The sequence below is a fragment of the Chlorocebus sabaeus genome, chromosome 6, assembly GCF_047675955.1.
Source record: "Chlorocebus sabaeus isolate Y175 chromosome 6, mChlSab1.0.hap1, whole genome shotgun sequence".
NCBI classification, from domain to species: domain Eukaryota; kingdom Metazoa; phylum Chordata; class Mammalia; order Primates; family Cercopithecidae; genus Chlorocebus; species Chlorocebus sabaeus.
Genome location: NC_132909.1, coordinates 47,486,897 through 47,556,874, shown reverse-complemented (window position 1 = coordinate 47,556,874; position 69,978 = coordinate 47,486,897). Strand labels below are relative to the sequence as shown.

General features: G+C 50.4%; 2 protein-coding genes and 1 long non-coding RNA gene across 4 annotated transcripts; 1 reads left to right on the top strand and 2 right to left on the bottom strand.

Annotated features, from left to right (window-relative positions):
• Positions 1-10,821: 10,821 nt before the first annotated feature.
• Positions 10,822-33,472, bottom strand: AKAP8 (A-kinase anchoring protein 8). Its single transcript, XM_007995582.3, has 14 exons — positions 33,355-33,472; positions 30,928-30,966; positions 28,882-28,914; positions 28,049-28,328; positions 27,119-27,602; positions 26,501-26,630; positions 26,237-26,283; positions 24,466-24,499; positions 22,557-22,644; positions 18,712-18,853; positions 18,332-18,425; positions 17,496-17,626; positions 15,965-16,060; positions 10,822-12,681 (listed from the first exon to the last, which is right to left on the bottom strand). The coding sequence occupies exons 1-14, from the start codon at positions 33,371-33,373 to the stop codon at positions 12,226-12,228; spliced, it is 2,073 nt and encodes a 690-aa protein (XP_007993773.3). The 5' UTR covers positions 33,374-33,472; the 3' UTR covers positions 10,822-12,225.
• A 221-nt stretch (positions 33,473-33,693) lies between these two features.
• On the bottom strand, positions 33,694-68,848 carry AKAP8L (A-kinase anchoring protein 8 like). 2 transcript variants are annotated; one of them, XM_037992110.2, is made up of 15 exons: positions 68,721-68,848; positions 59,883-59,957; positions 53,014-53,046; positions 52,673-52,730; positions 52,490-52,570; positions 50,168-50,621; positions 49,965-50,061; positions 49,811-49,881; positions 49,316-49,379; positions 48,330-48,438; positions 46,742-46,883; positions 46,548-46,653; positions 46,177-46,307; positions 34,162-34,257; positions 33,694-34,074 (listed from the first exon to the last, which is right to left on the bottom strand). In XM_037992110.2, exons 1-15 carry the CDS (start codon positions 68,731-68,733, stop codon positions 33,766-33,768), a joined length of 1,839 nt encoding a protein of 612 aa, XP_037848038.1. In that variant the 5' UTR covers positions 68,734-68,848; the 3' UTR covers positions 33,694-33,765. The 2 variants fall into 2 exon arrangements, with proteins under 2 accessions (XP_037848038.1, XP_007993772.1); XM_007995581.3 differs by having other exon boundaries at positions 52,490-52,730.
• Positions 34,252-34,973, top strand: LOC119621846 (uncharacterized). Its single transcript, XR_005238432.2, has 2 exons — positions 34,252-34,470; positions 34,701-34,973. It is a non-coding gene; the product is annotated as an uncharacterized lncRNA (long non-coding RNA).
• Positions 68,849-69,978: the final 1,130 nt, after the last annotated feature.

Sequence of the window (69,978 nt, the reverse complement as noted above, 5' to 3'; positions counted from 1 at the left end):
AAAAAAAAAAAATTACCTCAGTTGATCTGTAGATTTCCTGTCTGATATCTCTGTCAGAATACCAGCTGGGTTTGACAAGCTGACCCTAAAATTCATATAAAAAGTCAAGGGCTGGGGCCGGGTGTGGTGGCTCATGCCTTCCCAGCACTTTGGGAGGGCGCGGTGGGCGGATCACCTGAGGTCAGGAGTTCGAGACCAGCCTGGCCAACATGGCGAAACCCCATCTCTACTGAAAATAACAAAAATTAGCTGGGTGTGGTGGCACCTGCCTGTAATCGCAGCTACTTGGGGGGCTGAGGCAAGGGAATCACTTGAACCTGGGAGGTGGAGGTTGCAGTGAGCTGAGATTGCGCCACCCCACTCCACACTGTTGACAAAGCAAAAAACTGTCTCAAAAAAAAAAAAAAAGGCCGGGAGCAGTGGCTCACGCCTGTAATCCAAGCACTTTGGGAGGCCCAGGTGGGTGGATCATGAGGCCAGGAGATTGAGACCATCCTGACTAACACAGTGAAACCCTGTCTCTACTAAAAATACAAAAAATTAGCTGGGTGTGGTGGCGGGCGCCTGTAGTCCCAGCTACTCAGGAGGCTGATGAAGGAGAATGGCATGAACCTGGAAGGCGAAGCTTGCAGTTAGCCAAGATCATGCCACTGCACTCCAGCTTGGGCAACAAAGTTAGACTCTGTCTCAAAAAAAAAAAAAAAAGGGTGGGGGGACACAGAATAACCAATACAATAAAACAATCTTGAAAAAGAGGAACAAACTCGGAGGAGTCACACTTCCTTATTTATGTATTCATGTTTTTATTTTATTATTATTGTTGTTGAGATGGAGTCTCACTCTGTCGCCCAGGCTGGAATGCAGTGGTGGGATCTCGGCTCACTGCAACCTCTGCCTCCCCGGTTCAAGTGATTGTTCTGCCTCAGCCTCCCGAGTAGCCGGGATTACACGCTTGCACCACCACACCTGGCTAATTTTTATATTTTTAGTAGAGATAGGGTTTCGCCATATTGGATGTTGGCCAGGCTGGTCTCGAACTCCTGACCTCAGGGGATCTACCTACCTCAGCTTCCCAAAGTGTTGGGATTACAGGTGTGAGCCACTGCACCCAGGCTTGTATTTATTCATCTATTTATTTTATTTTATTTTGAGATGGAGTCTGGCTCTGTCGCCCAGGCTAAAGTGCAGTGGCATGATCTCAGCTCACTGGAACCTCTGCCTCCAAGGTTCAAGCAATTCTCTGCCTCAGCCTCCTGAATAGTTGGGATTACAGGCACCTGCCACCACGCCCAGCTAATTTTTTTTTGTATTTTTAGTAGAGATGGGGTTTCACCATCTTGGCCAGGCAGGTCTTGAACTCCTGATCTCATGATCCACCCACTTTGGCCTCCCAAAGTGCTGGTATTACAGGCATGAGCCACCATGCCCAGCCTATTTATTTTTCTTGAGCACAGTCTCTGTCACTCAGCCTAGAGTACCGTGGCATGATCTCAGTTCACTGCAACCTCCACCTCCCAGGCTCAGGTGATCCTCTAATTTCAGTGTCTCCACTAACTGGAACTTCAGGCACCTGCCACCATGCCCAGCTAATTTTTGATATTTTCGGTAGAGAGGAGGTTTCACCATGTTGCCCAGGCTGGTCCCCAACTCCTGAGCTCAGGCGATCCACCTGCCTCGGTCTCCCAAAGTGCTGGGATTACTGGCATGAGCCACTGCGCCTGGCAGACATCAGGTTATTTATTATTTTATTTTAATTTTTGAGGCAGAGTGTCGTCACTTTGTTGCCCAGGCTGGATGGATTGCAGGTAGCATGATCTCAGCTCACTGCAATCTCCGCCTCCTGGGCTCAAATGATCCTCCCATCTCAGCCTTACCCAAGTAGCTGGGATTACAGGTGTGCGTCACCATGTCCAACTAATTTTTTTTTTTTTTTTGGAGACAGAGTTTCACTCTTGTTGCCGAGGCTGGAGTGCAATGGCGCAATCTCGGCTCACTGCAGCCTCTGCCTCCCTCCTGAGTCCAAGCGATTCTCCTGCCTCAGCTTCCAGAGTAGCTGGGATTACAGGCACACACCACCATGCCCAGCTAATTTTTTGTATTTTTCATAGCGACAGCTTTCACCATGTTGGCCAGGCTGGTCTCGAACTCCTGACCTCAGGTGATCCACCCACCTCGCCCTCCCAAAGTGATGGGATAACAGGCGCGAGCTACCACTCCTGGCCTGTCCAGCTAATTTTTATATTTTTAGTAGAGATGGAGTTTCACCATGTTGGCCAGGCTGGTCTCCAACTCCTGGTCTTACATGATCTGCCCACCTCAGCCTCCCAAACTGTTGGGATTACAGGCATGAGCCGCTGCCTGATTTTAAATCTTACTTCAAAGCACAATGACATAAGGATAGATATGTAGAATAAGAGAACAGAGCTGACAGTGCAGAAGTAAACCACATAGTTATATGGTCAACTAACTTTTGACAAGGGTGTCAAGACCATTCAATGGGGGAAGAAAAATCTCTTCCACAAATACCATTGAGACAACTGGATAAACCACATGGAGTGGAGTGAAGTTGGACCCTTACCTTACAAAATGTATATAAAAATTAACTTGGCCAAGTGCAGTGGCTGACGCCTCTAATCCCAGCACTTTGGGAGGCCAAGGCAGGAGGATCACTTGATATCAGGAGTTCAAGACCAGCCTGGCCAACATGGTGAAACCCCGTCTCTACTAAAAATACAAAAAGTATCCGGGCATAGTGGCACAATCCTGTAATCCCAGCTACTCAGGAGAGTAAGGCGGGAGAATCACTTGAACCGGGGAGGTGGAGGTTGCAGTGAGCCACGATTGCGTCACTGCTCTCCAGCCTGGGCGACAGAGTGAGATTCCATCTGAAAAAAAAAAAAAGAAAAGGGCCGGGCCCGGTGACTAACGCCTGTAATCCCAGCACTTTGGGAGGCTGAGGCGGGTGGATCACCACAAGGTCAGGAGATTGAGACCATCCTGGCTAACAAAGTGAAACCCCGTCTCTACTAAATATACAAAAAATTAGCCGGGCGTGGTGGTGAGCGTCTGTAGTCCCAGCTGCTCTGGAGGCTGAAGCAGGAGAATGGCGTGAACCCGGGAGGCGGAGCTTGCAGTGAGCCGAGACCGCGCCACTGCACTGCAGTCTGGGCCACACAAAACAAAACAAAAAAATTAACTCAAAATGAACTACGGACCTAAATATGAGCTAACATTATTAAATTATTGGAATAAAACATAGAGGTAATTTTTTTTTTTTTGAGACAGAGTCTCGCTCTGTCGCCCAGGCTGGAGTACAGTGGCGCGATCTCAGCTCACTGCAAGCTCCGCCTCCCGGGTTCCCGCCATTCTCCTGCCTCAGCCTCCCGAGTAGCTGGGACTACAGGCGCCCGCCACCTCGCCCAGCTAATTTTTTGTATTTTTAGTAGAGACGGGGTTTCACCGTGTTAGCCAGGATGGTCTTGATTTCCTGACCTCGTGATCCACCCACCTCGGCCTCCCAAAGTGCTGGGATTACAGGCGTGAGCCACCGCACTGGGCCATTTTTTTTTTTTTTAGACGGAGTTTTGCTCTTATTTCCCAGGCTGGAGTGCAGTGGTGTGATCTCAGCTCACCACAACCTCCACCTCCTGCCTTCAAGCCATTCTCCTGCCTCAGCTTCCTGAGTAGCTGGGACTATAGGCATGCACCACCACGCCCGGCTAATTTTGTATTTTTAGTAGAGACAGGGTTTCTCCATGTTTGTTAGGCCGCTCTCAAACTTTAAACCTCAGGTGATCTGCCTGCCTCGGCCTCGCAAAGTGCTGAGATTACAGGCATGAGCAACCGAGCCCAGCTTTTTTTTTTTTTTGAGATGGAGTTTCGCTCTTGTTGCCCAGGCTGGAGTGCAGTGACGCAATCTCGGCTCACCGCAACTTCCGCCTCCCGGCTTCAAGCGATTCTCTTGCCTCAGCCTCCTGAGTAGCTGGGATTACAGGTGCCCCCATGCCTGGCTAATTTTGTATTTTTACTAGAGATGTGGTTTCTCCATGTTGGTCAGGCTGGTCTCGAACTTTCAACCTCCAGTGATCCGCCTGCCTGGGCCTCTCAAAGTGCTGGGATTACAGTCATAAGCCACCGCGCCGGGCCTAGAGGCAAATTTTGAGACGGGATCTTGCTCTATTGCCAAGGCTTGAATGCAGTGATGGAATCATAGCTCACTGTAGCCTTGAACTCCTGGGTTCAAGTGATCCTCCCACCATAGCCTCTCCCGAGTGCTGGTACTACAGGTACATGCTACCATGCCAAGCTATAATTTTTTTTTTTTTTTTTTTTTTTTTTGAGACAGAGTCACGTTCTTGTCGCCTAGTCTACAGTGCAGTGGCGCGATCCCGGCTGACTGCAACCTCCACTTCCTGGGCTCAAGTGATTCTTCTCCCTCAGCCTCCCAAGTAGCTGTACAGACACGTGCCACCACGCCTGGCTAATTTTCATATTTTTGTATTTTTAGTAGAGATGGGGTTTTGCCATGTTGGTCAGGCTGGTCTCGAACCCCTGACCTCAAGTGATCAGCCCGCCTTGGCCTCCCAAAGTGCTGGGATTCCAGGCTTGAGTCACCGCGCCCAGCCTTTTTTTTTTTTTTTTTTTTTTTTAAGAGACCAAGTCTCCTTCTGTTACCCAGGCTAGAGTGCAGCGATGCAATCTCAGCTCACTGCAACCTCTGCCTCCCTCCTGAGTTCAAGCAATTCTCCTGCCTCAGCCTCCTGAGTAGCTGGGATTACAGGTGCATGCCACCATGCCAGACTAATTTTTTGTTTTGTTTCTTTTTTTTTGAGAGGCAGTCTTGCTCTGTTGCCCAGGCTGGAGTGCAGTGGCACGATCTCAGCTCACTGCAACCTCTGTCTCCTAGGTTCAAGCAACTCTCCTGCCTCAGCCTCCCAAGTAACTGGGACTACAGTCGCATACCACCATGCCTGGCTAATTTTTGTATTTTTAGTAGAGACGGGGTTTCACCACGTTGACCAGGCTGGTCTCAAACTCCTGACCTCAGGTGATCCACCCATCTCGGCCTCCCAAAGTGTTGGAATTACAGGTGTGAGCCCCTGTGCCCAGCCAAAAAAAAATTTTTTTGTAGAGATGGGATCTATGTTACCCAGGCTGGTCTCAAATTCCTAGGCTCAAGTAATCTCCCACCTTGGCCTCCCGAAGTGCTGGAAGAGTGAAATCTTCATGACCTTGGATATGACAATGGTTTTTTTTTTTTCTTTTTTCTATTTTCACAGCCTGTTGGACTGAATCGCAACGGTTTTATTGATTTGTCATCAAAAGCACAATTTATAAAATAAAAAATAGACAAATTAGGCTTCATCAAAATTAAATTATTTTTTCCCCAGAAACTCACTTTTTAATTTAATTTAATTTAATTTAATTTTTCCTTTATTTTATTGAGATGGAGTATTACTCTGTCGCCCAGGCTGGAGTGCAGTGGCGTGATCTCTGCTCACTGCAACGCCTGCCTTCTGGGTTCAAGTAATTCTCCTGCCTCAGCCTCCCAAGTAGCTGGGAGTACAGGCGGGTGCCACCACGCCTGGCTAATTTTTTGTATTTTTAGTAGAGATGGGGTTTCACCATGCTGGCCAGGCTGGTCTCGAATTCCTGACTTTGTGATCCACCCAACTCGGCCTCCCAAAGTGCTGGGATTACAGGTGTGAGCCACCACACCTAGCCTCACTTCATTCCTTTTTATGACTAAATAATATTCCATTGTATGGATACAGTACATTTTACATCTTGTTTATACGTTCACCTGATTAATGTGAGTTTACTATTGTAAACAGTGCTGCAAGGAACAGTCATGGTCAAGTGTTTATTTGAGTACCTGTTTTCTGTTTTATTTATTTATTTTTGAGACGGAGTCTCGCTCTGTTGCCCAGGCTGGAGTGCAATGGCACAATCTCAGTTCACTGCAACCCTCCGCCTCCTGGGTTCAAGCAATTCTCCTGCCTCAGCCCCCCCAAGTAGCTGGGATTACAGGCGCCTGCCACCTTGCCTGGCTTATTTTGTATTTTTAGTAGAGATGGGGTTTCACCACGTTGGCTGGGATGGTTTTGATATACTGACCTCATGATCTGTCCCACCTTGGCCTCCCAAAGTGCTGGGATTACAGGCGTGAGCCACCATGCCTAGCCTAAGGCAAGAGGATCTCTTAAGTCAGGAGCTGGAGACTAGTGTGAGCAACATAGTGAGACCTCATCTCTACAAAAAAATTAAAAATTAGTTGGGCATAGTCTGTACCTAAAGTCCCAGATACCTGGGAGGCTGAGGTGGGAGGATCACCTGGGCCCAGAAAGTCGAGGCTGCAGTGAGCCATGATTGTGCCACTGTACTCCATCCTGGGCAACAGAGTGAGACCATCGGTCTCTAAGGAAAATAAAAAATAAAGTGTAAGGCCTGGCGTGGTGGCTCACGCCTGTAATCCTAGCACTTTGGGAGGCTGAGGCAGGCGGATCACGAGGTCAGGAGATCGAGACCATCCTGGCTAACACGGTGAAACCCTGTGTCTACTAAAAAATACAAAACATTAGCCGGGTGTGGTGGCGGGCGCCTGTAGTCCCAGCTACTTAGGAGGCTGAGGCAGAAGAATGGTGTGAACCCGGGAGGCGGAGCTTGCAGTGACCTGAGATCATGCTACTGCGCTACAGCCTGGGCGACAGAGCAAGACTTCGTCTCAAAAAAATAAAATAAAGTGTACACTCAGCAAGTAGTGTATCAACAGGCAGCTTAGACTGTAAATCTGATTCAGATTGCCCATCTCATAGTCCTCAGTGTCCTTGTAGAAGATAAAGAAGGGGTTCAATAACTTTTGCAATTATTGAGAAGTCTCAGCTGGGTGCAGTGGGTCACACCTCTAATCCCAGCACTTTGGGAGGCCAAGGCAGGACAACTGCTTGGGCCCAAGAGTTTGAGACCTACCTGTTCAATATCATGAGACTCCCATCTCTATAAGAATATATATATGGCTGGGTGCAGTGGCTCACACCTGTAATCTCAGCACTTTGGCAGGCTGAGGCGGGTGGATCACAAGGTCAGGAGTTCGAGGGCAGCCTGGCCAACATGGTTAAATCCTGTCTCTACTGAAAAAATACAAAAACTAGCCAGGCATGGTGGCATGTGCCTGTAATCCCAGCTACTCTGGAGGCTGAGACAGGAGAATTGCTTGAATCGGGGAGGCGAAGGTTGTGTGAGCCCAGGTCGCACCACTGCACTCCAGCTGGGGCGACAGAGCAAGACTCAGTCTCAAAAAAATATTTAATAATAATAATAATAATACTTATATACAGGTTGAGTGGGGTGGAACATTAGGTGACCATGGAAAGAAATGAGACTGGGCACAGTGGCTCACACCTGTAATCCCAGCACTTTGGGAGGCTGAGGCAAGAGGATCACTTGAGCCCAGGAGTTTGAGATGAGCCTGGGCAACATGGCAAAACCGTCTCTAAAAAAAATACAAAAATTGGCCGGGCGCGGTGGCTCAAGCCTGTAATCCCAGCACTTTGGGAGGCCGAGACGGGCGGATCACGAGGTCAGGAGATCGAGACCATCCTGGCTAATACGGTGAAACCCCGTCTCTACTAAAAAGTACAAAAAAACTAGCCGGGCGAGGTGGCGGGCGCCTGTAGTCCCAGCTACTCCGGAGGCTGAGGCAGGAGAATGGCGTAAACCCGGGAGGAGGAGCTTGCGGTGAGCAGAGATCCGGCCACTGCACTCCAGCCTGGGTGACAGAGCCAGACTCCGTCTCAAAAAAAAAAAAAAAAAAAAAAAAATACAAAAATTAGGCCAGGCATGGTGGCGCACACCTGTAGTCCCAGCTACAGTCCCGGAGGCTGAGGTGGGAGGATCATCTTAGCCCTTGGAAGGTGAGGCTGCAGGGAGCCATGATTGCAGCACTGCACTCTAACCGAGTGAGACCCTGTCTCGGAAAAAAAAAAAAAAAAAAAAAAGGACCAGGCGTGGTGGCACACTCCTGTAATCCCAGCACTTTAGGAGGCCGAGGCGGGCAGATTATGAGGTCAGGAGATCGAGACCATCCTGGCTAACATGGTGAAAACCCATCTCTACTAAAAATACAAAATAAACAATTAGCTGGGAGTGGTGGCAGGTGCCTGTAGTCCCAACTACTTGGGAGGCTGAGGCAGGAGAATGGCATGAACCCAGGAAGTGGAGCTTGCAGTGAGCTGAGATTGCTCCACTGCACTCCAGCCTGGGCGACAGAGTGAGACTCCATCTCAAAAAAAAAAAAAAAAAAAAAGGTACCTGTGGAATGTGCACAGTCATTGGTGTGTCACAAACCTGCATGTTTATTAGGAACCCATCTTTGCTTTGTGACCCTGAAAGTTACTAATCTCCCCATCAGGTTTCCTATCTGCAAATGGGGGAAATAACTGATAAATATTAGTTCTCCTCATTTAAATGAGTAAGCTTGCAATTTATTTCTGTTATTTCTGGAACACATAAGGGCAGCCCATTTGTGCAACCAGGTAGTTATTCCTCATCTTGGGGAATGAGGGCCTAGTTTAACCCTAAGTGTAGGAATAAAGTAATTCATGAAAGCTGGGTGTGCAGGCATGCATCTGTAGTCATAGCTACTCAGGAGGCTGAATCGGGAGGATCGCTTGAAGCCAGGAGTTCAAGACCAGCCTCTACTACAAGACTTTTTTTTTTTGAGACGGAGTCTCGCTCTGCCACCCAGGCTGGAGTGCAGTGGCGCGATCTTGGCTCACTGCAAGCTCCGCCTCCCGGGTTCAAGCCATTCTTCTGCCTCAGCCTCCCGAGTAGCTGGGACTACAGGCGCCCGCCACTACGCCCGGCGAATTTTTTCATATTTTTAGTAGAGACGGGGTTTCACTCTGTTAGCCAGGATGGTATCGATCTCCTGACCTCATGATCCGCCTGCCTCGGCCTCCTGAAGTGCTGGGATTACAGGCGTGAGCCACCGTGCCCGGCTTTTTCTTTTTTTTTTTTTGAGACGGAGTCCCACTCTTGTTGTCTTGTTGCCCAGGCTGAAGTGCAATGGCATGACCTTGGCTCACTGCAACCTCCGCCTTCCGGGTTCAAGAAATTCTCCTGCCTCAATCTTCTGAGTAGCTGGGATTACAGGTACCCACCACCACGCCCGACTAATTTTTTATATTTTTAGTAGAGATGGGGTTTCACCATGTTTGTTAGGCTCATCTCAAACTCCTGACATTAGGTGATTACCCAGCTCATCCTCCCAAAGTGCTGGGATTACAGGCATGAGCCACAACGCCCAGCTTACAAGACTTTTTTTTGAGACAGAATCTCGCTCTGTTGCTCAGGCTGGAATACAATGGCGTGATCTCAGCTCACTGCAACCTCCGCCTCCTGGGTTCAAACAATTCTTCTGCCTCAGCTTCCTGAGTAGCTGGGATTACAGGCACCTGCTACCATGCCTGGCTAATTTTTATACTTTTAGTAGAGATGGGGTTTCACCATGCTGGCCAGGCTGGTCTTGAACTCCTGACCTCAGGCCATCCATCTGTTTCGGCCACCCAAAGTGCTGGGCTACAGGCATGAGCCACCGCGCCTGGCTACAAGACTTTTAAAAGTTAGCTGGGCAGAATGGTGCACTCCTGTAGTCCCAGCTAATCAGGAGGCTGAAGTGGGAGGATCACTTCAAACCAAGATTTGGAGGCTGCAGTGAGCTACTGTGGTGCCACTGCACTCCAGCCTGGACAAGAGAGTGAGATCCTGCCTGTAAAATGAAACAAAACAAAACAACAAAAAAATTATGTAGTTTCACCAAGAGGTGGAAGGTGGAAGAGCCTCAGTGACATTCAGACCAATTTCGTGACAGGTCTTGGATTCATATATATATATATATATATATTTTTTTTTTTGAGATGAAGTTTTGCTCTTGTTGCCAGGCTGGAGTGCAGTGGCACGATCTTGGGTCACTGCAACCTCTGCCTCCAGGGTTCAAGTGATTCTCTTGCCTCAGCCTCCAGAGTAGCTGGGACTGCAGGCGCACAGCACCATGCCCAGCTAATTTTTATATTTTTAGTAGAGATGGGGTTTCACCATGTTGGCCAAGATGTTCTCGAGCTCCTGACCTTGTGATCTGCCCACCTTGGCCTCCCAAAGTCCTTGGATTACAGGCGTCAGCCACCGCACCCGACCTAATATTTTATTTTTTTGAGACAAAGTCTTGCTCTGTTGCCCAGGCTGGAGTGCAGTAGCGTAACCTCGACTCACTGCAGCCTCTGCCTCCCTGGTTAAAGCAATTTTTCTGCCTCAGCTTCCCCAGTAGCTGGGATTACAAGCATGTGCCACCACACCCAGCTAATTTTTGTATTTTTGCCATGTTGGCCAGGCTGGTCTCGAACTCCCGACTTCAAGTGATCCACCTGTGTCGGCCTCCTAAAGTACCACGAATACAGTTGTGAGCTACCATGCCTGGCCGGGTCTTGGGAGTTTTAGAAGAAGAAAAAAAAAGGGCAGGGGGCCAGGTGCAGTAGCTCAAGCCTGTAATCCAGGAGGTGGAGGTTGCAGTGAGCCAAGATCGCGCCACTGCACTCCAGCTTGGGCAACAGAGTGAGACTCTGTCTCAAATTAAAAAAAAAGGAAAAAATGAAAATTAAGAAAACAAAGCAGTTCCACTAGTGATGTTTTTTTCCACTACTGATGTTCAATGCTACCAACATTTTTGCCTTAAGATAACAAGCTTAAACAGCAGGCTCAACCTGCGATTAAGACGCATCTACGCAACATGAATGGATGCTGAGGAGAAATGACCCAGAGGCACTGTCGTCTTATCAAGCAGTTTATTTCCATTTTCAGTTCTATTGTTGACTTTTTAATAAATATTCACCTGGAATCTCCACTAAGGCTCCTCATGAGCAGGACCCAGTTCCTAGAATGTGCATGGTGAGTTAGCCCCCCAGTATACAGCAGAGGCTCAGCAAAAATTTTACTGCCTCCTAATCACTTCCCAGTGGCGTTTCCCAACATGTGAGATGTATACAGTTCACAAAGCCACAGGGAAACCGACATAGCAGGGCCATTTCAAAAGGGGGGGTATCTTCCAATTCTTCTGATTTGAGGAAATTCTAACTGTTGTGTGCTAACCTTGAACACATGCTAGCCTCCCTTTCTCAGATTCTGGAAAGGTCTAAAGTAATAGTTATTTCTCTAAAATGAAACATGTACTTCATTATTGTTTTTTTACCGATAGCTTCTATCTATGGCAACTTATGCTGGATTATTCCATCTATGGGAATCACATCAAGTTTTCTTTTCTTTTTTTTTTTTTTTTTTTAAGAGATGGGGTCTTGCTCTGTTGTCCAGGTTGGTCTTGAATTCCTGGGCTTAAGCTATCCTCCCGCCTCGGCCTCCCAAAGTGCTGGGATTATAGACATGCACCACTGAGTCTGGCCAAATTTTCTTTGTAAATACATTTGAGTGGCAGTAACTAATTTTAAAGGAAAAAAAAAACTGAAGTAATCTAGAGGTGGAACACAAATGAGGTAAAATATTAGAGAACTGATTGAGCAAGGACTAAAGATTGGGGCGCAATGCCCTCTGCACAGTCTGGTTCCTGAGGCTGAGGTGGGTGTGTTTCCAGTGGCGTAGGTCGGTCAGATTCTTCTGGCCTTTGAGAGCGCATGGATGTGACGTGGGGCCACACGTGAACCAGGTGCTGCCGAGTCCTGTGAAAGTCACACACCATATGGTGCACTACAGAGGTATAGGTTAAAGGCTGAAGCTTGAAACAAACAAACAAACAAACAAAAATCCTCTATAGAGCAAGATATATTCCTAGTGTTGAGCTGTTCCCAACCAAAAAAGATAAAATAAAATATGGAAAAAAATAAAATAAAAAAAGAGGCATTCCATCAGCGGCTATATTGAACAAGTAATGTATCATCAAGATATAATCACCCAACCTTTATTATTTCCAAGTGCAGTGTCAAGAGACATGTTACAGTCACTAAGGACAATGTACTTCTTTCAAACCTGGGCAAGAAGCCACACGACTGCACCAGACAAGCCGTGAGAGGCACTGCTCAGGAGGAAACGGCTGGGTCTCTTCACCAAAATTAGCTGACAGCATATTCCAGGAGCACATGCCCTTGTACTGCTTATAAACCAAGGGAGAAGGAGCAGCACCTCCATCATCCCAATGCCTTCCCTGACACAGGGAAATGGGCATCATTCTGTGGGAACAGCATCTTTGGACTCTGCATCAGTTTGTTCCACTTCGGCATCCGTGGCAGCTGGAGCAGGAGCAGCTCTGGTTTGGGCACTTTCTGCCTCTGCTCCCATTGTCTCGGTGCCATTTCCAGCCTCTGCAGCCTCACTTCTGGCCTCGTGGACGCCCTTCTCAGGTGCCGTTCCGCAGGGTACCTGCTCTTCCAGCAGCTGTTCAGCTTGAGAATCACTACTGGCCTCCGCTGTGTCCATGGGGCCTTCGCCCTCAGCTGGCTCCCCGTTGCTCTCTGGAGCAGGCGCTCCTTCCCCATCTACAGCCCTCACTGCTGCTGTAATCACCTCGGCTAAGACGTCCGCGGCCACCTCCTCAGGTGTCTCTTTCTTATCCTCACCTCCTAAATTGTCATCTCCTTCCATTTCTGGATCAACGGTTTCACTGGTGAAAGGGTCCTCACCCTGGCCAAAGAGGAAACACAAGTCAGTGTGGTCTAAGCAGAGCTCAGGAGGCCCATGAGTGCTGGGATGTCAGCTTTCCAGAACCAGCAGAGTCCACAATGAAACACTTCTGTAAGTTACACCACAGGAGTGAATCCTACGTGTTCTCAGAGCCTACAGATTCAGGAAAGTGTCGCCAGATATTCTGCAATTGGTTTTTTTGAGACGGAGTCTCATTGTCACCCAGGCTGGACTGCCGTGGTGTGATCTCGGTTCACCACAGCCTCCGCCTCCAGTGATTCTCTGGCCTCAGCCTCCCAAGTAGCTGGCATTACAGGCATGCGCCACCACGCCCGGCTAATTTTGTATTTTTAGTGGAGATGGTGTTTCTCTATGTTGGTCAGGCTGGTCTGGAATGCCAACCTCAGGTGATCTGTCCGCCTCAGCCTCCCAAAGTGCTGGGATTACAGGTGTGAGCCACTGCGCCCAGCCTGCAGTTTTTAATCAAGCATGTAACAGTGAGGAAAAGTTCACAAGACCTAGGATTTCTTAACTTGATGCCTTTTTTTTTTTTTTGAGATGGAGTCTCCCTCTGTCGCCCAGGCTGGAGTGCAGTGGCGCAATCTCAGCTCACTGCAACCTCCACCTCCCGGGTTCACGCCATTCTCCTGCCTCAACCTCCTGAGTAGCTCAAGGCACCTGCCACCACGCCCGCTTAATTTTTTGTATTTTTAGTAGAGACGGGGTTTCCCATGTTAGCCAGGATGGTCTTGACCTCCTGACTTCGTGATCTGCCCACCTCGGCCTTCCAATGTGCTGGAATTACAGGCGTGAGCCACTGCGCCCAGTCTTAACTTGATGTTTTTTAAAAAACGGCATGTAACAGAAGTTAACACTACGTAATTTTTTAGTGTCATTAAGGTGCAGTGGCTCACGTCTGTAATCTGTAATCCTAGCACTTTGGGAGGCTGGGGCCAGAGAACTGCTTGAGCTCAGGAGTTCGAGACCAGCCTGGGCAACATGGCGAAACCCCGGCTGTACAAAATATACAAAAATGAGCCGTGCATGGTGGCACATGCCTGCAATCCTAGCTACTCAGGAGGCAGAGGCATGAGAATCGCTTGAACCCAGGAGGCAGAGTTTGCAGAACAAAAAAAAAATTTTTTTTAAGTGTCATTTGTGCCCATAGCCTTGAGATAAATCCCCATTTTACAGAAAAGGAACTGAGCTTCAAAGATCAGTAACTTGCCAGAGGTAACAAAACTACTACACATCAGAATGAAGATTCAAATCAAGTCTGACTCCCTCAGAAGTCAAAATTCTCCTAACTATATGCTAAAAAACTATCTGTAGTCTAAAACAAGCAAACTAAAAGTTATCATTACCAGATTAGGAAACATGTTTTAAAATATGATGCTTAGGGCAAGGCGCTCATGCCTGTAACCCCAGCAATTTGGGAGGTCAAGGTGGGAGGATCACTTGAGGCCAGACCGGCATGGGCAACAGAGCAAGAGTGTCTTAAAAATTAGCCGGTGTGAGGCTGGGCGCAGCGGCTCACGCCTGTAATCCCAGCACTTTGGGAGGCCGAGGCGGGTGGATCACGAGGTCAGGATATCGAGACCATCCTAACATGGTGAAATCCCATCTCTATCAAAACTAAAAAAATTAGCCAGGAGTGGTGGTGGGCGCCTGTAGTCCCAGCTACTCAGGAGGCTGAGGCAGGAGAATGGCATGAACCCAGGTGGTAGAGGTTACACCACTGCACTCCAGCCTGGGCGGTAGAGCAAGACTCCATCTCAAAAAGAAAAAAAAAAAAAAAATGAGCCAGGTGTGGTGGTGTACTACCGCAGTCCCAGTTACCTGGGAGACTGAGCGGGGAGGACCTCTTGAGCTCAGGAATGGGAGGCTGCAGTGAGCTATCGTCACACCACTACGCTCCAGCCTGGTAAGAGAACAAGACCCTAACTCAAAAAAAAAAAAAAAAAAGAGACGCTTAGAAGCCTGAGCCCACACTTGACTCTAGAAACTTTTACCTTGCTTCAGCTACAAAGGTAAAATCATGAGTTATGTTTCTTCCCTCTTTTTTTTTTTTGAGACAGGGTCTCACTCTGTCATCCAGGCTGGAGTGTAGTGGCACGATCTTGGCTCACTGCAACCTCTGCCTCCTAAGTAGCGGGGACCACAGGCATGGGCCACCATGCCTGGCTAATTTATGTATTTTTTGTACAAACAGGGTTTCACCATGTTGTCCAGGCTGATCTCGAACTCCTGAGCTCAAAGTGATCTGCCCACCTCAGCCTCCCAAAGTACTGGGATTACAGGTGTGAGCCACCACGCCCAGCCCAGTCATGTTTCTTAAATTGGTTATTTAGATTCTGTGCCTTTAATGGATGGAACTGTCCAATATGGAAGTGTTTAGTAACTGAGAGGAGGGCAAACAGGTCCTGAAGTCAGGTTGTGGGCTGGGACTTAGCTGCCTGCCCCAAATGCTGAAGTACTGGGATGAACACTGAGCAAAATGGGTTTCACAAGAAAGAACTGGGAGCTCTTCCAACCAGCCTTCTCTCCATGAGCACGCACTTTGGAACTTTTATATGCTGCTCCCAGCATGAAGGCTCTGGTTCCTCACTACCCCTCACCTTCAACCTCATTCACCTTCAACCTCACTGTCCGTTGGCTCTATCAGTGAAACCTCTTTTTAGCTTCTCTTCTGGAAAACTATCATCTACCTTGGATATTTTTTTTGAGATGGGGTCTCGCTCTGTCAACCGGGCTGGAGTGCAGTGGCACAATCGTAACTCCTCTAACTCCTGGGCTCAGGGATCCTCCTGCCTCAGCCTCCCAAGCTACTGGGATTACAGGCATGAGCCATAACTCCCAGTTCTCCGCTTTCCTTTATTTTAAAGACCAGGTCTTGCTATGTTACCCAGGCTGAAGTGCAGTGGTACCACCATCACTCACTGTAGCCTCAAATTCCTGGGCTCAAGCAATCCTCCCATCCCAGCTTCCCGAGTAGGGCTAACCTTGGGTTTTTCTAAAGCACCTAAAAATCATTTGCTCAGAATTTTAAGGCTAAACAATCAGGATTTTCAAGCTGCACCACATCCCCAGAGTCCCCAGGCAAGCAGTGACTGATTGGAAATCCCAGTTGTCACGTTCCTGAGCCTGACGTACTCCAGTGTCCCTCAACTGGTCAAAAGACTCAGAAATGCTGAACGCTGCACTCTGGATTCAACTCCTTGCTCGTGGGGTTCGTCTTCCCTTTCAAAAGCTTTTCCTGTCTGTGGTACTCCCAAGCACAAACCTTGAGGTATTTCTCCAGCATCTTCACTATATGTCTGTTGTTCAAAACACTCTTCGCCACGTGGAGACTGGTTTTCTTGAACTGTTCAGCAGCCAACTGCAAAGGGAACCCAATGTGATCTTTTAAAAATGGCAAAGATAAGCAAGAGAACAAACCAGTCAGGCTCCGCCGAGTCATCCTGAGATCAGCCCTCTGCAGAGGCAAATCTCAAAACACCAGGCTCCACGAATCGAAAGAAGGCTCCAGAGAGACTGTGCAACCAAGACTAACAAACTGGAAAAGCTGGACAATCTTAAGAGATAAACGCAAAGATGCGCCACTGATACCCAAGTAGTACATGTAGAATCGGGGGTGAAACAAGAGCCTTCACAAATGAAAGGAGGTGTGGGCTCAGTGGAGGAAAAGGGCAAGCTCTTTCTTTTCAGTTTCTGGGGTTACACTGATTTCATAAGTTCAACAAAAGTATGACTATGCTGGGTGTGGCAGCTCACGCCTTCAGCACAATGGTCCCTTGTTTGTATACTGCTTTTCAGCTTATCTTTAACAGTACTGGGGCTGGGGGCAGTGGCTCACGCCTGTAATCCCAGCACTTTGGGAGGCTGAGGCGGGTGAATGACCTGAGGTCAGGAGTTCAAGACGAGCCTGGCCAACATGGTGAAACCCCATCTCTACTAAAAATACAAAAAATTAGCCGGACGTTGTGGCGGGCACCTGTAATCCCAGCTACTTAGGAGGCTGAGGCTGGAGAATTGCTTGAACCTGGGAGGTGGAAGTTGCAGTGAACTGAGATCGTACCTCTGCACGCCAACCTGGGCAACAAGAGTGAAACTCCATCAAACAAACAAACAAAAACCAAAAAACCATAACCAAAACCAAAACACAGTACTGTGAGATGGGTGGGCAGCTTTTGACCTCCCCATTTAATAGCTGAGTAAACTAAGGAGAGAGCTGCTAACCCAGGGCCAGAAAGTGACAGGCTGCAGAGCAAACGCAGCCACAGGCACCCTTCACTGTCTGCTTTTCTGCACTGACAGCAGGTATAGCTGTGTCACTGGATAGGGCCTCTATGGTCCGCAATGCTAAAAATACTTATGATTTGACTCCTTACAAAAGAAGGTATTTTTCCAGAATCTTCAACATGTGACCCCTGGGCTCAACATTTAGCCTGAAGCCCCATCAGGTAGGTAAGGACAGAACCAGTCCTTTAGTCCAAGTCCCCTGGGCCACTCGGCTCTCAATGGCCCTTTGGTCTCACCTTACAGAAGCCCCCAGGCCTTCAGCTACTGGGAAACTGACCTATGTGGAAACACTATCAGGAGAATCGTAGCTACTGCATTTAATTGAGTCTAAGCAACACATTTTCTCATATTTGTATAAAAATTGAGACGAATCCTACGACCCATCGATGGAAGTGACAGACTTGAAACACAGCAAGAGCCCCTAAAGATGTTGTTATTCCCCATAAGACACAGCAGGCTCTGAGCCGCAGCCCTGCAATGCGCACCCCAGGCAGTGTGGGAGGAAGACTCACCCTGCGGTTGTGATTGTGGTCCACGGAGTGCAGGTGCCGCTGGAGGAGCTGTGGCTGTGCAGGAATTAGCATGTCGCAGGCCAGGCAGTGAGCAGCCTCGATCTTCTTGAAGAAGTGCTCCTGGCCAATCCCTGCGAGGAAACGCATGTCTTTTAGGATCTGGGACAGCAAGTGATTCTTTCCTCCCACTCCCCAACAGGGCCCACGTTTTCTCCCTGCAACTCTGAGGAGTCAGAAGGGCACAGCCTGCCTTTCTATGGGGAGTATGGGTTAGCACATCGGCCTCTATAGCTGGGAATTCCGCACACTTCAGCTTTTCTGTTCCTCCTGGTCCTTTCTTTTCAAACCAAGGAGGAAAAGACATAAATGTACTTAACGTCAGGATATAAGCTACGATCTATGCAAAGCCACATCCGAAGGTTTCTTTCCACTGCTGCTGAGCGCTCTTCCCACAGGTCTCACCATCACCTTCTCAGCCACCTTGAGCTGGCTTTGCACCACATTGCTTTTTTTTGTTTCTGAGACTGAGTCTTACTCTGTCGCCCAGACTGGAGTGCAGTGGTGCGATCTTGGCTCACTGCAACCTCCGCCTCCAGGGTTCACGCCATTCTCCTGCCTCAGCCTCCCGAGTAGCTGGGACTACAGGCGCCCAGCCACCACGCCCAGCTACTTTTTTCTATTTTTTAGTAGAGATGGGGTTTCACCATGTTAGCCAGGATGGCCTGGATCTCCTGACCTCGTGATCCGCCACGCCCAGCCTCGCGCCACGGTTTACGGGTCCCGTCACATGCCTTACTACCATCCAGGACAGCAGGCATCCTGGGATCACAACTCACCTTTGAAAGGATCTGGTTTTGGTTTCGCAGTTTCTTTCTCCATCAATTCCTGACGCCGCTTCTCAATTTTCTTATTTCTGTTTACGATGTATTCCTAGGTGGGGTTGGAGATGGCATAAAGTAAAATGAGAGGCTGGCATGTGTGGACTTTTCTCAGCTGCCAGGGCTAGGCAGGCAGCTATCAGAGCAGTTCCATGGGCAGCACAGCACTATGGCCGGAGCTCTCGGTTGTCCCCGTGACTCGGGGACTTACACAGCTGCTCTATCTGGGAAAGGAAACCTTGGCCAAGTATGGCGTCTGATTTCCCTTTGTCCTTCAAGGAATCCGGCACCTGCCGGATAGATGGAAGATGAGGTGACAGGACCCAGCTGTCCTTTACCTGCAGGAACTCCACTGTCTTGTCAGGCAGCTTGGTGCTTATGAACCGCAGTGTCTCTTTGTGGAATTTGCTTTGCAGATGCTTCTGGATCTCTTCATCGTCAAAGCTACGGAACTTGCACACAGAACAGGCAAACTGAATTCTGGGGAAGGAAAACAAGGAGGGGAGTGAAGCAGGGAGCATCAGCTCACCTCTGGGGAGAGCTGAAATAGAATCAGGATTTTCAGGAATCTTTTTCTTTTTTTTTGAGACTGAGTTTCACTCTTGTTGCCCAGGCTGGAGTGCAATGGCGCAATCTCAGCTCACTGTAACCTCTAACTCCCGGGTTCAAACAATTCTCCTGCCTCAGCCTCCTGAGTTGAGTAGCTGGGATTACAGGCCCCCACCACCAAGCCTGGCTTTTTTTTTTTTTTTTGAGATGGAGTCTCGCTCTGTCGCCCAGGCTGGAGTGCAGTCCCATGATCTCAGCTCACTGCAAGCTCCACCTCCCAGGTTTACGCCATTCTCCTGCTGAGCAGCCGGGACTACAGGCGCCTGCCACTACGCCCAGCTTATTTTTTGTATTTTTAGTAGAGACGGGGTTTCACCGTGTTAGCCAAGATGGTCTCGATCTCCTGACCCGGTGATCCGCCCGCCTCTGCCTCCCAAAGTGCTGGGATTACAGGCGTGAGCCACTGCGCCCGGCCATTGTTTTCGCATTCTTATTTTATTTTATTTTTTGAGATGGAGTCTCGCTGTCGCCCAGACTGGAGTGCAGTGGTGCGATCTCAGCTCACTGCAACCTCCGCCTCCCGGGTTCAAGTGATTCTCCTGTGTCAGCCTCCCGAGTAGCTGGGGTTACAGACGCCCGCCACCACATGAAGTTAATTTTTGTATTTTTAATAGAGACGGGGTTTCACCATGTTGGCTAGGCTGGTCTCAAACTCCTGACCTGTGATCCACCCGCCCCCGCCTCCCAAAGTGCTGGGATTACAGGTGTGAGCCACCGTACCCAGCCTTTTTTTTTTTTTTTTTTTTTATTGGTATTTTTAGTAGAGACAGGGTTTTACCATGTTGGCCAGGCTGGTCTCGAACTCCTGACCTCAGGTGATCCACCCGCCTCAGCCTCCCAAGTAGCTGGGATTAGAGGTGCATGCCACTGCACTCAGCTAGGGAAAGTCACTGTTGAACCAAGAGTTCTGACTTCCCAAGGAGCAACAGAACGGCAGTTACCCAAACTTCCCCAGCTGAAGAATTGGAACACGGACTGGCAAGTATCTCAGGCAAATGATTCACATAGTAATCTGCTGACACTGCAGCCCCTCTGGCCCCAAAGCCCCTGAGAAAACACCGGAAAGCTGCAACTGCTCAGAACTGGGGACGCCCTAGGCTCTGGCTGGCGGCTCTTGGGGCCCAGCATCTAGCTCCACAGCTTCTCAGATGAGTTTCTCTCTGCAGCCACTGGGATGACACAAGGCAACCTCATTTTACGTGCAGACAAAACACCTCGCACAATTCAAAACACAAAACCCAAGACCAGCTCTCCCATGAGACTCCACATAGAGACATGTCACAACCAATTCTACAGATGAAAAGGGAGGCTTCTCTGTCACGGGCTTTTGAAGCCTCCCCAAAAGTAACCACGCTGCATGGCAAGGGAGAGCAGCCTGAAGACCCCCCAGGCCACCACACTGGGGTGCTTCCTCCCTGGCTCTGTCCTGGAGGCTCCTGCCCTTCTGGTGTAGGGGTACAGGCCCTGTGGCACTCAGGACTTCACCTCTGCCAACTCCACAGGCCTAGCTTCTGACCTCTGACAAGCACCACGAAGACACGTCCACTTCTGCAGACACCCCCTATGGAGTGGTGCGAACCCAGGAGGCAGAGCTTGCAGTGAGTGGAGATCGTGCCACTGCACTCCAGCCTGGGTGACAGAGCGAGGCTCTGTCTCAAAAAATAGATAAATAAAAATCAGTCACCTCTTCATTGGAAGAACATACAAGATTTAAAAAAAGCAAAAAGTAAAAAAATGTCATCTCTATGCCCTTCTCCCAGTACTCTGGGAGGTCAAGGCAGGAAGATCTCTTTTTTTTTTTTTTGAGATGGAGTCTCCCTCTGTCGCCCAGGCTGGAGTGCAGTGGCCGGATCTCAGCTCACTGCAAGCTCCGCCTCCCGGGTTCAGGCCATTCTCCTGCCTCAGCCTCCCGAGTAGCTGGGACTACAGGTGCCCGCCACCTCGCCCGGCTAGTTTTTTTTGTATTTTTTAGTAGAGACGGGGTTTCACCGTGTTAGCCAGGATGGTCTCGATCTCCTGACCTCGTGATCCACCTGTCTCGGCCTCCCAAAGTGCTGGGATTACAGGCTTGAGCCACCGCGCCCGGCCAGAAGATCTCTTGAGGCTAGTTCAATAGCCCAAGCAACAGACAAAGACCCCTGTCTCTTCATTATATTACTAAAGTTTAAAAAGAAAATGTCATCTCAGTTTCCATGTGACCTAGAAAGTCATCTACTCTATCCATCCTTTATCTGTTTAAAACAACAAGGGTTTCAATGTTCCTGTACCGCTTAAGAAGAAACAGTTCTGTGTGTGCTTCCTGGCTTCATTTTGCTAAGCATTTCCCTTTCTTTTGAGATGGAGTTTCGTTCTTGTAGCTGAGATTACAGTAGTAGCTGAAATAACAGGCACCTGCCACTATGCCTGGCTAATTTTTGTAGTTTTACTAGACAGGTTTCACCATATTGACCAGGCTGGTCTTGAACTCCTAGCCTCAAGCGAGCCGCCGGCTCAGCCTTCCAAAGTGCTGGAATTACAGGTGTGAGCCACTGCATCTCACCCCTTTTACTAAGCATTTCTTTGAACAAAACAATCACTGTCCAGGCTGGGCACAGTGGCTCACGCTTGTAATCCCAGCACTTTGGGAGGCCAAGGTAGGAAGATCACTGAGATCAGGAGTTTGAGACCAGCCTTGCCAACGCAGTGAATCCTCGCCACTACGAAAAATACAAAAATTAGCTGGGCATGGTGGCGGGTGCCTGTAATCCCAGCTACTCAGGAGGCTGAGGCGGAATTGCTTGAACCCAGGAGGCAGAGGTTGCAGTGAGCCGAGATTGCGCCATTGTACTCCAGCCTGGCCAACAGATCAAGACTCCATCTCAAGAACAAAAAAAAAAAAAAAAAAAAAAAAAAACCACTCTCCCACGTGAACCTTAAGGTCAAGGATTCTTCAGCATCACATGATCACTGGTAATTTCAGTTTCTAGTGGGAAGCCACTTAACTCCTGGCAGGGAGGGGCAGGCACATGGTGTGCTCACGCTGACATCCTTTGGGCTCAACAGTTTGCAATCATTTTCTAGTCTGGGACAAAATCTTGATGGTAGGACCATGTCCCTACCTGTCTCCTAGCTACGTCAAACTCCAGGGGTGGTCTGGATTTGGATAAGGTGAACGCAGGACACTGACTGAGATGCCAGACACCAGGCCAGGGACAGAGCCGCCCCTCAGGCCTGCAGGAGAGTAATAGAGCCCCCTGCTGGGCAGTTATGCACCACACAGACCCACTAGTAAGGCTGGGACTCCAGAGGAAAAGAGACATGAGTCAAACACCAGTTCTCTAAGCAAGAACAGAAACCTAACTTCGCCAAAGCAACATCCCAGCCGTCCTAGAAGACAGGTAGCTTGTGTGCTGGGAGCACAAGCGATGGCCTTTTCTGCACTCTCAACGGTTTCCTGTTTTGCCTCCCACTGGTTTGGCCAGAGGAGTCAGGCTACCAGGCCCCCAGCACTGTGAAGGGAGGACAGGTGAGCTCGGGAGCGCCTCCACTGCACCAGGTCCACCTCCTCCTGTGGGGGTGTGTGCCCGTGCCTCACCTGTCGGCTGCACGGTCCCGCGTCCTGTCTCTTCTCCTTTGCTTTTCCCTTCTCTTCTTCACATCCTCATCCTCGTCATCCTTCTCTCCTGCAACAGACAAGTCCCTTCGAGACGCTCTGAGGGGCCTGCAAAGGAGCTGAGCTCCAGGGCCTGGTCGGGGTGCTGCGGCTTGGCCACTACACCCTGTGCCCTGCCACTGCCTGCACCACACGGCAGAGTCCAGGATGCCCCAAGGCACCGTCAGAGACTCCTCGTGGACACGGGCCTGGAGTGAGAGGCCAGAGTAGTCACCTCACTCCCCACATGGCCTGAGGCGGCCAGGACGGGCCAGGGACACAGCCTGCCCACCCCATGTACACCACAGCCCCCTGCTGTCTCTGTCCTCCCCATCCTGCTTGTCCAATCTCATGCCCTGCAATGGGGTCTTCTCCCAATATCACAGGAGAAGCCAATTCTCCCCGGATGAAGAGGCGGCAGCTGAAGGCCTCAAGAAGTGAAGCAGCTGCTCCGCCGCCCTCTATCCCACCTCTAGGTGGACCGTGACGAGTGTCCTGGTGGCCCCGTCTGAACTAGGGCCTCAGCAGGTCTGATAGTCCTTGCTGGCCCGACCTCTATCTTCCACTCACAAAAACCGTCAATCTAGGGCTTTCCCAGGGCTGCGTGGGAAGCAATCCTAGAAAAAAAATCTGGGAAGAGACCGATTGGTCCTCCCATCCGTCCCCCGGGGCCAGCACAGGAGCTCCTCGGAGAGCCACAAGGCCATCATCCCAGCGTGAGGCCAGGGACAGACGCTGAAAAAAGGTTGGAGAAGCATCTGAACTGTAACCCCTACCCCTGATGCCAGTCCCGAGACTGTCCCACGAAGATGGCGACCGGCGTGCGCTGCTCAGAAGCCTCTCAAAAGGGCGTGTGGGATTTTTGGCAAGAGGTCACTGCCTGAAACTATGACTGCTGTTTAATAGCAAAGTCATCCCGGGTAGGTAGCAGGACCTGCGCGCAACAGACATGTCACCTTTGCTTTAGCATTGTGCCGCTAAGCGCTCGGGGCGCCCCGTGCTATGGACAGGCCTGCTGCGGGTCGCACGGGGGAGGACCGCAGAGGGCTGGCTAAGCCTGAACAGGAGGAGCATCTAAGCCAAGGGCCTTCAGAATGCACGGGAGCAGGGCCACTGAGGAGCCAGCCTGTGATCCTTGGGGTAACCAGCTACGGAAAGACCCACAGAACAGGTAAAGAAACAAGTGGCTTCAGGGCGAGCTCCAGGCCGCAGCACCTCAGGCCGCCCTGCCGTGGGGGCTTTAAGCCTGGTCTGCTGTTGCTACAGACCCTTTCGTCTCCTGCACTGGACATGAAGAGACCTACTGAAGGGCGCCTGCCTCTCAAAGACCCAGTGGGCCTGGTGCTCCCGACCCCGCAGCTGTCTGCTGTCACACACTTGCAGGCACAAAGCAATGTGCACTGCAGCTGCCAGTATCCCCACCACAGAGGTCCACAGCATGGCCCAGGGCAGGTGACGGAAAGAACTGGACAAAAGGAAGCCCTAGAGAAAACAGTTCAGGGACATGCATGGCCGAGCAGGGCACAGAAGATGGGCTGGGAGCCTCTTCTCTCATGTGTCTCCTTCCCTACAAACTTCAACTGTGGTGGACACCCAAGGCTGCCCCCCATCCCCACTACAGCCTGCATCGGGTCAGGCAGACAGACCCGTTTCCGGTAAATGCTGCCCCAGACACTTTGAAGCAAAGTGTCGGCCGACTGCCACGGTCAAGGCCCATCTGGTGGCTGCAGCCCCTCTTCCCCCACAGCCACGGGCCCCTCCATCCAGGCCCCGGCTTGCTCAGAAGCTGGGCAGTAAGTGCGGAGCAGCCAGGAAGACACAGGAAAGCTGCAAGGGACACGGTGACGCCTACCTCTCTGCTTCCCAGAGTCGCAGAAGTCATCCTCCTGGAAAAGAGAATACACGAAGTCCGGCAGTGAGCTGGTGTGTCCACAGCTCTCCACAACCAGCCCAGTCCCTGGCCACTGCCTGGTGGGTAGTCTCACCCCAAACCTAGGTTGTTAAACCACCAAGAATGAGCCACAGCGTCAGGACCACCCTCTGGGGCTCAGGACAGGGCCTGTGTGTCCTCTTATTACTCCCAGTTGCCTTCAGAGATTCTGTGACGACCACCTTTCTAGAAAGCCACTCACCCACCCTCTCTCGGTTCCTCCTATGCTGCAGAACTGCCTACCTCGTGACAAAGGCCCACCCATACAATTCTATGAACAGAGCCTGTTCGCCAACCGTAGGGAGAGGGAGTCTCACTTGGGGGATGCCAGTTTCAGCATTCTTGACAGAAAATGGGTTCCACCATGTTTCCCGAGCTTTTGTTTATATTTATCCAATATCTTTTTTTTTTTTTTTGAGACAGTCTCGCTCTGTCTCCCAGGCTGGAGTGCAATGACATGATCTCGGCTCACTGTAACCTCTGCCTCCTGGGTTGAAGCTATTCTCCTGCCTCAGCCTCCGGAGTAGCTGGGACCACAGGTGCACGCCGCCACGTCCGGTTAATTTTTGTATTTTCAGTAGAGACGGGGTTTCACCATATTGGCCGGGATGGTCTCGATCTCGTGACCTAGTGATCCACCCACCTCGGCCTCCCAAAATACTGGGATTACAGGCGTGAGCCACCGCACCTGGCCTATATTTACCCAATGTCTTGATAACAAATCATGTATAGATAAAAACAATTCAACTGAGAATCTAAACAGAGCTGACTCCTTGGGCAGTGAACATACGGTTAAATTAAGAATCAGCAGGTTTGCAGAGATTCCTAGTCTCAACACCAGCAAAATAGCAATCAAGGGAGACTCTGAAAACCTGAAAAGCCACCGTCTCCTGCCTATGTGACTGTAAGGACTTGGGAAGGCCCTCTTTCCCACGCTGGACATCTAGGCCCTACACCTCCAACTTGGATCAGAATCTTCACTGGGGTGGCTGAGGCACCTCCCCAGGAGCTTGGGGTGGTCCCGGCTACGAACTGGCCCCACATGCTACCCGCCTGTGCCTTGTTGTGAGGACGGAAGGATGAGGACACCGGTCAGCGGCACCTGCTATGGAGCTGGTGGCAAATCAGCCTCCAGCCTGTGCTTGGAAGCTTCAGCCTATAGTCCCTGCACTTACTGGCCTGGAGATGAGGGAGAGGAACTGGGAGCTTTTTTTAGAAAGGGAATGTTTGCTGTAAGTTGAAAACATTTTTTCGAGACAGTCTCCCTCTGTCGCCCAGGCTGGAGTGCAGTGGTGCAATCTCAGCTCACTGCAACCTCCACCTCCTAGGTTCAAGTGATCCTCCTCCCTCAGCCTCCCGAGTAGCTGCGACTACAGGCACATGCCACCACTCCTGGCTAACTTTTGTATTTTTAATTGAGATGGGGTTTCACCATGTTGGCCAGGCTGGTCTTGAACTCCTGACCTCAAGTGATCCACCCACCTGGGCCTCCCTAAGTGCTAGGATTACAGGTGTGAGCCACTGCGCCCGGCTAAGGTGGAAAACTTTTAGAAACCTAGCTAAAAGTCAGGGTCCTAAATCCACTCAGAGGTAGTCAAATCTATCATGGCAGCCACTCCTGCCCCTTTGTGAGGAAGGGCGATTAAAGAAGAAATCCCACGCTAGAGCTGAAAGGGCTGCCTGGTGGACTTACACCCTTGAATTCTTCATCTCCCGAGCGGAAGTCACCAGCTGCGTCATCTGCCAGACACAAAGAGAGGAAAAGTCAGTCCCCGGAGAGTGGTCCCATCTGGTCTCCACCCTCCCAAGCTCGCCGTCCAGGGTGAGTGTGCCCTGACCACAGTGGCGGTGAGACATGCCACCCGCGAGTGTCCACGACACAGACGGGGCAGGCAGACCCCAGCAGGCAGCTGACCCATCCTACATCCGCCTGGCCCACCTGGCCCCCAGGACATACCATTTTCAGAGAAATCTCCTTCACTGTCAACCCGAGCCAGTTTGGTGTCTGGCTCCTCGTAAAGTTGGAACTGCTTCCGTTTCCTGCCCATGCCATCTGGTCCGAAGCGGTCAAACCCCCTCCTCTTGGGCTGCAGACAACAAGCACACCCCGTGAGCTACTTACCGGGGCCGTGAAGATGGCCACAGAAAACAGCAAGGTTATAAGATCAGACAACACGGGCCCAAAAGGTCTTTTAAAAAGCAGAGACAACCTATTTGAAACTAAAAAGAAAATCATGCTGAGTGAAAGAAGCCAGGAACAAAAGGCCGCACGTTTCGTGACTCCATCTGTGCAAAATGTCTAGAACATGCAACTCCAGAGACCAGTGGTGGTTGCTGGAGGCTGCGGGGGAGGAGACGGGGGTGACTAAGGAGCAGAGGTTTCTCTTCCAGCTGACAGAAATGCTAAGATTAGGCTGTGGTGGTGGGCATGGTTGCACAATCCTGTAAATTAACTAGAAGTCGAACTGCGCACTTAAAAACATTGAAGTGAATGTTGAGATGGGGAAATTTTACCTCGATAAAGCTGCCAAAAAGAGAAGCGAAGGCAGCTGGAAGGGACCTTGTGAGGGCTTACCCGATCCCGCATCCGAGGCTGCGAGCGGCCACATCCGTAGGGCATGGTGCTGTCATAGCCGCCTGCCGCCTGCATGCCCATCACGCCGTAGTCGGGAGCCATGGACTGGGAGAAGAGGGACGGAGGCGGCCGGCTGGGGGAGGGCCCTCCCAGGCCCCGTCCACCCACGTAGTTCAGCTCGTTCCATGGCGTGGACAGGGGCTCAGAGGACGCAGTGGGGGGCACGAAGGGGTCACTGCGCATGAAGGCGCCAGGGTTGCTCCGGTCCTGGAAGCGGCCCTGGCCCCGGCCCCGCATGAAGCCATCAAGGGAGCCCCGCTCCCGGGCCGGGTCCCGACATTCACTGTACTGCCCCCCAAAGCTGCCATTGCGGTCAGACCCCAGGTCGAAGTCATAGTCATAGCTGTAGCTGGGGCGGTAGGGGTTGTGCTCGGGCAGGCAGGGCCTGGAGTCATAGGACTCGAACGGCTGGAAGCGGAAGGAGCTGCAACAGAAGCACAGCCTGTCAGGGGCAGTCGCCCCAGTCACCCGCTGCCACACTCCCTCAGTATAACCTCAACGCCCCTACATTCAAAACAGCAACCCAAACCGCCCTGTATCCCACCTAAGCGCTCGGATGGCCAACACCAACCAACAGCCCCCGGGAACGCTGCTGAGTGGGGGCTCAGAACCCCTGGCCACAGGAGCAGCAGGATGCAGGAAAAAGGAGTCTCAGGGAGCTTAGCCAACAACCACGCCCAAGCCCCACCATGAAGAAAAGCAAGGAAGTCCTACTGTAACACCGCTGGCCCCCCACGAGCCCAGCTCATCGATGCCACACCCAGGAGGGAGGCGAGGACAGGTCCTCCCTCAAGAGTGGGTGCCCGCTCCCATGTGCACAAAGGTGGGGAGGTGTGGGGTCCCAGGGGAAGGGCTTGGGTCCATAATCACCTCTCCCGGTCCTGCATGCCCTCCCCACCGCCGCCGCTCCCGCCCCTGCCTCCTTCCTTGGACATCATGTCCAAACGCTGGTTGATCTTGGCAATGAGGGAGTCGGAATTGTCGGTGCATGGCTCTGGGCCATAAGAGGCCATGTGCACGGCAGGGCCCCCCGCCGCCAGGCCGCCATCGTTGGCCTTGGCGGCCTCCCACGAGGCTGGGCCGTAGCTGTAGGTTGCGCCTGTGGTGACACTGGTGTTCTGGGCACCGTAGTAATTGTAGTTTTCATAACCTGTCATGGGGGGAGGAGCCAAGTCAGACCTCAGCACCCATGAGACCTGTCCATGGTGGACACAACCAGGGAGGGGCACCCACTGCCACCAAGAAGGAAAAGGGGTGTGGGATCCAGTGCTGCTGGCATCATTTCACACTGCACTGTGACCTGCCAAGAGGCAGCAGGAGGTAGCCAAAGAAAGGGGCAGCCTCAGGGCCAAGCAGTGGGTTTTCCGTGCCAGACTCTAGGACCTGTTCCCCATTCTAAGCCGGGTGACTGAGTCTGGGAACAGCAGTTCCGGCTGCTGACAGGCCCCACAAAGGAGCGCTGCTCCCAGAGCACAGTCCTCCCCATCATGCCTCCCTGAAGCTGCCCACCACAGCTGTCTGCAGCCGCCCCACCCCACCAACCGCTCCGTATTCACAACAGCAGCCCTGGCTGGCTGTGTCCTCAGGAACAGAGCCAGAAAGTCCACGTCAAACCTCCCTGAAGGGCTGACCTGCCTGGCCTTCAGATCAGAGGCCCACTCGCCCACCCACAGACCCCCCCCTCCCGCCACAGAAGGGCTTACCTTGCCAGCTGGCCACGCCAGTTCCATATGCACCTTAGGGGAAACAAAAACACACAAGAGCCCTGTTTGCAGAACGAAGGCACTGGCACCCCAGCTGTCACCCCGCTCCACTCTCCACAGTCCCAGGGCCAGGGCTTCCCTCTGCAGCGCTCAGGGAGGCACCCTTGGGTGTTCTTAGCTCACTCAACTCCTACAGAGCACTAGGCTGAGCACAAGCCAGCCTTCTCCCGTGCAAGGCCAACTTCCCGTCAGGGCAAGGGAAGGGATGCTGCACGTTTCCCAGGAAGCTCGTCTACTGTGGGCTGCCGCCAAGAGGTTGGCCGGGTCAGGCCCCAGGCAGAGTCCTCGTAAAGGGCCAGTTCCCACCAGAAGCCAGAGTGCAGGCGCTGCCAACTGCACAGCTAGGCACTGGTGCAAAGTCACGTCCTCAACTCAAGCGAGCAAGAGGACGTTATGTGCCTCGAGCGACGTCGAAGGCCTCCTCCTGAAACACCGGGTGGTGGCTTGAAAAGCAGCCCCACTCCCCATATTGCTAGAGACAGATCTCAGACTCAGAACACAAAGGAAGCCCTCGTGCCCTAGAACACGGGCTGGCAGAAAGCAGAAAATCTTGCCAGCAGAGAGCACACAACGGCCCCCCAAACAAGCCTAGCATCATGACTCTGACTCTAGAGTGGGGGTCTGCAAAAAGTCAGGCCACACGGAGCCCACTGCCCACCTTGGCACAGCCCTTGTGATTTTCGAATTTCAGTGCTCATAAGTACGTACCAGCACACTGCCTGTAGCCCCGTGTTCTCAGGCTCTGTCCTCAGTGAAGGGTGAATTTTACATTTTTAAATGGTTGGGGTAAAGCTTCTAAGGTATATTCAGTGACACATTTTGACATGAAATATATTACTGACACATTGGGTCAAAACTCAGAGACTATGCAAATTAAGAAAAACTATGAGCTATAGTGAATAATATCACATAAACGTTGGCTAATTAATTGTAACAAATGCATCACACTAATGCAAGATTTTTTTTTTTTTTTTTTTTTTGAGACAGGGTCTTGCTCTGTCACCCAGGCTGGAGTGCAGTGGCTCACAGCTCACTGCAGCCTTGACCTCCTGGGCTCAAGCAACCTTTCTACCTCAGCCTTCTGAGCGGCTGGGATTACAGGCATGCACTGCCACGCCCTACTAATTTTTTATTACTAGGATAAAAGGATCACTTGAGCTCGGGTCTCAAACTCCCAGGCTCAAGTGAGCCTCTTGTCTCAGCCTCCCAAACTGCTGGGATTATAGACATAAGCTGCCTCACCCAGCTAATGAAAGATCTTACTAATGAGGCTGGGTGTGGTGGCTGACACCTGTAATCCCAGCACTTTGGGAGGCCAAGGAGGGCTGATCGCGAGGTCAGGAGTTCGAGACCAGCTTGGTCAACATCGTGAAACCCTGTCTTTACTAAAAATACAAAAATTAGCTGGGCGCGGTGGTGGGTGCCTGTAATCCCAGCTACTCAGGAGGCTGCGGCTGCAGTGAGCCGAGATCACACCCCTGCACTCTAGCCTGGGCAACAGAGCAAGACTCTGTCTCAAAAGAAAAAAAAAATCGTACTAATGAGAGACACTACACCTGAGTAGAGATGTGTGGGCCTATGAAACTACTACTACTAAATCTAAAGCTGTGCTAAAAATCTGTTAATTATAGAGAAAAAACACCTTGGATATACCCTCAGCTATTTACTCAGAATAAAATTATTTTGCCAAAATAGAGGATTTAATAACACACACAAATTATGATCTTCGAATTATAATGTCTATAAGTAACTACTGGCATTGTCCCATCCACTCTTTCACACATTTATGACTGCTTTCCTGCTACAGAGACTGTGGAGCTCATAAAGCCACAAAGATATTCACCATCTGATCCTTTACACAAAGTTTGCTGACCCCCGGGCTACCACCTCCCTTGACCCTGGTGACCATCAGGTTCAGCTCTGCCATGCTAGGGCCTTGAATGTAGGGGAAGCCCACGCCTCACCCGCAAAGCAGAGCCCACTTACCCTGGGTGTTGGCAGGTCCAGCACTCCATGCCCCATAGCCTGCAAGAAGACCCCGTGAGTTAAGATTCTATTTGTCACACCAGAGAACCAGTCCTTTCAGGGGTACTCCTAAAGGGATCTCCTTACAGTTCAGTGTCAGCCTTACAAGAAGGAATACCCCCCCAACACACAAAAAAGCCACCCCACAGCTGGCTAACGGCATCATCGCATTCCACGTGGCTGAGATCAAAGCAGAAAAAGAAGGGTGGGAAGTGGGCTTGGAAGTCAGCTCCGCCTGCAGAGGGACCTTGGCCAAGTACCTCACCCCTCCAAGAGTCCATCCACAACTGAGGCTAACACAAGACAATCCACTCAGCATGAGGACACATTCCCCCACTCACCACACAGCCAGGAAACCAGTTCCGACTACTATCACAAGTACCCCGTCACTGAGAACAAGCATGGGAATTTGGTGACATAAAACTGCATCGCTCTAAGCCGCACTTCCTATCACTTTTAAGCCCTCCACGGATCCCGTGGACCTTTAAGTCCCAGGGCCTTGGCCTGGCCCAAAGGCATCAGACTGCAGTCTTCGACCCTCCAACACCCCCGCCCACTATGGGATCTGTCTGGTCCCTCCAGGAAGGAGGATGGGAACTGTGTTCTCTTCATTTCTGTGTCCCTGGGGCCCAGCACTGAGCTGCGCGCGGGTGGCCACCATGCCTGTTAAATGACTTCACTTTGATGAGGCAGGAACATACTCATGTCTCCCTCACCAGAACAAGCCCCGCCGCTAAGTGCCTAGTGTGTGCCGATACACTGCAAGTACCCAGCAAACCCTGTTGTCCCGAAGGCCATTCAGAGACAAGGGAGCTAGGCTCATGGGTTACGAGACTTGACCCAGTCATAACCGCTGAGTTTTGCCCTCTGCTATGCTACGCCTTCCCCTCCGTCATACCGCAAAGCCTTCTAAATTTGCATCCGTGCAACAGAAAGGCAGACTGCAGATTCTAACAGCAAGTAACCAACCTCGAGAGGCCGCTTCCCTGTGAAGCTCTAGTGTAAGTAGCACGCACTATTAACCTTAAAACGCTCCCCGAAACACAAGAAATCGGGGAAGCTGAACTATCTCCACTGTGCCTGAAAGGTTTTCGGGAGGTAGGAAAAGGGGATTAAAAAAAACCTCTCCAAACTAAGACTGAAAAAGGCAATACCGGCAGAAAAGATCTGATGGGAAGGAAAGGAAAGAATGGTGAAATCTACCCAGGCTGTGGAAGACCAGGAGAGCCAGGCAGAGCCTTCGCTAGGACCCGGAAGACACCAAAGCACACCGCGCACGCTGCCGCCTCAGGACCGACCCCTCTCCTGTCTCTGCAATTTCTGGTGATGGGATAATTTTGCCCTGCCACTTCTCAAGATCGACAACTTCTTGAGCTCCTGCAGCCAGAATCAGACCACTAGCTTCTCTACACCCAGTCGAGCTCCACCCAGCGTGTCCCAACTATCCCCTGTGGGCAAACTTGGCTTCCAGAAGGCTCTGATTCCAGAGCCGGGGAGCAGGAAGCTCGAGAAAATCGGCTCTACTGCAGGCCAAGCGCTAAAGCCAAGCGGGGAAAGGACACGTTCCCTCTTGCACAACCCCTTGGCCCCTCCAAGCCACCACAACGCACTGCCTACATGAGAATGGCCAATCTGTCACCAGCCCCAGGGCACATCAGGTTTCCAGCTTTGTACAAACACTCAGCATCTGCCCCTCACCATCCTGTCCCACGCCAGCACGCGCCGGGTACAGAGCTGGAGCCCGGCGAGGCTGACTCCCGCGCCGGCCGCACTCGGTCCCACTACGCAGCACCGGGGATTAAAGGCCCGACCCCGCGCAGCCCGACGGCTTCCGGGACAGGGGCCCTGGGCCTTGGGAGCCCAGCGGAGGCCCCACCCGGCCCAGAAGGCCTAGGGCAGGTCGGGAGAGGCGGCCCCAGCGGTCCACCTGTGGCCCCAGACCCAGCGCCCGGAGCCCGACCTCAGGACCCCACGCTGTAGCTCCGCCCCCTAGCGCCGCCATTTTGTGGCGTCTTCGGAACAGGAAGCCGGGAGTGCAAACCCCGGGGTCGCCGGGGGCCGGAAGGGCCCTGCCGAAGGTGAGGGACAGAAACGGCCCGCACAGCCCAAGGAGCCCCCCCATGAAGCCCACCGCGGCGTCTGCCCCAACCCCGAGTCCCGCCCGCCTCTTCGGGCCCTGACGGCCAATCCGCACGCAGCGCCCCGGGAGCGACGGCGCCAAAGCCCAATGAGCGGCGCGCGCGCGCGCGCCCTGGCCGCCTCTCTGCAGGGCCCGGCTGCGGCAACCACACTCGGGACGAAGGCCCGGCCCGCGGCAGTCTGCGCAGCGGCTGCGTGGCTCGCACTCAGCCTTCGCTCCCTACTCTGCACCCAGCAGCCTACACAAACCTCCGTAGCCCTGGTCCATGTCTTCAACGCGGCCCACCAGCAGCCCCTTTTACTAGGCGACCACAGCACGCATGCGTTCAATGCACCTCCGCCGTCGACTACTGGAAGACTAGGCGCACACGTCACTACTTCCGCGCGCTCCCATTGGCTGGCCTTCACGAGGGTCCGCCCTCGCCGTCCCAGCTAGCCTTTCGGGCTGCGAAGCTCCACCTCCGCAGCCTGTCGGGAGTTGTGGTCCCGCAGCGGTGCCCGAGGGCCCGGCCCGCGCGCATGCGCGCCCCGCCTCTCGGCCCGCGCCCCGCCCGGCCCGCGCTGCACCGTAACAGAGAAACCGGGAGGTGGGATGGGAAAACTTTATTAGGTTTGGCTTCCAGCTTCGGCCACGCGGGCCCCGCCCGCCCCGAGCTCGGGTCACGGGACGCCCCCGCCGCCCTCCTCGTCGTCCTCCACGTCGAGGCCCGGGATGCCGCGGATCTGGCGTTGCAGCGCCCCTCCCAGCAAGGGCACGGCGCCCTCCTCCTCCTCCTCTGGGGGCGGCGGCGGTGGCGGCGACACGGCCCCGGGGGCTGGCTCTGGGGGCACGGGAGGCTGCGCCGGCGCGCCCTCTGCACCCTCCGAGACCCCTGCCGCTTCGCCCTGTGCCCCCTCGTCCAGGGCACCGCCCTCAGCCTCCTCCTGTTCCTTCTCCTCCTCAGGGCTGTCGGTGAAAGGGTTCTCGCCCTGTGGGGAGGGGCGCGGACACTGAAGGGAGGGAGCACAGGCAGGGACTGAGGTGGGGACAAGCCCAGGCCAGGACCAGCGCCTCACCTTCAGGTAGCGCTCCAGCTTCTTGCTGATGAGCTTGTTGTTGAGAATACTGCGGGCCACCATGAGCGAGGACTTCTTGGACTGCTCCATCATGAGCTGCGGGCAGGGCAGAAGGGGCTGGAGAGGCTGCTCTGAGTGCCCTACAAGTTCCCGTCCTGACCCTGCCAGTTTAGAGGGACGCCCCCCTGCCCCTCCACCCACGCTTCCACCCGGACCGCAGCCCCACCAACGGAGGGCCACTCTACAAGCATGGAACCACAACCTATCTGATCTTTGTTCAAATTCCTTCTCCTTCCACACTTACTGTAGGTAATTAAAAATACAGATCTATAGATCTCTATATCTTTACGGCTGTATTACAGAAATCTGATTTGCTTACAAAAAAGCTATAAACAGTGAACAAATTAAACTAAGAGCCAAAGGTGCACCCCATAACAAGGTGCCAACTAGGCTAATAGGCAAGGAGCACTTTGGGACCAACGAGGAGGGTATAAAAGCAGGAACAGATATTTAATCAAATATGTCTTTTTAACCCACAGAATTCCAAGAATGAAGAATTATTCCCAGTCATGCAAGGTTGAAGAGACACTTCTCTGCTGATGGGAGGATCAACTGTTTCCATATTTTTTGGAAAGCAGTTTGACAGAATGTATGAAAAGTAAAAATCTGTTTCATTAATCCCTTCCCAGAACCTATCCTCAATTTAAGAATTGGAAACATACGTGCACACTGATTGTAGTGGTGAAAAATGGGAAAACACCTAAACGTTCCTCAGTGCAGAAAAGGTTAAATAAATTGTACATTCAAAAGAACGTCATGTAGCCCTTCAAATCGGCCTCATCTCTCCAATGGCATAAGAAAGGTGTATAATATAGTACTGTCTGCAAAGCATGCCAGAGCCGTTTTGTCTGGAGGGATTTCCGTCAGTATGCGGGGCCATTTCCTCATGGTGGGAGTACAGGCAAATCTCACTTTGATCATTATAAAAACCATAAGCTAAAAGGAGGATATTTTTGGCGGGGTGGGAGAGCCCACTGAGTCCCGCCCACTCCATTTACATGTTTCAGAAAGCCTTCTCACTTGCTGCTTCTACTCTCTCCATCTTCATTTTTTTTTTCCCTTAGCACGTTTTCTCTACTACTGGAGGAAAATATTAACAGACATCATACATGCTCATAACAAACTAAAGATACATAATTAGGATACTACTATAGACCGTTCCTCAGTGACTCTTTCTCACTTGCCAACACTTTATCCTCCTGGCTCTGGATGCCCAGATGACCACACCATAAATTCTCCCAACTGAGGCACATTTATATTGCTTTCACATTTTCTCCACAGTAACCCAGCAACACCAGAATAAACCTGTACACTTCCATGCTGGTGCTTTTACTTCTAACCAGGTTTGGTTTCAAAGTGATAGTGCCCAATTAACTGCAAAACATTTCCAAGTCATGCTGCTTCCACCTGTGTTTAAAGTGACCTGGTCCTCCTGCCTGCCCATCAGCACTGGATGTTGTCACTGTGGGGTATTTTTGCTGTGGATGAAAGACAGAAGAATCTGTGCTGCTGCTTCCCACGGCATTTCCCTGTCCACCGGCAACTGAGTGCTCTGGTAAGCACACTGGACCATCCGCCCAGAATCTGTAGTTTTCTAACTATTTTCTCATCTTGGTTTTATTTTTCACATTTAAATTTTCTTTTTTTTTTTTTTTTTAGACAGTCTCGCTCTGTCACCCAAGCTGGAGTGCAGGGGCTCTCAGCTCACTGCAACCTCCGCCTTCTGGGTTTAGGCAATTCACATGCCTCAGCCTCCTGAGTAGCTGGGACTACAGGCACCCACCACCACACCCAGCTAATTTTTTGTATTTTTAGTAGATACAGTGTTTTCCTATGTTGCCCAGGCTGGTCTTGAGCTCCTGAGCTCAGGACCTCTGCCCATCTCAGCTTCCCAAAGTGTTAGGATTACAGGCATGAGCCACCACGCCTGGCCAAATTTTCTAGAATTTGATACAGATTGAGTATCCCTTATCCAAAGTGCTTATGACTAGAAGTCTTTCAGATTTTGGAATATTTGCATTATACTTACCAGGTGAGCATCCCTACTCCAAAAAACCCAAAATCTGAAATGCTTCAATGAGCATTTACTTTGTCATGTCTGTGCTGAAAAAGTCAGATTTTACTGGGCACAGTGGCTTGTGCCTGTAGTCTCAGCTACTCTCATGAGGCTGATGCAGGAGGATCGCTTGAGTTCAGGAGTTCAAGGCTATAGTGTTCAATAATTTCACTTGTGACCAGCCACTGCACTCCATCCTGCACAACATGGCAAGACTCAATCTCTTAAAAAAAAAAAAAAAAAGTTTTGGATTTCAGAGTGTTTCAGATTTTGAGATGAAGGATGAACTCAATCTATATGTGTTATGAGGTAGAGGGTCCAAAATTTTCTTTTCCAGAAATGTACAAAACAAACCATTATTTCCCTACCAAATTGGAATATAGTTCTATAATCCCTTATCTATAAACTGGAAATCCAAAAGGCTCTAGAAAACAAGTTTTCCCCCAAAATTCCTTTGGTGGCTAAATATGAACTGACATTACATTTTTATTTATTCCATTTATATATATGTCATGTGAAGAATTATTCATGACTCATCTACAAGGCACTTTCCCCAGATCCTTTTGGAGAGGTTAGTGCTAATACCATATTGTCTTTATTTTTATTTTAGAGATAAGGGTCTCACTCTGTTGCCCAGCCTGCACTGCCATTGTGTGATCACAGCTAACTGCAGCCTCAAACTCCTGGGCTCAAGTGATCTTCCCACTCTAGCCTCTTGAGTAGCTGGGACTATAGGTACTCACCACCATGCTTGGCTAATTTTTTTATTTTTTGTAGAGACGAGGTCTCACTATGGTCAGGAGCTCCAGGGCTCAAGCAATTCTCCCACTTCAGCCTCCCAAAGTGCTGGGATTGCAGGTGTGAGCCACTGTGTCCAGCCTTGCATATTGGCTTTCTGAAGCCCAAAAATTAATTCTGAGGCATCTGGCCCTAAGGTTTCAGATAAGATATCTGTACTAACTTCAACAAATTACTAAGTCTGAAACATACTGGGATCTTTTGCTAGACTCTCTATTATGGTTCCACTGTTTATCACTGTGTTAGTATCACTTTTTTGGTTTTTTAATTGCAGAAGCTTTGTAGTTTTAATATTTTTGAAATCAATCTCTCAACTATTGTTAGACTGAATTCTACAATGTAAAACTTTAAAATAATTTCATTTCATTCAGTCCTACTCCCCAACTGAGATTTTTGACTAGAATTGTGCTGTCTATATTAATTTGGAGAGAACTGGTTTTCGTTTTGTTTCACTATAAAATCGCCCATTTAAGAACACAGAACATTCCTCTATTCATTATGGTCTTATTTCATATCCTTGGAGTATTTGTAGTTCTTAAAGATCTCAAGCCTTTCTTCTTTTTTTTTCTTTGAGACAGAGATTTGCTCTTGTTGCCCAGGCTGGAGTGCAATGGTGTGATCTTGGCTCACTGCAACCTCCACCTCCCCGGTTCAAGTGATTCTCCTGCCTCAGCCTCCTGAGTAGCTGGGATTATAGGCGCCCACCACCACGCCCAGCTAATTTTTTGTATTTTTAGTAGAGACAGGGTTTTACTACGTTGGCCAGGCTGGTCTCAAACTCCTGACCTCAGGCAATCCACCCATCTCAGCTTCCCAAAGTGCTGGAATTACAGGCGTGAGCCACCGTGCCTGGCCCTCAAGTCTTTCTTCTTAAATCTCTATTCTTAGCTATTTCATACATTGTGTGGTTATTTTAAGTAGTTGTTTTTTTTTTCCATTTAAATTTCTAACTGGTTAGTACTAGAATAGAGAAACACTACTACTTTTTGTATGCTATTTTGAATCCCATCCCCTTACCAAATTCTATAAATTCTAAGAACATTTTGGTGGGATCATTCAGCTTTTCTAAGAGCATAATCTCACTATTTGCACATGAAGAAAAAAAGAGTTTGCATTATACCAATAATGTTGCTAGATTTCTTTTTCTTTTTCTTTTTGACACAGAGTCTCGCTCTGTCACCCAGGCTGGAGTGCAGTGGTGCAATCTCGGCTCACTGCAAGCTCTCCCTCCCGGGTTCACGCCATTCTCCTGCCTCAGCCTCCCGAGTAGCTGGGACTACAGGCGCCCACCACTACGCCTGGCTAATTTTTTGTATTTTTAGTAGAGACGGGGTTTCAGTGTGTTAGCCAGGATGGTCTCAATCTCCTGACCTCATGATCTGCCCGCCTCGGCCTCCCAAAGTGCTGGGATTACAGGCGTGAGCCACCGCGCACAGTAAGTGTTGCTAGATTTCTTATGGAACCATCTCTCCAAACAAACCTTACTTATAATGTGTCTTACATAGGGATCACTACTAGATTGATAATTACTAATATTTTATTTAGCACTTTATTTATTTTTTTGAGTCAGAGTCTTGCTCTGTTGCCCCGGCTGGAATGCAGTGGCATGCACAGCTCATTGCAGCCTCAACCTCCTGGGCTCAGGCAATCCTCCCATCTCAGCCTTCCAAGTAGCTGGGACCACATGCCCCAGTACCTGGCTAATTTTTTTATTTTTACTTTTATAGACCCAGGATCTCACTATATTGCCCAGGCTGGTCTTGAACTCCTGGGCTCAAATGATCCTCCACCTCAGTCTCCCAAAGTGCTGGGATTACAGGTGTAAGTCACTATATCCAGCCTACTTTCCTATCTTTAACAATAGTAAACTAATCTACATTTTGGTATCATCTTTATCAGTATTTTGGAATTAAGGTTTAAGAAGCTTCCTAAATATTAATTTGAGAGGACAGACTTCTAGCATAGCAGTCTGAGGAGTTCCCTGGAACTACTACCTAGTGAAACTAATGAAAAGTATTAAAAAACAACGATTTAAAGTCTCTGAAAATGTTCCTAAGGACATACAGCAAATGAGAAAGATTTAACGAGGAAAAGCTACTAACACTCAGTAAGAAGAATGAAGAGTTGTGATGTCTGAAACACGACCTATTGCAATCCTGCCTCCCCCAGTTTAATGTGATGGAAACTCCAGACAGTGCAGCCAGGAAGACAGGCCTCCCTGCATCTGCCCGGCTCATCTCAGTTGAGGGGTCTGACATCTTCCCAGGAGGAGCAGAATGTCAGCATAGGTTTTTGTGTTTTTTTTGTTTTGTTTTTGAGATGGAGTTGCACTCTTGGTTGCCCAAGCTGCAGTGCAATGGAGTGATCTCGGCTCACTGCAACCTCTACTTTCCAGGTTCAAGCAATTCTCCTGCCTCAGCCTTCCGAGTAGCTGGGATTACAAGTGCCTGCCACCAAGCCCAGCTAATTTGTGTATTTTTAGTAGAGATAGGGTTTCACAGTGTTGTCCAGGCTGGTCTTGAACTCCTGACCTCAGGTGATCTGCCCACCTTGGCCTCCCAAAGTGCTGGGATTACAGGCGTGAGCCACTATACCCAGCCGGATGTCAGTATCTCTCGTCTCGCCCTCAGCTACCTATTGCTGAGATGAAGTTCTGGACAAGTATAGCTGAGAGGGAACGGTTCCTATCTTCTACCCAGCCACACACACGAATGGAGGCTTGACCCTGGGCATGGCACACTAAGAATATGAGGGCTCACATACCCATGGTTTGTTCATAAAGCGGAGGTTCTATGCCAGGAAAGGCAAACCAAGACCAGAGGCCTACAGCCCACTGTACCTCCTCCCATGTCTCTCCTAAAGTGGCAGAGTCACTCAGAGAGGCACTCCCTTGTCTCCATCCACAGAACTTCAGCTCAGAGATTCTGCCCAGAGTAAGAACAGGGCCCTACATCAGCAAACTCCCAATCTCAAAGGAACTGACTTCATTGGCAAGAGTGTTGGAAAGTGCAAGACTAGGGACTCTCTCAAAAACAAAGGAAACTAGGGAGAAAAAAAGTTAAAAGGACTTTTTTTTTCTTTCTGAGTATTTATTGGGGTTAAACACTGATAGCTTTGTTCTCCCCCCGCCCCAACTACACAGCCATAAAAAAGAAAGACTGCTAGATTTGATAGTGATATTAGCTAACCGATAGGCCAACTAGGTTACCAGAGAGGACCAGGACTAGTAAAATAGCTAAGAACAGACTCCCTGGGTTCAGAATAAATCTCAAAACAACAACCTCAAAAACCATCCCTGTTGGGCCTGGCGTAGTGGCTCACGCCAGTAATCCTAGCACTTTGGGAGGCTGAGGTGGGTGGCTCACAAGGTCAAGAGTTCGAGACCAGCCTGATCAACATGGTGAAACCCCGTCTCTACTAAGAATACAAAAATTAGCCGGGCGTGGTAGCACATGCCTATAATCCCAGCTGTTTGGGAGGCTAAGGCAGGAGAATTGCTTGAACCTGAGAGGCGGAGGTTGCAGTAAGCCAAGATCACACTACTGCACTCCAGCCTGGGCAACAGAGCAAGACTCCATCTCAAAAAAAAAAGAATTAGTGAAAAATTATGAGACATCCAAAGGAAACTCTGACCCAGGCACAGATAAAAAAGCAGACAATAGAAACTTCCTATGACAGTGACCAGATGTCAACTTCAACAAAGACTTCAAAGTAGCAATAATCAATATGTTTAAAGAAAACTCAAGTAGAAGGTATGATGACACTGTCTCATGAAACAATTCAAACACAGAGATAGAAATTATAATAATAACATATTAAATCTTAGAGCTGAAAAGTACAATAACAGACACCAAAAATCCATTTGAAGGACTCAACAGATTTGAATTTAAGGATTAGTGAACTTCGGCCGGGTGCGGTGGCTCCCACCTGTAATCCCAGCACTTTGGGAGGCTGAGATGGGCGAGGTCAGGTGATAGAGACCATCCTGGCTAACACGGTGAAACCCTGTCTCTACTAAAAATAAAAAAATTAGCCGGGTGTGGTGGCGGGCGCCTGTAGTCCCAGCTACTTGGGAGGCTAAGGCAGGAAAATGGCGTGAACCCAGGAGGCAGAGCTTGCAGTGAGCCAAGATCATGCCACTGCACTCCAGCCTGGGCGACAGAGCTAGACTCCGTCTCAAAAAAAAATTAAAAAAAAAAAAAAAAAAAAAAGTGAACTTGGCCGAGCGCGGTGGTTCACGCCTGTAATCCCAGCACTTTGGGAGGCCGAGGCGGATGGATCAAAAAGAAAAAGAATTAGTGAACTTGTGGATTGAAAGAGATTATACAATCTGCAGAACAGAGAGAAAAAGGTGAGGAAAAATGAACAGAGTCTCAGACAACCATGGCACACTATTAAGTGATCCAACATATGGGTAATGAGCATCAGAAGAGGAAAAAGAGAAAGGAGTAGGAAAACAAAATACTTGAAGAAACAATGGCTGAAAGCTTCAGAAGGCTGATGAAAACTGTAATCTATACATCAAAGCAGCTTAGGCCAGGGGTGCTGGCTCACGCCTGTAATCCCAGCACTTTGGGAGGCTGAGGTGGGCAGATCACAAGGTCAGGAGATTGACACCATCCTGGCCAAGATGGTGAAACCCCATCTCTACTAAAATACAAAAAATTAGCCGGGCATGGTGGTGTGCGCCTATAATCCCAGCTACTTAGGAGGCAGAGGCAGGGGAATCACTTGAACCTGGGAGGCGGAGGTTGCAGTGAGCCGAGATTGTGCCATTGCACTCCAGCCTGGCGACAGAGGAAGACTCCGTCTCAAAAACAACAACAACAAAAAAAAAAGCAAAAAAAAAGCAGTCCAACAAACTCCAGGTAGAATAAACACAGAGAGATGCACAAAGACATAATAAAGGTGCCAAGAGTCAAAGACAAGGGAAAAATCTTGAAAGCAGCAAGACAAATCATCATGAGGAAACCCCAATATTAGGTTAAAAGCTGACTTCTCAGCCGGGTGTGGTGACTCATGCCTGTAGTGGCGAGACTCTGTCTCTATTTTTTTTTTCAAATCAAAAAAGGGAACTTTCTAGACAGACACAAATTACTAAAAATGACTATTAAAAAAACCCCAGTCTGGGCGCGGTGGCTCACGCCTGTAATCCCAGCACTCCAGCACTTTGGGAGGCCGAGGCAGGCGGATCACAAGATCAGGAGATCGAGACCACGGTGAAACCGTCTCTACTAAAAATACAAAAAGTTAGCCGGGCACAGTGGCGGGCGCCTGTAGTCCCAGCTACTCCGGAGGCTGAGGCAGGAGAATGGCGTGAACCTGGGAGGCGGAGCTTGCAGTGAGCCAAGATGGAGCCACTGCACTCCAGCCTGGGGGACAGAGCAAGACTCTCTCAAAAAAAAAACAAAAAACCCCCCCAGAATATCCGAATATACCCTATAACAAGTGGAAACTGAATTAATAATAATATAAAAAAGCTATATTAATAATTTAAAAAACTAAATAATAATATTAAAAATATATTAAAAAACAGGCTGGGCACAGTGGCTCACGCCTATAATCCCAGCATTTTGAGAGGCCAAGGCAGGCAGATCGCTTGAGTCCAGGAATTTGATACCAGCCTGGGGTAACATGACAAAAATCACATCTCTACAAAAAACTACCAAAACTAGCCAGGCATGATGACGCACATGCCTTTAGTCCTAGCTACTTGGGATGCTGAAGTGCGAGGGTTGCCTGAGCCTGAGAGGTGGAGGTTGCAGTGAGCCCAGATCACACCACTGCACTCCAGCCTAGGCGACAGAGTGAGACCCTGTCTCAAAAAAAAAAAAAAAAAAAAAGGTAGTTAAAGAAAAGCCAGGCCTAGATGGCTTCACAGGCAAATTCTCCCAAGCACTTGAAGAATTAATACTAGTATACTAGTTCTTCACAAACTCTTCCAAGAAACCAAAACAGGAAGAAAAATGACAACTAACTGTATGAGGCCAGTGTTAATTAACCTGATACCCAAACCATGTCACTAAAACGCTACAGACTATTATCTTTCATGAATATAGATGCAAAAATTCTCAACAAAATGCCAGCAAAACCAATCTAATATATAAACATAATTACACACTATGACCAAGCAGGATATATCCCAGAGATGCAAGGAAGTTTTATATCCAAATAAAAGAATGTAACATACTGTAACAACAGAATCAGAGACAAAAGTCACATGATCACCTCAACAGAGGCAGAAAAAGCATCTGACAAAGTCCAATACCATTTTAAGATAAAACACTTAATAAAACAGGACTAGAATGGAACTTCCTGAACTCAGTCAAGGGCACCTATGAAAAACCCACAGCTGACATCACACTTAATGGTAAAGACTAGTGCTTTCCCTGTAAGATCAGAAAGAAGACGAGGACATCCATTCTCACCACTTCTTTTCAATACTGTATTGGAGGTTCTAACCAGGGCAATTAGGTAAGAAAAAGAAATAAAATGAATCTAGATTGGAAAGGACAAGTAAAATGAACTCTATTTGCAGATGACTGATGTTGTACAAAGAAACCCCTAAGAAATCCACTAAAAACTAGGTTGGGCATGGTGGCTCACACCTGTAATCTCAGCACTTTGGGAGGCCGAGGCGGGCGGATCACCAGCAGGAGATTGAGACCATCCTAGCTAACATGGTGAAACCCGGTCTCTACTAAAAATACAAAACAACTAGCCGGGCGTGGTGTCGGGCGCCTGTAGACCCAGCTACTCGGGAGGCTGAGGCAGGAGAATGGCATGGACCCAGGAGGCGCAGCTTGCAGTGAGCCGAGATCGCGCACTCCAGCCTGGGCAACAGAGCGAGACTCTGTCTCAAAAAAACAAAAACGAACAAACAAAAATAGAAATCCACTAAAAACTATTAGAACTAATATTATTTTATGTTTTTATTTTTATTTATTTATTTTTTGAGATGGAGTCTCACTCTGTCGCCCAGGCTGGAGTGCAGTGGTGCGATCTCAGCTCACAGGAAGCTCAGCCTCTCGGGTTCACGCCATTCTCCTGCCCCAGCCTCCCGAGTAGCTGGGACTACAGGCGCCGCCACCATGCCTAGCTAATTTTTTGTATTTTTAGTAGAGACGGGGTTTCACTGTGTTAGCCAAGATGGTCTGGATCTCCTGACCTCAACATCCACCTGCCTCGGCCTCCAACAGTGCTAGGATTACAGGCGTGAGCCACCGCGCCCGGCCCTAGGATCAATTTTGAGCTTATATTTTGCTATCACCTGCCCTGTATTTTCCAACTTTTTTTTGAGACAGAGTCTTGCTCTGTCTCCCAGGCTGAAGTGCAGTGGCGCGATCTCGGCTTACTGCAAGCTCTGTCTCCTGGGTTCACACCATTCTCCCACCTCAGCATCCCGAGTAGCTGGAACTACAGGCGCCCGCCACCACACCCGGCTAATTTTTTTGTATTTTTAGTAGAGACGGGTTTCACTCTGTTAGCCAGGATGGTCTTGATCTCCTGACCTCGAGATCTGCCCGCCTCGGCCTCCCAAAGCCCTGGGATTACAGGTAGAAGCTACTGCGTCCAGCGTTTTTTTTTTTTTTTTTTTTTTTTTTTTTTGTGATGAGTCTCGCTCTGTCACCAGGCTAGAGTGCACTGGCACAATCTTGGCTCACTGCAACCTCTGCCTCCTGGGTTCAAGTGATTCTTCTGCGTCAGCCTCCTGAGTAGCTAGGATTACAGTTGCCCGCCATCACGCCCAGCTAATTTTTGTATTTTTAGTACAGATGGGGTTTCACCATGTTGGCTAGGAAGGTCTCCATCTCTTGACCTTGTGATCTGTCCACCCTGGCCTCCCAAAGTGCTGGGATTACACGCGTGAGCCACCACGCCCAGCCGGATTTTCCAACTTTTATTAATGACATGTAGTTTCCAGACTCTGCAGTCTTCTAACCCCTACGAGTTCCTAGCACAAGAATCTGTTTTTGGCAAGTTCCCTAAAGCTTCTGTTGCCAAAGCCAATTCACACTTTCCTTTTCTTCCCAGAACTCTTGGTGGCATTTCCCAATCCTGAGTCTCTGCAACCACCCAAGCCAGAGAGACCCCTGACACTGTCCACCATTCAGAATCATCCTATCGAAAAAGACCAGAGGGGCATTGTGATGAGCATGGGAAAAGGTGGAGAAATGCTGCTTCCCATGCTCACGCTGGATGCTAACATCTGTTCATAAACCCCACCACCCTCCTCCAGGGTGAAGACAGCCAAACACCTCTTTGGCCCACAGCTGGTCCTGGGCCTCTTTGCTGTCTGCTGATACACAGCCCCTTCACCCCCACCTCCAACCCAGCACGTCATCCATTCAATCAAAATAGACCTACTTTGGCCTCTGTGCTAGGCACTGGAGCTACGCTGGAAAATGAGACAGAATTTGCTCATTCTCTTGCCTTATGTTCTCCATGCCCCACAACACACTTCCCCACAGCTCCCTGCTCCCTGACAATCTCAGCAGCACCACTGTCCTCCCAGTTCCCCAAGTCAGAAACCAGAGTCACCCCAGGCTCCTGCTCACTCCCACATGCCAGCCTCCGGCTCCCTTCCTTCAACTGCTCTTCTCCCCTTCACTCCTAAGGTGGGGTCCCCTCTCATCTGGAGACCGCAGCAGCTCCTCCTTGGCCCCCACTGCCCCACCTAGGTGCAGGCCTGAAGTCTCTAGTTCAACACCAACTCTAATCCTGTTAATCCCGTACTTAAAACTTGACTGCCTACAGGAACAAGCCCAGGCCTCTCAGCACAGGTCTCCTGAGCCTCGAGCCCAACCCCCTCCTCCAGCAACACTTGCACTGCATCATCTCCATCTGGTTTCTGAACCTCATCTGGCGCTGGCCCTATGAACATAGAGGCCCCCATATCCCACAGAATACGTCACCTTCTCCCAGGCAGAGTCCCACCCCTCTCTCTGTAGCCGTGCTGCCTGCACTGGGCTGGAAACGTTATTCACTTCCTCCTGCCTCCACTGCAGTCCCTCACGGGTAGACAGAGGTTCTAACTGCACAACCTCCCCAGAGGCCTCAATCTACCCACAGGACAGAGGGAGAGCACTGTGGCCACTCACCCTGCGGTTCCGGTTGTGATCCATGGTCTTCAGGTGCTTCTGGATGATCCCAAACTGCATGGGAATGAAGAGGTCGCAGGCTGCACAATGGGCTGCCTCTACCTTCTTCACAAAATGCTCCATGGCAATTTCTGTAGTGGGGAGGAGGGAGTCACCACTGGGCCCAGGTGCCTAAGATAGACCCAGGTGTTTGAGGAAAAAAACCACACCAGCTCCTCCTCAACTTGCCCTGCCACTTCCACCTGGGCCTGAGCCGAGGCTGTTCTCCTGACCTTCCCTGGGAGAACAGAAGGGTGTCCTGACCCTGCACTGAGAATCAGGAGGGCAGGCTGAGGCCTCTCCTGGTGGGAGCGGGCTGGCAATCTCCTCACCCTGGGTCAGATCCTGGTCTCTGTAGATTTGCTGGATGAGGCCATCAAGGTCCTCCACAGTTTTTCGGAGCTCCTCTGTCTTCTTGGTCTTGTTGGTGACGTACTCCTGCAAGGAATATGAAAGTTCGTGTGGGCCACTTTATGTTCTCAGGGGTCCAAGAAACTAAGAGCGGCTGTGTTACTCCAAGGCTCACCTGCAGAAAGTCAGCCGTCTGCTTAGGGAGCTTGGTGCCTACGTACTTGAAGTGTTCCTTGTGGAACTTGCTGTCAAGATGGCTGGCCATCTCATCCTCATAGAAGGTCCGGTATTTGCAGAGAGAACACACAAACTGGATCCTGCCACAGGAAGGAAACGAGGGGCTGAGGCTGCAAGTGTCCCAGGGGATAGTGCTGCTGCCTCACCCAACCCAGACACAAGCCCTGAAACAGGCCTTGCTCATGGGCCTCTGAAGTACGGTCCCAGCAGAGGGACAGGCTGGGACCAGTGGGGTCGGGAGTAGAAAGGGCCAGAAAGTCTGCAGGCTGCAGTTACTGCAACGTAGGGGACAGGGGAGGAGCTCTTCCTTCCCACAGGCAGGAGGCTGAAGCCTGAGACAGCAGCTGCTGCAACAGGCAACGAGTCGCTGGAAAGTTGCTGGAGGGCCTCGCTACCAAGGCTGGGCAGGAGCGTGTGCACTTGGCCCAGGTGGGGACCGGAAGGAAGGATGCCCTGGCGTGAGCCAGGTGGCCCTGAGGTGCAGAGTGGAGTACGCAGTCCCGAGTCAGGGCCCGAAAAGGTGCTGCATCTTCCTTCTGGGATCTGGGGGACTCAAAGGCCCAGCCCATCCTCTGCTCAGAATGCTTGGGGGTGGTGTCGGGAGGGATGGGAGGCAGCAGGCCTGGGCACCTGCTGCCTCATCTTCCTCTTCCAAGAAGAGACCAGTCTGAGCTGGAAGGAGGGCGCCCGCCCGGCCTGCCAGAGGGCAGCCTGGAGTCACCTGGGCGAGGTGCTCTGTCTGGGCCTGGTGTCCACAGTAGAAGCCCGGGGTCTGGGGCCTGGGCCGGAGCAGGCCGCCGTGGCAAGGGGCGGAGGAGGCCAGCCGCCACCGAGACCTCGGGGCGGGTCCCTACCTCTGCCGGACGTCCTTATCTGGGCCACGGGGTCAGCTTTGTCTGGAGAGCCCAGGGGCCGGGCGCCGGCGAGGCTGAGGAAGGTCCAGCAAGAGCAAGAGTCTGAGGCGGAGGAGGCAAGCGCCAGTGCGGGAGCCCTGAGGGCAGACAGACCCGACCAAGGGGCGTGAAGGGCTCAGCCGCAGACAGGCCCGGCCTGACAGGGCCGGCGGGCAGGGCAGAGGGCAGGCCCGAGGCTGCCACAGCCCACAGGTGCTGCCATCTCTCCTGGGCACGGCGGTGGCCTCTTGGCAGCTAGCTGGGGCGGCACAGGCGCCTTGGACCTTGAGTCTCTGATGAGCTGGCCCCCTCCCTCAGGGGCATCAGGCCCCCAGTGCACCTTGGGGTTCGTGCGCCGAGTGACCTAGCGCCGGAGCTTCTGAGCAACGGTGCCGAGCGGTGTCAGGTCTCGGCCCACAGACGCCAGCGGTCGCCAGGCGGCCGCAGAGGGGCAGGGGATGAGTCAGGCCTTGGGAGCTGGGCCTGGCGGGAAGCAGGGTCCATGCACGGCCGAGCAGGTGGCGGCTCCCAGGGGAGGCCAGAGGGCGGCGAGCTGGCAGAGCTATGGCCCTGCTCTCCTGGCGGTAGCCCCACAGCGAGGCAGAGGCAGAGGGGTGGAGGGAAGCCGGTTACCTTTCCACCATGCGGTCTCGCTGCCGCTTTTTCTGCTTGTCCTGACTCTTCTTGCCTGCCTGTAACTTGCGCTTGGTCTGGCCATTCTCATCCTGAGTGGTCAGGGCCCCTGTGGGAGCAGATGGGCACTGTCACCAATTTGGCTCTGCCAGGACAGGGCAGGCCCTGTGGCCTCTGGCTGAATCACCCGCTGTCCACTCCAGCGGATCCATCGAGAATAGCTGTCCAAGCAAGGCCTCTGGCCATGAGCAGGGCTGGGTATCCTGGGCTGTGCAGGGAGTGGGTTTGGTCTAGGCCCCAAGGAGTGGCAGCCAGGTGCTGACCCGTCCACTCTCCAGGATACCCATGCTCTTTGTAGAGTGGGCCAGGAGGCGGCTGGAAAGCAAAGAGGGGGTATCTTGGTGGGGACACTGGCATATGTTCATAGGTGGTGGGATGCAGGGAGGCTGCTCACATGGCCCTGCCCACCCCCAACCGGGCACCGCGGCAACAGTGGGCTGACGCTGGATTTGCTGTTAGGTACCTGCTGGCGCTCATCACTCAGGTGGGGGGACACGGAATCCCAAACAGGGGCTGGAGAGGCACTAAGGGAGAGGACACGCACACCAGAGCCGTAAAAACTGCACCGAGGGTCCCAGATCGGACACCAGCCACTGAGGACTCCGAACTGCGCGTTACTGAGGGACCGAGGGCAGGGGGTGTGCCTGGGGTTCCCCACACTTTTACTCGCTGCCCCCATCTGAAGGCAAAACCAATGTGCTAGGCAGGGGTCACCACCATCCACAGCCTCCACCTGGGAAGGAGGAGGAAGAGTGGGAAGGGGGTGGAGGTGGCAAAAGAAAGCCCCCTGCCAGCGTACACCCGGGCCCACAAGGGAGGTCCCCAACTGGCTGCATGTCTTCCACAACCCTGCCCTCAGCTGGGTCCCTCCCACTGTGAGCCCCTGGAAGAGCCGCCCTAGCACCAGGCACCCCAGGAAAACTCACCCTTCTCTGAATCCTCTTTGCCTTCTTCTCTCCCATCCTCTTTTCCCTCCTCGTCCTCTCCGTCCTAACAATTTCAAATTCCAACTTTAAAACAGGTGTTTTTTTTTTTTTAAAGCAACCAAGTTTATTAGAGCAATGGTATATAGTAAAACAGCTGCTTGCTCCATAGACAGAGCAGGGCTATCCCATAAGCAGGGTGTCCCAGAGTAGCCCAGTTATTTACAATGGCTTTAAATGACAAGGCCTGGCTACGTGCCAGAAACCTCACATCCTCTCACTACCTGGTGCACAGGGGGCTGGTCCCATTTTCCAACAAGGAAACTGTGCCTCCAGCTAGGCAGCCTGTGCTTTCTGCCAGACCACATTGCCTCCCCATGCTGGTCACCAGGCACACAGAGCTGACACAGCACTGCCTCTGGCCCCCAGGGAGAGCACCACTCTTCAGGCCAGTTTGCCCCTCCTGCAGACAGAAAATGCCCAGCCAGAGCCACTTACCACTCTGGAGCCCTTCTCCACAGCCTCGGTGCCTTCAAGGCCCTCTGTGGCCTCCCCCTCGGTGCCCTCATCTGAAAGAGAAAAGAAGGTAAAGCTCAGCCCAGGAGCCCCCGGAGGCAGAGGGTAGCCACCCAGTACCACCCAGCTAGCTCACCATTGTCTGAGTCACTGTTGTCCGAGCAGTCCGTGCGGGTGGCTTTGCTATCCGGCTCATCAGGACTGCCGCCCTGTTTTCTCTTCTTCTTCTTGGTCTGGGTCATAAGCGGGGGAAGCTGTGTCAGGGTGCATGGTTCCCAGCCCTTAGCTCTGCCCCAGTGGGAACTAAGCTTCCCAGAGGGGAAGGCCACCTCCACTCACCCGGAAGTCGGCTGTGGTCCAAGTCTTCCAGGTCCGCCTCATCTGCTTCATGCCATTGCCAAACCCGAAGCCAAAGCGGGAGCCGCCTGGGAAGGCGCCCCCGCCTCGCATGCCCTGGAACATGCCATACTCGGGGATGATGTTCTGGGAGAAGAGGGAGGGCAGCCGAGAGGCACCAGACATGCACTGGCCCCGGGCCCCCATGGGGTCTTCCCACATGCGCCCATAGCCTGAGGCCATCGGCCGGCCGCTCCGGGCATCCCGGGCCCAGCCCTGCGCCCTGGGACCGAAGGTGTCGTTGCCACGCATGCGGAACTGGTCGCGGTAGGCATCGTATTGGCCCTCATAGGCCATTTCCATCTCAGGGTCAAGCTCGCTGTAGTCATAGCCTGACCGGTACAGGTCGCGCTCACTCAGGACGGCCCTTGAGTCACAGGACTCATAGGAGTCATACCTGCAGAGGCATGGAGTGAGTATCAGGTGGAGTCCCTCAGGATCCCTCACCTCCAGGTGACTGCTCCTGCCCTCCCCACAATCTCCCAGTCCAGCACCCACCCTGCCCTGGTGGGGAGGCTCAATGTTCAGAAATGCCGATTAAAAAGTTCCAGCCTCTCAGCTGATGTAGGGGCACCACTGCCCCAAACTTGAATGTAGCCACACACTGGCTTGGGGACCCTAAGGAGGACCGACAACTGGGGTGGAGGCTCTAGTCCAGTGAGTCTCAACGAGGGGCAGAGCTGCTCCACAGCCCTTCGGGAACATGTGCACCATCTGTGGGAGTCGCAATGCCCAAGGCTGCTCCTCATGGGGCAAGGTTGAGCACCCCAGCACCCTGCAGGCTGCAGGCAGGTCCAGCACAACGAATGCGCAGTCAGTGAGGCTGATGACACCCATGGGAAACACTGTTCTTGTCCCTCATGGCTGGGGAACCTTCAAACTCTGCAAAGTCCCTCATTACCAAAACAACTGAGACAAAAGGGGGAGTATTTCCCAGGAAAGACACTGAGAGCTTGCCCAGGGACAAGAAAAAGAGCTGTATTACATGACCTGGAGCCTAGAGCCAGACACCAAACTCTACATACCCTATATTGCAACTGGGAAGGCAGGCCAGACCTCCTCCCAGGACACAGAGGGCACCGCAGAGAGCTCTTTTAACCATGACTGCAGCCCGAAGCCTACGCCCCCACAGGCCTGGACCCCACACACCTCACAGGCACAAGGGCTCCCCTTGCACACTCTTCCCTAAACCTGGGCCACCAACAGGCACCGGCAGCTCTAAGAGCAGCAGTTGGTGCTGCCACTGCTCTGCTTACCCCCATCCCAGGCTCCAGGCTGTGGTAAGAAGGTGCACAGCAGCAATGCAAGCCCAAGCCTCACGTGCCAAGCCCTCAGCTCTGAGTGCTGCGGCTGTTGGGCCAGGAGTTACAGAGCCCATGGCATCAAGTCCCCTTGTGCCTGTCCCACACCCTGCCACCACAGCCCTGGGGCCTCACTTGGCCCTACCAGTGCTCAGCCAGGCGACTCCTTACTCTTGGCTCTCACTCATCTGTTAGCTGGAGCTCCACTCTATCCTGTGCTAAAGATACACCTGCCCTCCTCACCGAAGCCTCGCACTGGGCACAAGCACTCCTGGGCCAAGTCCAGTTCAGTTAATGACAAACGCCCACAGCATGATGCTCTGGAGTAGGGCAGATCTGGTAGGCAAGGCCCAGCCCCACCACGTACTTGCTGCGTGCCTTCGGGGTATGACCTGCCTGCACTTCTGTATCCCCACCTGCAAAATGAGGACAGCAGCAGTTCCTCACAGGAGTGCTTCCAACAGGTACACGTTTGTAAGGCACAGGAGAGTAACCAGGAAATGCCCACACCTGCCCCGACCCTTACGTGGGGGTGGCCCAGCTCACAGTGATCAGCCCCAAACGCTCGTCCCACCCTTCACACCAAACTCCATCTGTCCTGCCCTGACACCACGCAGGATGCAAAGTCTCGAGAGAATTCCTTCCAAATGGCTGTCCTTGGAGGGAGGGGCAACCGAACACTCTGTTTTTGAGGGCACAGTGAAGGCAGCCCAATCTGGGCTTGTTCCTCCCACTCCAAGCTGGGGAAAGGCTGACCACTAGGTAGTGCGGCAGGGGTTGAGGGTGGGTGAGAGGAGACACAAGTCAGAGACGGGAAGTGCAACGGACCCCGCTGGGGGCCACAGCAGTACCAAGCAGCAGGGAGGAAGCAGACACAGAGGTGCACTCAGAAAGGAAGACACAGTGGGCAGCAGGCAGGAGCCACCCCTGCAGAGCCTCAGCCCCTAGGCAGGTGTCCACTCACCTTTCTCCACCTGAGCTGTACACGCCTCCTTGCATCATGTCTGTCTCCAAATGCGGCACCATATCTAAGCGCTGGTTAATTCTGGATAAAACGGAATCGGCACTGGCGCTACCCGAGGCACTAGTGTTTGCATTTGTGTCAGAGCTAGGCATTTCCCAAGAGTGTGAAGTGGCCATACCATACCCATAGTTGGTGGTGTTATCCTGGCCATAGCCATAGCCATAGCCATAGCCCTCGTAGCCTGCAGTGAGGGAGACAGAGACAGACAGATGGTGGGGGCAGGCAGACAGAGACAGAGACAAACACAGATACAAGGGTATCTTCTGTCACAGAGAGAGAAGACCCTAGCCACTGAGGCTGGAGGGGCCCTGGCCATTCTGATAAGCGCCTCCTGTTAAGGAGTAGGTAACCCCAGAAACACGCCCCCTCCCCACTCCCAACCTTGGTCAAGCGGGGCAGCAGCTGAGAAACATAGCCAGAACAACCCCAAGGGACAGGACAGTGATCGCAGGAATGACACTTGCCTCTATTTGTCCCAGAGTTCCAAGTTCCATATCCTACAAAAAGTAAAAGGGCAGTTACATCTATACTTGCGTACAATACAAGGCCGTAATTCAGGTGCAAAGACAATTATTCCCAGGACCTGACTGGTCAGAGCAGGCTGCACCTCCTCTAACTGAGACACCTTGAGTTTGTGAGCACTGTGCAAATGATCCAGGCCACTTGCTGCCCTGGTGCCTGGCTGCCTGTGGCTCTGAGCATCTGTTATTTAAGGATCCTCTTGTTCCCAATACTCTCAACTAAGGAACTTGGCTCCTACACTCCTTCCCTTAAGAGCCAGAATTAGAAGGTGACCTCCACACCCCAGGCTAAACGCTAATCAGTTTATAGCAGAAAACCCACCCCAGTCTCCCAAGAGACTGCCTTAAAAGGGAGGGCCAACAAGCCCTTGAATTGTTGACTGTGCTGTGCTGGAACACATCAGTGAGAGAAGCCCAAGAAGCAACCCCTTACTTGAGAAAAGCTGTGGAGAGAACCATCTGGATTATCAACTTAATATGCTCTGGATTCAATCACAATACATGATAAAACCTCATTCCTTCAGGAACATAAAGCCACTGAGAAGTGACAAAGTGTAAAGTCCCCTGGGAACTCAAACACACGGTTCCTCCCCAAAGGAGGGCACAGAGCAGGTGACCCCTTTCCCTGGGTCTCTAGTGAGACCCAGCAGTTGTTTCCCATTCCATGTCATCTCTGCCCCGCAGACAGAGGACATGCTCAATCCAGGGCAGGGGACCGAAGCTCAGTGAGACAGACAGCAGGGCAGTTAAGTGGCAGAAACCAGACCACAGCAGGAAGAGTATAAGTCAACTGAAAAGATGAGCCAGACAGAATAGGCAGGCTGTTGTCCTGCACTCGGGTTCCTCTACAACCTGGTGCACAAAAAGAATAGCAGAAATCAGAGAGAAGCTGAGGAACTGCTGATGACCACTATGTTTAATAAGAGAGCTCACAAAACAAAAACTCTTGGGCTGGAGAAACCAAAACAGAGGCTTCTCATCCATTTGTTTATGCATACCCTGAGCACAGGGAACAGATGCTTGCAGTCCCAGGCACTGCTCAGGTATGGAGATCTGCTTATCGGTAAGGGAGACGCTAACAGCCAGAGAGCAGCAAGGGTAAGTCAGGAGTGGTGGCTGAGGAAAGAGCGGCTAAGGAGCCAGACTAACAGGCAAGAGAGGCTGGCGGAGCCACATAATGAACAATGCACAGGGCTGGGTGTGGTGGCTCATGTCTGTAATCCCAGCACTTTGGGAGGTCGAGGTGGGCGGATCACCTGAGGTCAGGAGTTTGAAACCAGACTGACCAACATGGTGAAACCCTGACTCTACCAAAAATACAAAAATTAGCCAGTGAGGTGGCACACACCTTTACTCCCAGCTACTCAGGAGGCTGAGGCACACGAATTGCTTGAACCCAGGCAGCAGAGATTGCAGTGAGGTGAGATCGCACCACTGCACTCCAGCCTGGGTGACACAGTGAAACTCCATTTCAAAAAAAAAATAACACACAGGTAGCCCAGGCAGCTACTGTATACCTGGCCAAGTGACTGTTTGTCTGTTTGTACCAGGGACAGTGGGCATTAGCTATTCTAAAGAAAACAGGAGTTGGGCGTGGTGGCTCACGCCTGTAATCCCAGCACTTTGGGAGGCCAAGGCGGGTGGATCACGAGGTCAGGAGTTCGAGACCAGCCTGGCCAAAATGGTGACACCCCATCTAAAACACAAAATTAGCCAGGTATGGTGGTGTGCGCCTATGGTCTCAGCTGCTTGGGAGGCTGAGGCAGGAGAATCACTTGAACCTGGTAGGTGGAGGTTGCAGTGAGCCGAGATCACACCGTTGCACTCCAGGCTGGGCGACTGACTGAGCAAGACTCTCTCTCAAAAAAAAAAAAAAAAAAAAAAAAAAGAAAGAAAGAAAAAAGAAAAAGGAAAAGAAAAAGAAAATAGGATACGGAGGCAAAAGTAGATCCATCAGGGCTCTGCTTGTGAGGCTACAATGTGGTCACTGCAAGCTTCACCTGCTGAGGATCTGCCAGAACAGAGTGAGGAGGCACAAGGAAAGGAAGCAGGCATCAACTCCGTGAACACCACTTTACGTTTTAAGGACAGGCAGGGCCTCCCACGATGGGCAACTCTCAGGAGTCCCTCCAGGTAAACACTCACTATATGCCACTTGCTATGCCTGAAGCAACCCAGACTCCTTAATGGACATCCCAGCTGGGTGCCTTCAGGAGGAAGCCTTCATCTAGACTGGCATTTAGGGACTCCCCAAGACCTGCCCTTTCTGAAAGAATACCCCAACTCATTTCCATCCCCAGAAGGAATGAGATCATGGTTGATAAAGGAAATGTTAAAGGTATAAATATATATATACGTATCTTTAAAGATATATATATTATATATATAAAAAAATATAAAATATATGTACATATATATTTTTGAGACACAGTCTTGCTCTGTCCCCCAGGCTGAAGTGTAATGGTGTGATCACAGCTCACTGCAGCCTTGACTTCCCGGGTTCAAGTGACCCTTCTGCCTCAGCCTCCAGAGTGGCTGGAACTACAGGCATGTGCCACCATGCCTGGCTAATTTCTTATATATTTTGTAGAGACAGGGTTGTACTATGTTGCCCAGTCTGGTCTCAAACTCCTGGGGGCTCAAACGATCCTCCCATCTCAGCCTCTCAGAGTGCTGGGATTATAGGCATGAGCCACTGCACCTGGCCAAGGACATAATTTTTAAAAGAAAAAAGGACATGGTCACAGTATGTAATATTTATGGACCAAAAATAGAAAACAATTTAACACTCAACTTTAAGGTAATAGTTAATCAGATTATAGCCTACCTACTCAGTGACATATCATGTAAGCATAAAAAAAGAATTTACTGTGCCTTATGTGGCACAAGGAAATGCTTCCAACATAAAATAAAGCAGGACCAGTCAGGTGCAGTGGCTCACACCTGTAATCCTACCATTTTGGGAAGTGGGGCAGACAGATCGCTTGAGCCCAGGAATTTGAGACCAGCCTGGGCAACACAGCAAAACACCATCTCTACAAAAAATACAAAAATTAGCTGGGCGTGGTAGGGCATGCCTGTAGTCCCAATTATGCGGGAGGCTGAGGTGGGAGGGCCACCTGTACCCAGGAGGTGGAAGTTGCAGTGAGCTGAAATTGCTCCACTGCACTCCAGCCTAGGTGACAGAGTGAGACCATATCTTAAAAAAATAAAATAAAATAAAGCAGGATCCACAATTCTATCCACATATAAAGTATTAAACTATAAAGTACATAAAAGTAGTAAGCTGACAAAAATTAAATATTAATATGCTAGGATCTTGGCTGTTTTTCAAAATGTTATTTAAATGTTATATTGTTCTTGCAATTCAAGCCAGAAGGAAAAATAAATCCATCTCTATTCTTTCACAATTTTGTATGTAAAAAAAATCTCAAAAGGATCTACAAAAGAGCTACTAGAATAAGTGAGCTTAGCAAGGTCTATTACAAGGTCAATCTATAAGTCAAATTTCAAATATTACAAGGTAAACCTACAAATCAAATAGCAATCAAATTTCTACATATCAGCAATGAATTGAAAGTTTTTAAAAGTATCATTCACTATAGTACTAAAAACATGAAAAAGTTAAGTGTAAATCTAACAAAATATGTGTAGGATCTGTGTTGAAAACTACAAAACACTAATAAATCAAAGACCTACATCAGTGAAGTGACATACTGCGTTCATGAATCAGAAGACTTGATATTGTTAAGATGTCAATTTTCTCAAACTAATCTCAAACTAACCTATAGATTCTACAGATTTGATAGATCTATAGACCCAAGGCTCTCTCGCTCAAAATCTCAGCACGAATTTTTTAAAAACTTGATAAACTGATTCCAAAATTTATATGCAAAAGCAAAGAAACTAACAATTCTGGAAAAAAGAACAAACCTGGAGGACTAATATTTCAAGATTGCTACTATCCAGTAATCAAGACTGCATTGCTGGGCCAGGCGCGGTGGCTAAGGCCTGTAATTCCAACACTTTGAGAGGCTGAGGCAGGTGGATCACATGAGGTCAGGAGTTTGAGACCAGCCTAGCCAACATGGTGAAACCAGTCTCTACTAAAAATACAAAAAGACTGTGCTGCTGAATGAAGTTTAGATGTGTAGACCAATGGAACAGAATGAGAGTCCAAGAGTCCAGAAATAGAGCCACAGTAGATGGCCAACTGATTTTCAGTAAAGGTACAAAGGCATTTCAATAGAGAAAAAATAGTCCTGGCGCAGTGGCTCACACCTGTAATCCTAGCACTTTGGGAGGCCAAGGCAGGCGGATCACCTGAGATCAGGAGTTCAAGACCAGCCTGGTCAACATGGTGAAACCCTGTCTCTACTAATAATACAAAAATTAGCCGGGCGCAGTGGTACATGCCTGTAATTCCAGCTATTTGGGAGGCCAAGGCACGAGAATCGCTTGAATCCGGGAGGTGGGGGTTGTGGTGAGCCGAGATCGAGCCATTGCACTCCAGCCTGGGCAACAAGAGCGAAACTCTGTCTTAAAAAAGAAAGAAAGAAAGAGGCCGGGAGCAGTGGCTCACGCCTGTAATCCCAGCACTTTGGGAGGCCAAGGCGGGCAGATCATGAGGTCAGGAGATTGAGACCATCCTGGCTAACACGGTGAAACCCCGTCTCTACTAAAAATACAAAAAAATTAGCCTGGCGTGGTGATGGGCACCTGTAGTCCCAGCTGCTCAGGAGGCTGAGGAGGGAGAATGGTGTGAACTCGGGAGGTGGAGCTTGCAGTGAGCTGAGATCGCGCCACTGCACTTCAGCCTGGGGGACAGAGTGAGACTCTGTCTCAAAAAAAAAAAAAAAAGAAAGAAAAAATAGTTTTTTTTTTTTCTTTCTTTTTAAACAAATGGTGCTGGAACAATTGTATATCTACATGCAATAGAAGAAGAAGAAACCTCAGCCGATACTGCACACCTTGTGGAAAAATTAACTCAATATGGATCACAGACTAAATGTAAAACCTTAAACTAAAACACCTAAAAGAAAATTCAAAAGAAAAATCTTATAGATTTCTTTCTTTCTTTTTTTTTTTTTTTTTTTTGAGACGGAGTCTCGCTCTGTCGCCCTGGCTGGAGTGCAGTGGCCGGATCTCAGCTCACTGTAAGCTCCGCCTCCCGGGTTCACGCCATTCTCCTGCCTCAGCCTCCCAAGTAGCTGGGACTACAGGCGCCTGCCACCTCGCCCGGCTAGTTTTTTGTATTTTCTAGTAGAGACGGGGTTTCACCGTGTTAGTCAGGATGGTCTCGATCTCCTGACCTCGTGATCCGCCCGTCTCGGCCTCCCAAAGTGCTGGGATTACAGGCTTGAGCCACCGCGCCCGGCCAGATTTCTTAGATAAAAAAAGCAAAATCATCATCTATTAAAGAAAAAATTGAATTCGGCTTCAAAATTAACAACTTGTATTCTTTCAAAGATACTGACAAGAGAATAGACGAGCCACAGTCTGGGAGAAAACATTTGTAAACGGCACATCCGAGAAATGGCTTGTACTCAGAATACGTAACCCAGAAGGAAAAGAATTCAAAAGGATGTGCAATTAGGGACTATATTTGATGAAAGGAAGAGGCAGGGAGGGCACGACAGGGAAGCCAAGCAAACCAAGTTTCTTCTCATTTATGAAACACCTGATACCTTCTCACCCAATTTCAAAATATTTTAAGTCTTCCCTTTTTCTGGGACTAGCTGCTGCTACTTGGTAAGCTTACTTAAGTCCCTTTATGCAGTGATCCCTGAGGGCATGTTAGCTGTGTAGGATCAGTCTTTCCCTAGATCTTGGTAGTAAAAGAAATTACCCATCTCAGTAACTAAGACATTATCCTTGTTAATTCCAAAGAGGGCTCCTTCTCAACAGACACCCCTAGAGTCACAGACAACCAAAGACCAGCTTTATCAGCAGTTCCGGGCTGCCACAGCACACAAACAAAACAGACAAAACAGCATGTGTGAATCCTACTGGTGGCTACTTCTGAATTAGCTAATTAAGTGTTTCTGTCCACAATGGAAAACTCAATCAGAGATCTTCACTCAACTCTGTGTGTGTGGAGCCCGCTGGCTTGAGGTGGCCTGGCTGAGTCTCCGAAAGCTGCTAGATTCACATACTCAGCCTCTCTCCCACAGCAAGGACACGCACTACGCTGGGACTAAGTTAACAGCTTGCTCTCTCCTGGACCGATCCTTTGGACTTTTTTTTTTTTTTTTTTTTTGATATGGAGTCTTGCTCTGTTGCCAGGCTGGAATGCAATGGCGTGACCTCGGCTCACTGTAACCTCTGCCTCCAGGGTTCAAGCGATTCCCCTGCCTCAGCCTCCTGAGTAGCTGGGACTATAGGTGGGTGCCACCATGACCAGCTAATGTTTTGTATTTAGTAGAGATGGCGTTTCACCATGTTGGCCAGGATGGTCTCGATCTCCTGACGTCAGGTGATCCACCCGCCTCGGCCTCCCAAAGTGCTGGGATTACAGGCGTGAGCCACTGTGCCCTCCTTTGGACTTTAATAGGTCACTCGGACTCCCAGTCCCTCTCCCAGGGGGATTTGAAGCCAGGCCTTTTATCAAAGAGCCTAACTTGCTCAGGAACACAGCTACTTTTCCCATAACTGTCTGAAAGGGAAGCACTAGCTATTCAAATGGCCACACCATTTCACACAAGTTTAGGTTTAAAAAAGCATGACAGAATGACAGCAAAGCCAAAGGCAACTAAGAAGACAAGGAACTGCTCTGCAAAACACTTTGGTTCCCACCAGAGGCCCACACTTACCATAATCACAAGTGGGCTGAGCGCTGGTATCCGAGTATGTCGACTGCAAAGTGGTTTCAGATCCCTGGACAAAGCCTAAACATAAAGACAGTGGGGTTAATTTCCCCAAGCAAGTCACAGGGAAATGACCTGAGACTACCTAACCTTTGGCATGGGATTGTCAGCAGGCCCTTCTCTCAATGAAAAGCCATCAAAACCTCTAGATTCCACAGTTTAATTAGACCGTCAGAAAATATTAACCAATGGAAAGGCAGGTTATGTTTAACTTGCTATACCAGGAGGACTAGATTAAAAAATTAAAAAATTATTTATTTACTTTTTAAAAACAGGGTCTCACTCTGTCTGGGCTGGAATGCAGTGGCATGATCACGGCTCAGTGCAACCTCGACTTTCCAGGCTCAAACGATCCTCCTGCCTCAGCCTCCCAAGTAGCTGAGACTATAGGTTCATGCCATCATGTCCAGCTAATTTTTATATTTTTTGTAGAGATGGGGTTTCATCATGTTGCCTAGGCTGGTCTTTAATTCCTAGACTCAAGCAATCCACCCTCCTGAACCTCCCAAAGTGTTGGGATTACAGGCATGAGCCACAGAGCCTGGCCCCAAATAAAAATTTTTTTTTTTTTTTTTTTTTGAGACGGAGTCTCACTCTGTCGCCCAGGCTGGAGTGCAGTGGCCGGATCTCAGCTCACTGCAAGCTCCGCCTCCCGGGTTCACGCCATTCTCCTGCCTCAGCCTCCCAAGTAGCTGGGACTACAGGTGCCCGCCACCTCGCCCGGCTAGTTTTTTGTATTTTTTAGTAGAGACGGGGTTTCACCGGGTTAGCCAGGATGGTCTCGATCTCCTGACCTTGTGATCCGCCCATCTCGGCCTCCCAAAGTGCTGGGATTACAGGCTTGAGCCACCGCGCCCAGCCAAAATTTTTAAACATTTAAGTCAGTAGCCTATTCTGATAAATGAACACCCAAGTTATCATTCTGTTAAATGAGGAAACTATTCAAATTCCTGAAAAGTGAGCCACTTGGAATTCAAATAAGGATGGAGGTTAGCTTCCAAACCATGTTAAAGCAAATAATACCCCCTCTCCCTGTCCTAAATCTGAAACACAAACTGCTTTATATTTTGGTTTTCCATTAAAAAGTGTGTATAACAATTATTTCTGGGCCGGGTGGCTATCTGTAATTTTCAGGTCATGAGTTGGCTCTGATGGGAAAGGCAAATATTGCCTCTTTTGGGCAGCACTTTGGGAGGCCAAGGCGGGCAGATCATGAGGTCAGGAGATCGAGACCATCCTGGCTAACATGGTGAAACCCCGTCAGGTGAATCCCCGCCAGGTTGGGATTACAGGCAAATATGCTTCTAATCCCAACACTTTGGGAGGCCAAGATGACCAGCCTGGGCAACAGGGCGAAACCTTGTCTCTACAAACAAAACAAAACAAAACAAAAGTCAGCTGTGGCAGCATATGCCTGTAGTCCTAGCTACTTGGGAGGCTGAGGTGGGAGTGTCACTTGAGCCCAGAAGATCAAGGCTGCAGTGAGCTATGATTGCGCCACTGCATTCCAGCCTGGGTGACAGAGCAAGACCCTGTCTCAACAAAAAACAAAAAACAATTATTTCTTAAAAGTAATTATTTGGGGTTGGCATGTTCATATGGAAATAAATATTATTATGTATACATAAAATTTCCTGTCTTCTCAACTCTCAAACTGTTTCTCAACATAAAATGAATTAGGGCTGAGTACTGGCTCATGCCTGTACTCAGTACTTTGGGAGGCCAACGGGGGTCGATTGGTTGAGGCCAGGAGTTCAAGACCAGCCTGGCCAACACGGTGAAACCCCATCTCTACCAAAAATACAAAAATTAGGCCGGGTGCGGTGGCTCATAATCCCAGCACTGTAATTCCAGCACTGAGTGGCTGAGGCGGGTGGATCATGAGGTCAGGAGTTCTGGCCAATATGGTGAAACCCTATTTTCTCTACTAAAAATATAAAAATTAGCTGGGCATGGTGGTGTGTGCCTGTAGTCCCAGCTGCACGGGAGGCTGAGGCAGAAAAATCGCTTGAACCCAAGAGGTGGAGGTTGCAGTGAGCCATGATCATGCCACTGCATTCCAGCCTGGGCAACAGAGCAAGACTCTGTCTCAAAACAAACAAACAAACAAAATCCCAAAATTAGTTGGGCATGGTGGCGCCTGCCTGTAATTCCAGGTTCTTGGGAGGGTGAGGGAGAAGAACTGTTTAAACCCAGGAGGCGGAGGTTGCAGTGAGTAGAGATCGTGCCACTGCACTCAAGCCTGGGTAACAGATCAAGACTCTCAAATAAATAAATGAAATAAAATAAAATGAGTTAGTGTCAAGTAAGGAAAACTTCTACCTCTATCAGAAACCACTGCTCCTACAGACTATGATTAATCCTAATCCTGCCAGTTGCTTTAAAACTACATTTAAAGAAAAAACCTCTGCAGTTAGAAATACATATATATATATTTGAGACAGAGTCTCGCACTAGGCTGGAGTGCAGTGGCACAATCTCGGCTCATTGCAACCTCCGCCTCCCATATTCAAGCGATTCTCCTGCCTCCGCCTTCTGAGTAGCTGGGACTACAGGCGTGTGCCACCGTGTCCGGCTACTTTTTTTGTCTTTTTCATAGAGATGGGGTTTCACCGTGTTAGCCAGGACGGTCTCAATCTCCTAAACTTGTGATCCACCCACCTCGGCCTCCCACAGTGCTGGGATTACAGGCGTGAGCCACCGCGCCCAGCCAGAAATACATATTTTTGAATAATTTTCTCTCAGCACTGAAATTTTGACAGATACCATAAGAGGCAGGATTTGCCTTTCCCATCAGAGCCAACTCATGACCTGAAAATTAAAGCCTTTGCCTCTAACAGCTTGTTTATATCAAAAACCTACAGAAGTGCCTTCTCTTCTGTGGGTAGGCGTTCTCTTATTCGTTGACAGTCTCTCTATTTTATCTCTTAAGACCAGAGCAGCAGCAGCCAACACTGAACAAGTGCTTTCCCTGCAGGATGCCAAGAACATTTATCTGCAATGATCTCATTTCATCCTCACCACAGATAAGAAGGGCAGGTGGGCAAGATCCCTTACTCTGCAATTCCCCCAGGTACAAAACAGTCTGAAGACCACGTGTTTTCTACCAGTGTGGTGCTAAAACTCACGCTGCAGCTGTTTTTACCTGTGAGGACATTTACAGTCTTTCTTTGTCCTACTTAGTGCAGAATTCATGTATTTAAATACAGGGTGCTTCCCCAGACCCCACGTGACTTCTCTTAAGCTAGAATTCCAAAATACATCTAGCTCCAAGGGTTCCAAAGAAGGAGCTGTGAACCCAGCTTCATCTTCACTTTCCAGAGTAGGGACTGGGCCCTGAGGAAGGATAAAACCCAAGGACACACAGACCCAGTCTTCTACCTTCCCTAAGTAGGGACTCTGGACCTTCCTGAGATGCCTAAAATCCAGGCATTGTTGATTAATAGCTATCCATAAGAAATACTGACAGCAGCTTTGAAGAGTTCACCCAGGGGAAAGCCTTATAATGTAAGAAGGACCCAGCCCCTGTGGTCTCCACTGTTTGCTCGACTAGCTTTTGGAAACTTGTTCTTTCAGCAATTGGGCTAGCAGTAAGATGGCCTCAGACTTCAGGTAATGTGGTCTGTGAGTACTGCAACGGCAAATGACAGCCCACCACACCCTCACAAGAACACAGTCAGCAAGCTGCTGAGCAAAACATCTGTGTCTGTTCAGGCGAGAGGGGCCCTGGTTCTTCCCTAGGAAGGAAAGACAATCCATCAAACCCTCCAAATCAACGGCAATCTCTGCTCTAACTCTGTTCCCTGCACCACATGCACATTCTGCTCCACAATACTGTCTGCAAAGATCGCAGGGCAGGCCCTTCTAGAGCCAGTTTTGGCTCCTACTATAAATAAATTATTTATTTATTTTTTGAGATGGAGTCTCCCTCTGTCTCCCAGGCTGGAGTGCAGTGGCGCGATCTCGGCTCACTGCAAGCTCCGCCTCCCGGGTTCAAGCGATTCTCCTGCCTCAGCCTCCCGAGTAGCTGGGACTACAAGCGCGCGCCACCTCACCCGGCTAATTTTTCGTATTTGTTTAGTAGAGAGGGGGTTTCACCGTGTTCGCCAGGATGGTCTCGATCTCCTGACCTCGTGATCCACCCGTCTTGGCCTCCAAAAGTGCTGGGATTACAGGCTTGAGCCACCGCGCCCGGACGTTTTTTTTTTTTTTTTTTTTGAGATGGAGTTTGGCTCTTGTCGCCCAGGCTGGAGTGCAGTGGTGCGATCTCGGCGCACCGCAACCTCCGCCTCCTGGGTTCAAGCGATTCTCCTGCCTCAGCCTCCCGAGTAGCTGGGACTACAGGCATGCACCACCACGTCCAGCTAATTTTGTATTTTAGTAGAGACGGGGTTTCTCCATGTTGGTCAGGCTGGTCTCAAACTCCCAACCTCAGGGGATCCGCCCGCCTGGGTCTCCCAAAGTGCTGGGATTACAGGCGTAAGCCACTGTGCCCAGCCTAAATTCTTAGCTGGTTTATAAAGTGTTCTCTTGGTACAATTTACCAGCCTGATTAGCTCTGGATGAAAAAATAAAATATGCCCTATATGGCCCTATAAAGCTAAGTGTCAGATCATGGATTTCTTTCTATTTTCATTAGAGACAGGAGGTCTCACTGTCATCCAGGCTGGAGTGCAGTGGCACAATCACTGTTCACTATGTCCTCAGACTCTGGGGCTCAAGCGATCCTCCTACTTCAGTCTCCTATGTAGGTGGGACTATAGTCACACACCACCAGGCCCAGCTAATTTTTGTTTTCTTTTTTCTTTTCTTTTCTTTTTTTTTTTTTTTTTTGAGAGACAGGGTCTCACTATGTTACCCACGCTGGTCTTGAATTCCTGGGCTTAAGTGATCCTCTCACTCTGAGACCATGGTTCTAGTTCTGCAGCAACACTCCTTGCTTTTAACCAATCTCTCTTGTCAACTTTTTTTGCTCAAAAATACAAAAGCAGGCCAAATGCTGGGGCTCATGTCTGTAACACCAGTACTCTGGGAGACTGAGTTGGGAGGATCGCTTGAGCCTAGGAGTTCAAGACCTGCCTGGCAACATAGTGAGACCTCATCTCAGAAATAAAAAATTAGCCGGGCATAGTGGCATGCACATGCAGTCACAGCTACTTGGGAGGCTGAGGTGAGGTGGGAGGATCACCTGAGCACAGGAGGGCAAGGCTGCAGTGAGCTATGATGGCACCACTACATTTCAGCCTGGGCAACATAGTGAGACCCTGTCTCAACAAAACGAAACAAAAGTTTCTCAGTTTTATACTTTTCCTTCTTTTTCCTTTTTAAAAAAGAGTATATATTTTCTTGAGACAGGATATTGCTCTGTTGCCCAGGCTGGAGTGCAGTGGCATGATCATAGCTCAGCAATGTCGAACTCCCAGGCTCCAGCAAACCTCCCAGAGTCTCACTGTCATCCAGGCTGGAGCACAGTGGCGTAATCATGGCTCACTGCAGCCTCAATCTCGCATAGTTAACTTTTTATTTTTAATTTTTATAGAGAAAGGGTCTTGCTGTGTTGCCCAGGCTCTTCTCAAACTCCCGGCCTCAAGCAATCTTCCTGCCTCGGCCTCCCAAAGTGTTGAGATTACAGGTGTGAGCCACCATGCCTGATCTAAAAAAAAGAGTCTTATTTGAAGGAGTAACAGAGAGTGCCAAAAATTAAAGGATAACTGGAATTAGGTTAGGTTGCCTCCAACCTTTATTATCTGAGCCAAGAGTAGGGTGACAACCATCCTCCAAGATAATCTCCAATCATTCTTGCCTCTTAATGTTATGTAGATCCCTCCCAACTAATAGAGGTAGCCGGTGCAACCAATAAGATTTATGAAAATGACTGAGTGTGACTTCTGGGATTTCTGCCTTGCTCTTTCTGGGATCATTCAATCTGGGGAAAACCAGCCACCATGTTGTGAGGACTCTCTAGCAGCCAGCCGTAGGGAGAGATCCATGGGGCCAAGAATTAACGGCCAGCATCAGCCCGCCAGGCATGGAAGTTTAAGTCACCTTGGAGGTGGGACCTCCAGCCTCAGTCAGGCTTTCAGATGACTATAGTCCAGACAGAGATCCTAAATGTAACCTCATGATATTCCAAGCTAGAACCACCCAGCGAAAGCACCTGTCCATTCCAAACATAAGGAAACTGTGTGAGACAATCAATGTTTCTGTGACAAGTGCGGTAGCAGGTCAGACCTTTGTTTGAGGGCCTGATTCTGGATATTTCTGTCCTGTTTTCCACTGCTCTCCTCTTCCCCTCTCAGTGCTAGAGATGCAGCTTCCTTTCCCACGTATAAATAAAGTAACTGGGTTCAAAAGCAGGGCGAGTTAATAAAAAGATTTATTAGTCACCTTTTATGTTTAATAATGGTAAACATTTGCTTCGAGGCCTCTAGGACTTACTCTTTTTTTTTTTTTTTTTTTGAGATGGAGTCTCGCTCTGTCGCCCAGGCTGGAGTGCAGTGGCCGGATCTCTGCTCACTGCAAGCTCCGCCTCCCGGGTTCACGCCATTCTCCTGCCTCAGCCTCCCGAGTAGCTGGGACTACAGGCGCCCGCCACCTCGCCCGGCTAGTTTTTTGTATTTTTTTAGTAGAGACGGGGTTTCACCGGGTTAGCCAGGATGGTCTCGATCTCCTGACCTCGTGATCCGCCCGTCTCGGCCTCCCAAAGTGCTGGGATTACAGGCTTGAGCCACCGCGCCCGGCCAGGACTTACTCTTAAAGCTAGTAGTTGTCTGAAATGTGACTTAAAATGCCTTTGACTTTAGTGCCCTACTTCTTAAAAGGGGAAGACTCACATTACAAATTACTGTGGTTTTTAGTTTATCAAGATAAAGGAAAAACAAATCATTATTTTATTAGCTTGGCTATCTCAGTGCCCACCCAAAGCCAGAACTACAGCCTACAAGATCTAGAGCTGGAATTCAGCTTGGGTCATTAGTGACCTTGTAACTCAGTTTCCTCATCTATTAAAGAAAAAGAGCTCCATTACTCAGCTACCCCACAGCACCCAACCATTCATCTTCTGGTTTCTTCAGCAGTCCTGTTTTTAAAAACCATGAAACTGTCTTCCAGTTCTTGGTAAGACTTGGTGAGAATTATATTCCAATCCCAGAGATGTCAGTAACAACCCTATAGTCTGTCCTCCTGAACTAGGAAAGTTACAGAAAGGCTCTGGCAGAGCTGCCCAACCTGGGCACTACTGATGTTTGAGGCCAGATACTTCTTTGCAGTAGGTATCACTGTGTATACCGTAGCAGGGCAGCATCCCAAGCCTCCATCCACTAGATACCAGCAGCACTCCCTCTCCCATATGTGACAACCAAAAAATGTCTCCAGACATTGCCAGATGTCCTCTGGGGGCAGAATCACCCTTGGCTGAGAAGCCATTGGGCTGGGGGATGGTTGCTAGAAAAACTGGGGTTCTTGGAAAGCTCCTGACCTGGGAACCAGGGTAGAGGGGACTGGCACTACCTTCTTGCCTATGCAAACATAAAGTGGTCTACAAAGGAGCTCCAGAGATTCATGTTCCATTCTCAGTTCTCAACATTCCAAGTAGAATGCAGGTTACCTGGCAACCACACACGCTCAAGCCTATAATACCCTCACCAAATGGGGAGGCCTAGTCTCAGTCTCCTGGCTGAGACTCCTCATCAGTCACTGCCAAGGGAAACCCAGGAGGCCTTGGCAATTCACCCAGTGATGATTTACAGTCGCCCAAGCATATTGCGGGGGGGGCGGGGGGGGGCGGAGAGGGGCTCTCGGATCTTATCACCCACTCTCCCTTTCAAATCTCATTGGCCTCCCACTGGCCTCTTTGGCTGATCTTCTAACAAGCCAGGCAGTTCTTGCCCGTAAGCCTTTTACAGCAAAAGCTCCCTGGGCCAGATATCTTTATTCTCTCACTCCATTTAGGTCTCTGCTCAAATGTCACCTCTTTACAGAGGGCTCCAACCACTCCATGTAGTGGAGCGACCCCCGCACGGTACTGACCACCCTAAAATATATCCTACACTCGCTTATTTGCCTATTAAGATCAGTCCTCGCCTCTAAGCTGCTTGATGAAGTCTTGTCTGTATTCCCGGTGCCCAATCTGCACCAGACACGGTTCATTTGACAGACGTAGAGAGAATTAACGTGGAACCTTGTCATTCCTTGCAGTTCAGCCCCCTAGGCAGCCCCCTAGGGGCCCAAGACTCCCCGCTCAGCCCAAACCTTTCCAATATTTACTTATCCCCCCAAGGGCCTGGTGCCTCTCCCAGTTCTGAAATAGACAAAAGCGGGTAGTGGGTGGGATCGGGATGGGGGTGTAGAGCTGCGGCGTTCTTGCAGAGAAACCGCGCGGGGGAGGACGCGACAATGGCGACGGCAGCCGAGCCAGCTGACTGCTCGTAAGGACCAAGGCCTGAGAAAGGGAAACCTAAAGCGTCGAGGTCCAGGAGCGCAGGCCAGGGACTGAGGTGGTGGGGGCGGAGACCTCGCGCGCTGAGGCCCGGGCCCACTGACACAGGCGACAGAAACCAAGACCTCAGGCGGCTGGGAGCCGGGACGCCGGCTGCAGGCACAGAGAGCTGAGGCAACGAGGCGTGAGAGAAGCGACCCTGAGGCGACGGGCCCGCGGCGCCATTTTGTGACCGCAGGGAGGGCAGCGAAGGGGCCCCAGGGGAGGTGCGGGCAAGCCTGGTGCGGCATCCGCACGTCCCTGTCCCATCCCCCACGCAGAGCCCGACCCCACCCTGCCAGACCCACCTGTGTAGCTCATGGTGGCGGGTAACACAACATCCGAGAACGCCGACGGCCGCTGCTCTGCACATCCGACGCTGCGATAGCGGCTGCTAACCACAGGGTCCCCTAGACACACACCCGAGCCCCGCCTCCCGACCGCATTGGCTCATACCGGCCTCGGCTTCACGCCTATTGGATGATACCGCTGTCTATCTCTACGCCTCTTCCTATCAGTGGCTGGAAGCGGCTGGCAATCTCGTGAGAGCCCCGCCTTGTCCCCGCCTTCTGTTAGTCTAAGGCCTCAGTGATTGGCCTAGAGAAGCCGGCAGAGAGGTGAAGTCCTATAGCATTCGAGGGGGCGGAGCTGTGCACTACGGAAAGGCCCAAGGCCCAACCGCGGTCGGGCTGGAGGAGCGCCAGTGCCCTGGAGACCCGCCAGAGGGAGCCGGGTCTACGGCTCAGGGCACGGCTGGGATGCCAGCTCCGCCACCGAGGTGCTGGGTAAACCTAGCTACGTGTCTCAACTTCTCTGGCCTTCGGCTCCAAAATAAGCATAGCAAAGCCATGTTGGAATGAGAAAATTAAAACTCGGCACCAAACAAGATACTGGACACACGTTTCAACGTTACATGACAAAATGTGTGTAAAGGAATCATTCCGGGGCCAGTGCGCTGAATAAACGTGATTAATCGTCACAAAACAGTAACAAATATATTTATAGGGCATATGCTTATATGTGTAATAATTCCGTTTGTATCGTGTGTCATTCAAATGCTCCTTCAAACCTGCAAGAAGCTTTTAATCTCCACTTAAAACTGAAGCTTGGAACTCATGATTTGCTCAAGGTCCTTGACAGTTACGTGTTAAAATGGGAACTTTGCTTCTAAAACCGTCTTGATTCACTCTGGACTCCAGAGATCCTGCAATAGTGCAGCCGGTCACCAGTCATGTCCTCAGTCTGTTTCCTGGGCATACGGAAACCCCTGCCAGGGACAACTCATAATTGCTAGAGATGACAGAGCTGCCCCAAAAAGAGTACTGAACGTGTGTTTGTGAAAACTCATCAAGCTGCGCAATTACGACTTCTACACTTCGTATGTTTTAGTACTTTTTTTAAGGTATGCTGCTGCTTTTTGATATTGTCGATTTCTTTAGGTGTAATAGTGGCATTTAAAACATTCAGAGAAACATACTGAAATACTAAGAAGTTAACTGATCTTATGGCCAGGATGTGCTTCACACAATTCAGACAGGTAGAGAGCGAAGGAGGAAGCAAGGAGCT

Bases quoted from the DNA above. Each gene is read 5' to 3' on its own strand.
- AKAP8 (XM_007995582.3), bottom strand. The intron at 26,631-27,118 runs GTAAGCCCTCAC...TGTTGTCTGCAG, and splicing joins AGCCTCGGATGCGGGATCGG to CCCAAGAGGAGGGGGTTTGA. The intron at 24,500-26,236 runs GTAAGTCCACCA...TCTCTTTTCCAG, and splicing joins GAGATGAAGAATTCAAGGGT to GAGGATGACTTCTGCGACTC.
- AKAP8L (XM_007995581.3), bottom strand. The intron at 53,047-59,882 runs GTAAGTGTGGGC...TACTTTTTGTAG, and splicing joins TCAGCCCACTTGTGATTATG to GATATGGAACTTGGAACTCT. The intron at 34,075-34,161 runs GTGAGGCGCTGG...CCCTCCCCACAG, and splicing joins AGCTGGAGCGCTACCTGAAG to GGCGAGAACCCTTTCACCGA.